The sequence below is a fragment of the Apium graveolens genome, chromosome 10, assembly GCF_009905375.1.
Source record: "Apium graveolens cultivar Ventura chromosome 10, ASM990537v1, whole genome shotgun sequence".
NCBI classification, from domain to species: Eukaryota; Viridiplantae; Streptophyta; class Magnoliopsida; order Apiales; family Apiaceae; genus Apium; species Apium graveolens.
In genome coordinates this window covers 154,524,412-154,596,500 of record NC_133656.1, presented here as the reverse complement: position 1 = coordinate 154,596,500, position 72,089 = coordinate 154,524,412, and the positions used below count along the sequence as shown (strand labels likewise).

The 72,089-nt window shown below is 37.3% G+C and overlaps 7 protein-coding genes across 7 annotated transcripts; 6 read left to right on the top strand and 1 right to left on the bottom strand.

Annotated features, from left to right (window-relative positions):
• Positions 1-18,127: 18,127 nt before the first annotated feature.
• On the bottom strand, positions 18,128-20,020 carry LOC141691179 (uncharacterized). The gene is made up of 3 exons (XM_074495918.1): positions 19,952-20,020; positions 19,569-19,619; positions 18,128-19,138 (listed from the first exon to the last, which is right to left on the bottom strand). Exons 1-3 carry the CDS (start codon positions 20,018-20,020, stop codon positions 18,128-18,130), a joined length of 1,131 nt encoding a protein of 376 aa, XP_074352019.1.
• A 5,783-nt stretch (positions 20,021-25,803) lies between these two features.
• LOC141693553 (non-specific lipid-transfer protein) lies at positions 25,804-26,692 on the top strand. Its single transcript, XM_074498693.1, has 2 exons — positions 25,804-26,272; positions 26,369-26,692. Exons 1-2 carry the CDS (start codon positions 25,914-25,916, stop codon positions 26,376-26,378), a joined length of 369 nt encoding a protein of 122 aa, XP_074354794.1. The 5' UTR covers positions 25,804-25,913; the 3' UTR covers positions 26,379-26,692.
• Positions 26,693-29,505: 2,813 nt separating this feature from the next.
• Positions 29,506-30,385, top strand: LOC141693544 (non-specific lipid-transfer protein 1-like). The gene is made up of 2 exons (XM_074498684.1): positions 29,506-29,952; positions 30,168-30,385. Exons 1-2 carry the CDS (start codon positions 29,597-29,599, stop codon positions 30,175-30,177), a joined length of 366 nt encoding a protein of 121 aa, XP_074354785.1. The 5' UTR covers positions 29,506-29,596; the 3' UTR covers positions 30,178-30,385.
• A 4,236-nt stretch (positions 30,386-34,621) lies between these two features.
• On the top strand, positions 34,622-35,200 carry LOC141691178 (RING-H2 finger protein ATL74-like). Its single transcript, XM_074495917.1, has one exon. It carries the CDS (start codon positions 34,622-34,624, stop codon positions 35,198-35,200), a length of 579 nt encoding a protein of 192 aa, XP_074352018.1.
• A 3,069-nt stretch (positions 35,201-38,269) lies between these two features.
• On the top strand, positions 38,270-38,962 carry LOC141691177 (uncharacterized). Its single transcript, XM_074495916.1, has one exon. It carries the CDS (start codon positions 38,270-38,272, stop codon positions 38,960-38,962), a length of 693 nt encoding a protein of 230 aa, XP_074352017.1.
• Positions 38,963-40,977: 2,015 nt separating this feature from the next.
• LOC141691176 (uncharacterized) lies at positions 40,978-41,828 on the top strand. The gene is made up of 2 exons (XM_074495915.1): positions 40,978-41,216; positions 41,300-41,828. Exons 1-2 carry the CDS (start codon positions 40,978-40,980, stop codon positions 41,826-41,828), a joined length of 768 nt encoding a protein of 255 aa, XP_074352016.1.
• Positions 41,829-46,441: 4,613 nt separating this feature from the next.
• Positions 46,442-51,036, top strand: LOC141690097 (putative serine/threonine-protein kinase WNK5). Its single transcript, XM_074494711.1, has 7 exons — positions 46,442-47,281; positions 47,911-48,176; positions 48,608-48,831; positions 49,118-49,275; positions 49,371-49,716; positions 49,869-50,198; positions 50,463-51,036. The coding sequence occupies exons 1-7, from the start codon at positions 47,222-47,224 to the stop codon at positions 50,882-50,884; spliced, it is 1,806 nt and encodes a 601-aa protein (XP_074350812.1). The 5' UTR covers positions 46,442-47,221; the 3' UTR covers positions 50,885-51,036.
• The last annotated feature ends 21,053 nt before the right edge of the window (positions 51,037-72,089 follow it).

Here is a 72,089-nt window from a genome sequence, read left to right as displayed (position 1 = left end):
TAGATTGTAGACTCTGTATGATTTTCCAACTACATACTCAACAAAAATACCTTCATCTGTTTTGCCATCAAAATTTCCATGCTGCTCAGAATTGAATGATAAAAGAACCACTTTGTTGTTCTTTTTGTTTGTAACAACACAGGCTTCAGAATTGAATGTTACTGAGTTGCCCTTATCACAAAGCTGGATGACACTCAAAAGATTGTGTTTGAGTCCATCCACTAGAGCAAATTCTTCAATGATGACATTATCTTTAGAAATCAAGCCATATCCCACAGTATATACCTCAATTTTTCCCAATATGTCACTCAGTTGCTTCATTGACAGATGCCCCACATTAACTCCTTTGCTTTCCTTGACTTGACTTGATTCACCGGTGACAAAGTTGTTGGAAACTGATCCATATTTTTCATTGAGTCTGGATAGTTTAGCTTTGCTAATTAGTTTTCTTTCATTCGACGGATGTGGTTCTTTTTCTTTCGATGGATATTTCCTTTTATCATTCAATGGATAATCTTCATTATCCATTGAATCCACATATGTTGAAAGTCCTTCTATCAAACCAGGATCCAGTTTCTCCTTGCCCTTTTTTCAGACTTCTTCACAGAAAGATTCTATTTCTTGAACTTTAGCAATTTGAGTATGTACATCTCTTGATGATTTCCAGGCCTTGATTACCGCTTGCTCTCGTTCAAGCTGCTTTCTTAAAATCTCTTCTTTCTTTAAAGATCCAGTCAGCTCTTCCTTAGCAATTCTACACTCTATTTTCAGTTTCTCAAACTCAACAAGTTAATTTTCTAACACAGTATTTCTTTCACTTAAAAATAAATTATTTTCCTTAATTTCTGTATTTTCTTTAGTGAGAGATTTAAGTGTAACACGCAAGTTATATAATTCTGTTGACATGTCATTTATAGCATCATTGCACTCATCTTTAGAAAGATGTGCTAGATTAGTAGTGATTACCCGATTGCTTGAAGAACTGACTTCTGCTTCATCTGATTTGGCCATTAGAGCTAGATTGACATAACTTGTTTCTTCATCTTCATCTACCCCATCAGCTGCCCAGTCATTATTTTGAGTCAAGAAAGCCATTTCCTTTTGTTTGAGAAATTCAAAGTACTTCTTCTTATAATCCACAGGCTCAAACTTCTTTCTTTCAGAATCAGGATTTCTGCATTCACTTGCAAAATGACCACTCAAGCCACATTTGAAACAATTGAATTTGATTTATCCACCATGTTTCTATTTGGCTTGGCTGCTCCAAAATTATTTTTAAATTTGAGCTTGGCAAACCTTCTTGATAGAAAAGCTAGATGTTCATCTATATCTTCCATTTCATCCTGACTGAGATGATCTTCATGCTCAGCCACTAGCCCTTTTCCTTTTCCTTCACAAACCCTGGAGTTTATTACAAATTCCACATCTTCAACTTTCATCTCTTTCACTCTCTTGTTTAGCCACCAAATCTATATATCCTCCCTTCTTTCTTCCTTTATCTACCTTCTCATCTTGTTCCATCTCAAGCTCATAAGTTTTTAGAATGTCATACAGTCTATTCAAAGTAAATTCCTTGTAATCTTGAGAATTTCTGAGAGAGACAGTCATAGGCTTCCACTCTTTTGGTAGAGATCTAAGAAATTTCAGGTTTGAATCTTTTGTTTGATAGACTCTTTCATGAAATTTTAATGCATTTAGTAGTTTTTGAAGTCTACTAAAGATGTCACTCAGAGATTCACTGTCTTCACAGTGAAAGTGCTCATACTGCTGGATTAGAAGTTGCATCTTGTTCAGTTCCATCATATATGATTTGAATTGTATCCCAAATATCTTTAGCATATTTGCAATTGATGACATTGTCAAAAATATCCCCATCAAGACCATTGAACAGAATGTTCAATGCCTTCTTGTCTTTGTATACTTGCTCAATGTCTTCACCTGTCCATTCTGATTGTGGTTTTGGAACACTTTGCTCATTGCCTACAGCACCTTCAGTATCTGTAGAAGTTGTTCGAGGAACATGAGGGTCTTTCTCAATGCAATCAACATATCTTTCACCTTGAGAGAGAAGATGTATGTGCATTTTCACCTTTCAAAGGTGATAATTGTCTTTATCCAAGAAATGGATTTTTACTCCAACATCATTTCTGCTCATCTTGTTAGTTGCTTTGATCTTTAAACTCTTAGTGTGTCAAGAGCTTGCTCTGATACCAATTGTTATTCCCAAACAATCTAACAAGTAGAATTACCGGGGGGGGTTGAATGTAATTCTTGATTTCTTCGAATCTTTCAACAACTTCTTACAAATATAAATATAATTATGTATAAATATGCTAAGTGCGGATAAGAAATATTCAAGTATTCAAACACAAAGTAAATAAACAAGGATGTTTAAAAACTTTCTGGTGGATTGATGTTTCCACCATATATATATATATATATATATATATATAATATCTCTGTGATGCAAGAGTGCACACAGTTGCTTATAAGTGAGTTTACAACAGAGAGAACTTAGAAATTCTTAACAGATTGTGCCTTATCTATTTCATAGTTCTTTCGATCGATATTTTTTTACTTGCTACTCTTGGTTTATATATATTACCAAGTTACATGTGAAAGAGACAAACTAATAAAACAAAACTGTCTAAGTCTAATCACATGCTTCTTGATTTCACCATACAACATCTTTGAATTTCTTCAACTTAGCATGAAAATGGAAATGCTTCTTGATCTTCATAATCCTTATTACAGGATGCCACATTCCTTTTGCATACAATCAACCCATGTGACTGTCAAGTCACTATCAACTCCTATTTGAATTTGACATCCGTCGAGACTTTGTTGGATCATCCGTCGAAACTCTATTGAATCATCCGTCGAGACTCTATTGGATCATCCGTCGAAGGTGAATTGGGTCATCCATCGAAGCCCTGTAGAAACATATGTTGAAATTATTTCCATAGATGTTGACTTAATTTCACTTATGCAAAATTACAAGGCATCTAATATATACAATTATCCAACCTATTTCACATATCATTCTTGCAGTCAACATGACTTATAATATCCTACAACTTATAATTCTCTAAGACATTACAGTACACAGGAATATGCTACAAATACTTATTTAAAACATAAGCTACTCTCTCAATGGATGACAAGTAGGATTATCCGTTGAGAGCTACAAATTCACTTAATTAAATCTACTAAGGTGTTTTGGTAAATTATCATCATGTCTACAACATATTCCTAAATAGGGCTTAGCAAAACCGAACCGTGCTAATTCAGTTCAGTTCAGTCCTAATTTTTCAGAAATTCAGTCTATTCGGTTCGGTCCGGACCGAATAGATCGAAATAAATTCGGTTCGGCCCGTTTTTTAAAATATATTTCGGTACAGACCGAATAGACCGAATAGACCAAATTATAAATACTCTAATTTTATATTATATACATTTTACTTATATCTTAAAAATTATAATTATAAATTTTAATTTGTAGTTGTATTTATGCACTCTTAGTACTCTATATATCACCTTACTTTAATTATATTTTATATTTAACAATTTTTGGTTTAAATTTCAATATGATTTTATTTTTGAAAAAAATCGGTTCGTTCGGTCCAAAACCGGACTGAACAGCATTATTTCGGTTCTGTTCAGTCCGGTCCATATTACAATTTCGGTCTGGTTCGGTCGGGTCCAAGAAAAAATTATAATTCGGTTTTTTGGTCTATTCGGTTTGGTCCGGTTTTAGACCGAACCAAACGAATTCGGTTCGATCCGGTCCATATTACAATTTCAGTCTGGTCCGGTTCAAGAAAAAATGATAATTCGGTTTTTTGGTCTATTCGGTTCGGTCTGGTTTTAGACCGAATCGACCGAATGCTCACCCCTAATTTTAAATTTATTAACAAATCCATTCACTTACGATAAACAATCATTGTGATAGAAAATTTGACATTTACGAAAACTTTAATTTGACCCTGTTTATGTTTAGTTTTAATCAAGTGATATTTTTATAATATTCTACGGTACTGTTACCATTAAAAATATTTACATTTTTCGTGTTTAAGTGCACTAACTATAACAACATTTTTTTCCTTGAATATAATCTTTATAATGAATATATCCCCTCAAAGTGATAAATTTTAAACATTAAGTTATCAATTTGTGTTAAAATTATAATCTAACAGGTATAATTAATGTAAAGTACAAAACTGTTAATATAGATAATTAAATTTTAATTCTCATATGTAATTGGCTCAGTTGGTTCAAGATGGATAATTATCCTCTTGGTCACGGCTTCGAATCCTACGGAAGGAGAATTTATGATTATGCTTCATGAGTCATAATTTGTCGCTTAAATACGGTTTACCTTGGTTCACGTGGTTTGCAGGCTATTGCGAGAGTCAGTAGGATTTACCCAGTGGGCACCCGAAGGGTAACAGCTGCGGGTTAATTATGATAAAAATAAATAAAGACTAATATATGTATATTAAATTCAATTCAATTCCAAAAAAATACAATTAATACATAAATATTAAATAAAATATCATTAATATATAATAATATAGGGCAATATAGTAATTTTAACATGTATAAAATGTCTCACAAACCCCGTAGATTAATTTATAAATGACTCTTCATATTGATTCACGTGTGTATTTGTTCTAAATTCATTGATTAATTCCTTCACCTTATGATTATCACTCGTTGTCATAATCAATTTGCAATTTACGAAAACTCAAGTCCGTCTCTATTTATGTTTTATTTAGTAGAACGATGTTCCTATAATAATCTCCATTACCTCCACCATTAAAAATTATTTTCTATTTTTAGTGCTCAAGTTTAGCAACTCAAATAGTGTTGTTTTCCATGAATATAATCGGTGTAATGAATATATCCCATTAAAATAATAAATTTCAAACATTGTATTATCAGTTGGTGTTAAAATTATAATGAGATAAATATAAAATTAATATGAAATACTATATTGTTAATATAAATAATGAAATTGTAATGATTATATGTAATAATGACTAATTAATATATGTATATATATTATGTTATGGATTTCAAACTAATATATATAATTGCTGTGTTTAATAATAAGGAACGTGAGCTCCAAGGCTCGATTTGACTGCTCTTGTGTTTCGTGACTCAATCTGCCTTAACAAGATGCCTACGTACCTTGCTGATTGCCAAGGATCAAGTCAAAAAATGTAGTTCTGATCTGTGGGGTGAGGCCCCTTATATAGATGTTGGGAGTCCTTGAATTGGACTTGATATAGGAGACTTGGTGGGCAAGCCTCATAATTAGAATGGACTTTGGATTCCTAGATAGTAGGAAACTGATTCCTTATCCTTTTAGGTCCCCTTGAGGCTAATCTGTAAGGATTTATATCCTTATCGGGACTCTTCTCAACAGCTGATTTTTCCCTTATTAATTAATTATGAAATTAATTAATAATCAGGGTTTTTAGGCCTTCTTTGTTCCATCAGGCCTGATCTGGTCCATTAGGCCTGATCAGCATGTTAACCTTTCTGGTCTGAATGTCATACATCTTCTTATTGGGCCTAGCAGTCCACACCTTGTACAATTAATGCAGTAAATAAATTATACTATCATAATTTATTTATCCCTATCATTTGCCCCCCAACTTTTGGGAAACATTGATTAGGTTTCGCAGAAGTTAAGTCTATTCGTTCCCTTACAGGGTTTCGTTTTTCCGTAAAGTGTGGAGCGACCTACACATTTACAATGAATTTTCCTTTTATTCAGAAATTATCTTAATTTCCAGGAATTTTTCCCTTATTTCCGGGATTTTTCCCTAATTTTCTGGATTTTCCCTTAATTTCTGGATTTTTCCCTAATTTTCTGGGATTTTTACCTAATTTTCTGATTTTTCAGATTTCCAGCCCTTTTTCGACCAGGATCCTAGTCGAAATTTCGACTTGGATCCTAGTCGAAATAGGGGTCAGCCTTGCCATCCTGGTCGAAGGAATTCGACTAGGATCCACGACCTGGAATTCGACCAGGATCCTAGTCGAACTTTCGACCTGGATCTTGGTCGAAAACTCCCCCACTTTTTAGCTCCTGGTCTTGAGCCTCGACTAGGATTTCGACCAGGATTCTAGTCGAAATTTCGACCTGAATCCTGTTCGAAAATTCTTTGATTCTCTTGCTTCCTGGTCGAAGGATTTCGACTAGGATCCACGACCTGGAATTCGACCAGGATCCTAGTCGAACTTCGACCTGGGTTTTTAATCCCCATTCTTGAGAGATGCTTGGTTTATTCGACCTCATTCCTGGTCGAAGTTTCGACCTCAATTCAGTCCTATTATTTCCGTTGTTTTCGTGTGTCTAGTCGAATAATTTCGGGCAGAATCCACGACCTGGAATTCGACCTGAACCCTGGTCTTTTTGACCCGTTATTTTCGGGTGCCTGTTCGAAAGTTTTCGGGCAGGATTCACGACCTGGAATTCGACCTGAACCCTGGTCTTTTTGACCCGTTATTTTCGGGTGCCTTTTCGAAAGTTTTCGGGTATGATTCACGACCTGGATTTCGACCTGAATCCTGGTCTTCCACTAGCCTTCTTTATTTGGCTTTAATTTAAGGTATTGTATTTTCCAAATTCCAAATCCTAATTGGATTTGGGCCGGGCCTTCTTTATTGGGTTTTTCACAAATCTTACTGGGCCTCTTTTATTTGGCCTTTTCCAAATCTTACTGGGCCTCTTTTATTGGGCTTTTCCAAATCTTACTGGGCCTCTTTTATTGGGCTTTTCCAAATCTTACTGGTCCTCTTTTATTGGGCTTTTCCAAATCTTACTGGGCCTCTTTTATTGGGCTTAATATTCCCCGTTTAGAATCCTCTAGAATTCCTAGGAATATTCTGGAATATTCCTTTTTCTGGGCTTTTTCCATGGGCCTTTGTCCTTAATGGGCTTTCGTCCCTTCAACTTCCTTTTCCTCTTATATAAAGGACTGAGGAGAGGTTACTACTCCTCACCTTCTCATTTCTAAGTTTTCTTCTTTCTCCTTCTGCTAAGATACTCAGAGCAATAACAGCAAGTCGGAGCTCAAAGCCTTTTTTAGGAGCGTTTCTTCAGGTAAAATTCCCCCCTTTTTCTTTTCGCGTCTATTTTTCTATTGTGTGCCCTTTTAAGATATCCTGTATGTGTCCTTTTTTTTGCAGATGGCTGACAAGAAAATGACTCGCTTGGCCAAGATGAACGTGGCTAGAAAGTCCAATGAGTTCCCTATCCGATCGAGGTACACTTCTTTAATCGACATGATCAATACTCGAGGGGACGAGTACCCGTCTGATGCGCATCTGGACGCGCACGATCATATTAGTGCCTTAAGGGATCCCAAGGAGCTGGAAAAGTTGAGCAGCTGCTTCAAAATCAAGGAACCTTTAAGCTGGTTCTTGCAGGTCCGGCCGACAGGGCCTGTCAGTGGAAAAAGGACGCGCTATGCGTCTATAGGGATACTCTAAGGGCAGGTATCAGACTCCCTTTTCATCCATTCATTCCTTTGTTACTGGCTGATGTGGGCATCAGCCCTTGCCAACTCCCCCCTAATTCTTGGAGGCTCATTCTGTGCTATCTGTCGCAATGCGCCAAGCACAATGTCCCCACTTCTGTTGTTGTCTTCAGAAAGATTTTTCAGTTCAAGAACAGCCCTGATAAAAGTCCGGGTTGGGTTTCTCTAAACCAGCGCCCCAATATTCCCCATATCATGAATGGGAAGTCCATCCCCGACAACAACTTGGGGTGGAAGAAAGATTTTTTGTTCATTGTTTGGGAAGGTGGAGACTGGGGCTCCCTGTTTCGATCGTCCTTCGGGCTGGCCGTGGATGGGAGCCCAAATGATATAACTTTGTCTGAGGAGGAGGCTAGAGCTTTCAACCTCCTTACGCAAGACAATGTTCCCATTATTGGGACCTTATCCGGGAGACCGTCCTGGTAGAATGCGGCCTCTCGCCCGTTAATAAGAAAAGTAAGTTCCCTTTCTTACCTCCTTTTTTATTTCCTTCATTTTCTATTCCATTGATTTTTCAACTGACTTCGTTTGTTGCAGTGGCTGAGAAGATTGAGGAGGCTACCAAGCCTAAGGACCTGGAGACAACCAGGATGAAGAAGGCTGGGAAGGTCTTTAAAGACCCTCGCCTTGGTGACCGCTTCCCTGAGTTCCTCCTCCAGGCAACGGAGCCAAGCGAGGAAGGCCCCAGCCAAGTTTTGCGCACCAAGCAGAGGCCAGGGGCCTATTTTCAACCTGCTTGGGGGATCCGGGGCAAGGATTCAATCGTTGGCAGCACGGCGCTGTCCAAGGAATGGTCCAAGCATTCCATCTCCCCGGTGGATTATCAAGACTTTGTCCTTCAACAGGACTTAGAGGGGAATGAGCTTTTCGGAGCCCAGGCTTTGGCGACGGTACGTCCTTTACCTATGCCCTTCATACTTGCCTTTTCATGTTTCTTTTCTCATACTTTTGCTGCTTCTCTTGCAGGCTAACGCCCACTTCCAAGGGGCAATTCACCAAGCTAAGGCTTGGAAGGTTGGCCTAGAAGATGTCAACAAGAAGTTGGAGGAGGCCAACCAGAGAATAGAGGCCCTTGAAGCTCAGCTGGCCTCTTCCACTTCTGACCTGGAAATGGCCCGAGCCGAAAATGTTATTCTGAAGGCGCAGAAAGATAAAGCCTTTGACGGCTGGATGGACACCCAGGAGTTTAAAGACTTGATGGTGGAGCACAATGCCCTTCTTCACCCAGTTAGCTATAAAGAAGGCTGAGATGCTGCTGTAGAGCCCGTCCAAGATGAGTTTCCAGAAATCCTTGAGCAGTCCTCCTTTTCTTGCCCTGTGCGAGTCCCGGAGCTTGGGGGTGTTACTGACAAGCTGGTTGATTTGATCAAAGACGGCCCTTCGGGGAGCCCAGGCCACAAGAGGAAAGAACTCGAGTCTAGCTCTGGGGAGGAGGAGACTTCTTCCGAAGAAGATTCTGCGCCTGCTGTGAAGAAGGTCAGGGTGGAAGAGCCTTCAAGGGCTGCGCCTCAGAATCCAGTGTCTCCCGCATCATCCAAAGCATCCGAAGGTGGTTCTGATGGGACCTCTACGGGGACTTCTGAGGGGACAACTGAGACGTCCGAGGAGACTTCGGATAGTGGTTCCGAAGAATCCGAGGCTTCCGAGGCCTAAGTTTTTTTTTGTATATCTTTTTTCGAGACAATATGTGAATTTAGTTTATGTCAGAAGTTGTTACCCTTCGGGGCTATATTAGATATGCTATTTTCCTTATTTGCCTCTTTCTTCTTTACAGTACTTAATATGCACTTAAACTTTAAGCATCCTTAGATTGAAATAATTTCAAACTCTTTAATACGAAGTCTGGTTTTCCAAAACCTTACATAGCATGGGTTCGACCCTAATCAATAATAACTTGACAATGTAAACTCTAATAGAATATAAAGTCCTACGCAAGCAAAGCTTCAAGGTGCTTTTAAACCTGCTTGTCATAATGACAAGTAAGAATCGTACTTCGACTATCTTACACATAGTCGAAGGCATGTATCCCTGCTCTCCCCATGATAGCATTATAAGTTGAACTAGCCTTTACCACAACGAAATCCAGCATCTGTGTTGCTTGCCTTGGTTCCGTACCTATGGTGGTCGGCAATTTGATTATCCCTTCCACATGACATTCTACTCCAGCAAATCCATATATCGGCATGTCGGTTGGTGTCAAATGGGAGTCGTTATACCCCATCCTTAGAAAGGTGTCGTGGAGCAAGATATCCACAGAAGCACCATTATCCACAAGGACCCTTTTAACCGGGCTATTTCCTATTATCGGTGTTATGACAAGCGGGTCGTCATGGGGAAACTTCACACCCTCTAGGTCGAAATCATCAAAAGCCAATGTTACTTCTGTCCTGGCCCTCTTCGGGGCTTCTCCAATAATATGCATAACCTCCCTAGTATATGCCTTTCTGGAATTTTTAGACAATCCAGCAGCAGTTGGACCTCCAAAGATCGTGTTTATCACAGGTCCTCGAGGGCGTCGCGGTCCTCCAAAAATTGCATTTATAACCGGCCCTCTAGGTTGGAGATTCCGCCCCTGATCATCTTGGTCCCTCCTACGATCTTCAAAGTTCTTCCTTCCATTATTTTTTCTGTCCCCTCCATCTCCAGTATACTTGTTCAATCTTCCTTTTCGAATCAAAAACTCAATTTCATCTTTCAATTGCCTACACTCATCGGTGTCATGGCCAACATCTTTGTGAAACCTGTAATACTTGCTCTTATCTAGCTTGGCGGGATCATCCTTCAAAGGCTTAGGCCAGCGAATATCTCTATCTTTCTCAATCTCCATCAAAATCTGACTTCTAGGAGCATTCAGCTTAGCGTATTCAGTGAACTTTTGCCCAGGTCCTCCCTTCTTGGGGGTTGAATCAGGGTTTTGTTCGGTTCTTGGATATTTGTCCTTTGCAATATATTCTAAATCAATTTTCCGCTTCTTGCCTCCAGTGGGCTCATTACTTACTACGGTCTTCCTCATACTTTCTTCAACCTTGATATACTTCTCTTCCCTCTCTTGGAGCTGCAACATGCTTTCAGGGGGACGTTTGGCCAAGGACATCTTAAAAAACTCGTCCCTAGTTCCTTGTTGCAGTGCTATCATGGCTACCTTATCATCAAGGTCCGGGACTTTTAAAGCCTCCTTTGTGAAACGATTCAGGTAATCTCTCAAGGATTCCTTAGCTCCCTGCACAAGACTCATAAGAGATGCTGAACTTTTCTCATGGACTCTTCCACTGATGAATTGCTTAATAAAAGCCTGACTTAATTCTCTGAACGATCCAATAGAGTTTGGGGGCAGGCGACTGTACCATCTTTGAGCCATACCCGACAGGGTTTGAGGGAAGGCCCGACACTTTATAGCATCATTCACGGGTTGCAGCAGCAGTGCATTAGAGAATGTCCTAACATGATTAGCGGGGTCTCCCGTGCCATCATAGGCTTTGATAGTGGGCATCTTGAATTTCCTTGAGATATGGGCATTCATTTTCTCTTCTGTGAAGGGTGGAGTTGGATCATCAGGATCTCCAAGGGGAAGGAGATTGCTTGGATCAGTTCTTGGGACAACAGCCCTTCTTCGTACCGGACCATCCAGGTCTATGACAGGAGGAGGATTTCTCCCCCTAGGAGGTATCTGGGGTCTGGTGGCCTGGTGAGCCTCCAAATCACGCCTCAACCTTTGGATTTCAGCCTCATAAGCCCTGATCCTTTCCTGCACTTCTTGAGGATTCGCCCCTGGGGTGCTTTGGGGGCGTTGCCTTCCATCGGCCATTGGCTCTTTTCCAGGACGCCTCCTTCTCGGGGCCACTTCATCATCCGAAGATTCGGAGTCTCTCTCAGTGTAAGGACCAGAAAAATCCCGATCCTCAGGGATAGGAGCCAAACCTCGTATATAGGGGGGCGACTGCCCTCGTGCTTCGCTTCGCCCAGCATATCCGCTTCCTCCAACCTCAGGGTGAAGGGGCATCCCATAAGGGGGGTTAGTAGTAACAATAGTTGAATATTCATACCCGACGGGTCGAGAATTCACATGTATCTGTACTTGTTGAACTTGAGGATTCGTACCTTGAATAGTCGGGGAAGTTGTCCCTTGTGGCTGAGGTTGAGTTGCCCCTATCTGGGCTTCCCCCCTGAGTAGATGCATAAGTTGAATGGGGAGGAACCTCCACGGTTGACGAAATCACCTGGGTTGTCTCTGATGGTGTTCCTTCCTCTAGAGCTATAATTGTTCTCCGTGTTCTCGCCATGGTTGTTATTGTGCTTTCCCACTGACGGCGCCAAATGTTATGGATTTAAAACTAATATATATAATTGATGTGTTTAATAATAAGGAACGTGAGCTCCAAGGCTCGATTTGACTGCTCTTGTGTTTCGTGACTCAATCTGCCTTAACAAGATGCCTACGTACCTTGCTGATTGCCAAGGATCAAGTCAAAAAACGTAGTTCTGATCTGTGGGGTGAGGCCCCTTATATAGATGTTGGGAGTCCTTGAATTGGACTTGGTATAGGAGACTTGGTGGGCAAGTCTCATAATTAGAATGGACTTTGGAGTCCTAGATAGTAGGAAACTGATTCCTTATCCTTTTAGATCCCCTTGAGGCTAATCTGTAAGGATTTATATCCTTATCGGGACTCTTCTCAACAGCTGATTTTTCCTTTATTAATTAATTACGAAATTAATTAATAATCATGGTTTTTAGGCCTTCTTTGTTCCATCAGGCCTGATCTGGTCCATCAGGCCTGATCAGCATGTTAACCTTTCTGGTCTGAATGTCATACATCTTCTTATTGGGTCTAACAGTCCACACCTTGTACAATTAATGCAGTAAATAAATTATACTATCATAATTTATTTATCCCTATCACATTAAATACAATTAATACATATGCATTAAATACAATATCATTAACATATAATAATATGGGGGCAAAATAATAATTTTACAATGAATAAATTGTTTCACAAATCTCCTAAATACGTATTAAGTATGAGAAAAAATTATAAAAAAATGAGTGAACCAGAAGAAATATACGATATGAATAAGTAAAAATAAAAAATTAGTAACATTAATATATTGCATATGTTGAAGATGCTAAATGAAGGAATTATCTTACTATTTTAAATCTCGAAAACTATTAAAATAATGAACAAAATGAACTGTAATTCTAGAAAGGAAAGCTACATTTACTTGTCCACACGCAATTTAATTTTTTCCTACATTTCTGACAAACTTGACACGCGATGACAGTGTTGAGTTTTATCTCTCTTTCTGACAAAGCAGAGAGCTTTTGGTGATTTGAGCACGACGAGTCGAGTAAAATTGACGTGAATGGGACATAAATGGGCAATTTGTACAGCATTGGTTCTGAAAGAAAGAAAAAATTGGGACCTCACAGAGATGCTCTGGCTCAATTTCTACCACATACATGCTCCTACCAATAATGTTGAATTCACTGATTAGTAATTCACCTTTACTACATTTAAAATCATTGATCTTATTTACCGCCTCCGTCCAAGGATTCTATACATGCACTATTTACATGTATTTCAAACTTTTTATAAAATATAGTTTCTTTATATTTTTTGTAATTTTTTTTTCAATAAAAGTTTAAGAAAAAAAATTTAAAAAATATTGTGAAACAATGTTTTAAATTAACATTGAAAAACGTATTAAAAAATAATGTATAAAATTTAATAAGACAGAAGAAGTAATTTTTTTGGACCAATTGATCATTCACACATATATCAAACTCTTGAACTCTCATAAAACATAAAGAAATAAGAGATCAATCATTTAAAAATCCTTTATTGATTAGGAACTAACTTGGTTATTTACTATTTTATAACTGCTGTACTTTTCAATTTTTTTTATAAAATATCAAATATAGTTAAAACAAAATCGGTTCAACCTTTTTATTTTGAATAATATCTCACCCGCAATTTTTTTAAGTAAACCTTAAAAAATTGTGAATTTTAACTAGACTTCTTCGTCAGCCTAATTAAATGGAAACTATGGATTTGAAAATTTTCAGAATTTAGTAGGGCCCTGGTTAAACTGGATCGAATAATGAATTAAATTCCACGTATTCCAGTCAATTAAATTTATGTACTCTGACATCTTTTTTGACGTATATATACATCTGACAAAGACAAGGGACGTTTAGCTATACATAAACAGTTGAGTTGTGACGCGTGTCAGGACTCATGTCACCCCTCCACTCAATAATGCAAAAATTTATGTCTGTAAAAAAAGGTAGAAAATTTATGTCAAATGCTAGATCACAATTTGTTTCCCCAAATATGAAGCGTCCTATATCAATTTCTTTTTAAAAGTACGTGAGTATGCATTTATATATTGATAGGATATAAGAGCAGCCACAAAGCGCGCTGCCCATTTCTCTTTTTTTCCTTGACCCCATTGTTGGCCACATACACAAAATTGATCTGTAAAAAAAATTGGTCATGTTTGTTCAATAATAAAGCCCATTTACCAATTTTGTAGAACCGTTGTTTCTATTGTAATATCCTCGGTATAAAAGAACAACCGGAGAGCTACTAAATTTAACAGAAGGAGGTAAGAAGCTGAGCATAGAAAGAAAGCTCGGGTGCATCTTTTCTTCATTACCGAGTGTGGCTATTTATAGCCAATGTGAATTTGCAAGAAGCCAAGAACATTAAATGCATACACAAATTCTACTCCTATAAATCATAGCCCTACTATTTGATTCATTGACCACATGCATGGCAATCACTATATTACAACACTCCCCTTTGATTGTCATGATAGTGTGGATCATCAATTGCCTCGTTAAAACCTTGTCAAAGAAAAACCCAGTGGGATAAAAACTTTAACGAAGGAAAAAGAGTACAATCTCCCCTTGGAAGAAAACATCAATCACTGGAATTTTGTTGCAGCATATTCTTGAGTCGACGCATTCCAATGTTATGTCGCAGCTTTGCAAAGGTTGAATTTGGTAATGATTTTGTGAATAAATCTGCAAGGTTGTCACATGATTGAATTTGTTGTACATCAATTTCTCCATTCTTTTGAAGCTCATGAGTATAGAAGAATTTTGGTGAAATGTGCTTCGTCCTGTCTCCTTTGATGTATCCCTCTTTGAGTTGATCAATGCATGCAGTGTTATCCTCAAACATAACAGTAGGACTTCTCGTGATGTCCGGCAATCCACATGATTCTTGAATGTTCTTGATAATAGATCGCAACCAAACACATTCTCTACTGGCTTCGTGAATTGCAATTAGTTCTGAGTGATTTGTTGAGGTTGCCACTGTAGTTTGCTTCGTGGATTTCCATGAAATGGCTGTACCGCAATATGTGAATACATATCCAGTTTGTGATTTTCCAAAATGAGGATCTGACAGATATCCAGCGTCTGCATATCCAATCAACTGAGATGTCGAGTTTTCTGGAAAGAATAACCCAAAATCAACGGTTCCACGAAGATAACGAAATATATGCTTGATCCCATTCCAATGTCTGGCCATCGGAGCAGAGCTAAATCTAGCCAATAAATTGACAGCAAAGGCAATATCTGGTCTTGTATTATTCGCAAGATACATAAGTGCACCAATTGCTCCAAGATATGGGATTTCAGGACCAAGAACTTTTTTATCATCTTCTCGTGGTCGAAATGGATCTTTATCTGGTTCTAAAGATCTAACCACCATTGGAGTAGTCAACGGATGAGATTTATCCATGTAAAATCTGCTCAAAACCTTTTCTGTATATGTAGATTGGTGGAGGAAAATTCCTGATGACAAGTGCTCGACTTGTATACCAAGACAATATTTTGTCTTCCCAAGATCTTTCATTTCAAACTCTGTCTTTAGATATATGACAGCTTCATCAACCTCTGTAGCTGTTCCTACAAGGTTTAAATCATCCACATATACAGCAATAATCACAAAACCAAATTGTGATTTTTTGATAAAAACACATGGACAAATTTGATTACTAATATACCCATTCTTTTGTAAATAACGACTAAGTCTGTTATACCACATACGACCAGATTGTTTCAATCCATACAATGATCGTTGAAGTTTAATGGAGTATATATGACGAGGTTTCTTGAACTCATCCATTTTTAATCCTTCTGGGATTTTCATAAAAATATCACTATCGAGTGATCCATATAGGTATGCAGTAACAACGTCCATAAGACGTGTTTCTAATTTTTCTTTAGATGCCATACCTAATATAAAACGAAAAGTAATTCCATCCATTACTGGCGAGTATGTCTCATGATAATCAATGCCAGGCCTTTGAGAAAACCCTTGTGCTACAAGTCGGGCTTTATATCTCACAATTTCATTCTTTTCATTTATTTTTCTTATGAATACCCATTTATTCCCAACAGGGTTCACACCGATTGGTGTTTGGACAACAGGTCCAAATACTTCTCTTTTGCGCAATGAATTTAATTCTGTTTGAATTGCGTCTTTCCATTTTAGCCAGTCTTTTCTTTGACGGCATTCATCCACACTTTGTGGTTCAGGATCAGAATTTATGTCGACATCCAATGCCGCTGAATACACAAATACATCATCGATTATGGCTTTACTTCGATCCCATAATTTCATATCATGCACATAATTTATTGAAATTTCATGATTGTTTAATCCCGAATCTTCAGGGACGGGAATCTCTTCAGGGGATAATACCACTTCGGGGGTATTTGCTTCTTCTGGAGCATGTGCCACTTCAGGGGCAATTTTCTTTGTCTTTCTTTTTCTTGGTGCAACATCTTTCGCACCGACCGGTCTACCACGCTTCAGGCGTGGCTTTGAATCTGTAACCAATTCATTTGTACTTGATTTTGAATTGGTATATCTACTCTAGCTGGAGTATTTACTGCAGGTATATGAGATTTAATTACATTTCTAGAATCGTTAAATGCGTCAGGCATTTGGTTTGCGATATTTTGCATATGTATGATTCTTTTAACTTCAAGTTCGCATTTACCGGTACGTGGATCTAGAAAATGTAACCCCGATGCATTCCATGTTATGTCAGGATTAATCTTATTCACATGTTTATCTCCCCCTAAGGGAGGAAACAAAGATTCGTCAAAATGACAATCTGCGTATCGTGCAGTAAATAAGTCTCCAGTTAGTGGTTCAAGATATCTAATTATAGATGTTGAATCAAAACCAACATAGATACCTATTCTTCTTTGAGCTCCCATCTTCGATCTCTGTGGTGGAGCAATCGGTACATATACAGCACTTCCGAAGATTTTGAAATGAGAAATATTAGGGATTTGACCAAGTACCATCTGTAGTGGAGAATGTTGATTATAGGCAGTTGGTCTAATCCTTATAAGATTAGCAGCATGAAGTATTGCATGACCCCAAATAGATGTAGGTAATTTGGCTTTCAATAACAACGGTCTTGCAATAAGTTGAAGTCTTTTGATAAAGGACTCGGCTAACCCATTTTGTGTATGTACATGAGGAACTGGGTGCTCAACTGAAATTCCTACAGACATGCAATAGTCAACAAAGGTTGCAGATGTGAACTCACCGGCATTATCTAAACGAATTGACTTAATACAATGGTCTGGGAATTGAGCTCGCAACTTGATTATCTGGGCAAGTAATTTTGCAAAAGCATCATTACGAGTTGAGAGAAGACAAACATGAGACCATCTAGTTGAGGCATCTATTAGTACCATGAAGTACCTAAATGGACCAGATGATGGGTGGATCGGTCCACATATGTCGCCCTGTATCCTTTCTAGAAAACTTGGACTTTCAAGCTTAACTTTAGTAGGAGATGGCCGAGTAATCAATTTTCCTAAAGAACATGCCGAACATGGAAGGTCATTTTTAGAAAGAACTTTAAGATCTCTAAGAGGATGTCCGGTAGAATTCTCTATAATATGACGCATCATAGAGACTCCAGGATGACCTAATCTTTCATGCCAAAGGGTAAATGATTTTGGATCTATGAGTTTGGAAGCAATGACATTGTGTGACTCAATGGTTCTGATTTTCATCATATATAATCCTGAGGAAAGTGACTGAAACTTTTCTAAGATTTTTTTGTTGCTAGAATTAGCAGAAGTAATAAGGAGATATTCTTTACCAGCCTCAGAAGTGGTTTCGATGTGAAAATTGTTAAATCTGATATCCTTAAAACTAAGAAGATTTCTAGTGGACTTACTAGAAAATAATGCATTTGGAATATGTATGTGTGTACCATTAGGTAAGACGAAACTAGCTTTTCCAAAACCTTCGATTATATTAGATACGCCAGAAATCGTTCCAACTTGAGCTTCAGTTTTGGTTATATGGGTAAAGTATTTTTTATTTTGTAGAATCGTATGAGTTGTACCACAATCAGCAATGCATATATCTTCAGAATCCATTCTGTATATAATTAAGAAACATGATTTATTTGATAAGAACATAACACATTACATAGATAAAATAAAGCACACAGTACGCACTAGTAACTATAGTAATTCGGACCATTAATGCTCATTCCTCCGGTTACTAATAATTTTATGAAAACTAATCCTCAGCCTCCCACATGGGAGTTTCGTTAGTCTCATTAGGACCATTAACGCTTATTCCCCCGGTTGATATTATAAGAGAATCATCTAAGTTATTGGCGAAATTGGTTTCCACCATTTTCCCTTTTGATCTTTTAGATGACTGATATAAATCAACAAGATGTTGTGGGATATAACAATTACGTGACCAATGCCCTTCCATTCCACACTTGTGACATAAATTGTTAGTTTTCCCTCCTTGTGGTGCCTTTCTTTTGCTCTGTGTTTCAGGTTGCCACTTCTGGTGACCAAAGCTATAATAAGGACGAAAATGCCCACGACCACGGCCTCGTCCACGGTAGCGACCATGGCCTCGTCCACCTCTATGCCCTTTTCCACGTACATTCTGCTGGAATGTCGTGTTATTTACTTCTGGTAAAGGGGCAGATCCCGTTGGACGGGATTGATGATTCTTAATCACCAATTCATGATTCTGCTCGGCAACAAGGATGGTTGAAAGGAGATCCCCAAACTTGGTAAACTTGCGCTCCCTGTACATCTCGACTAAGTTGATATTATTGGGATGAAAAGTGGATAATGTTTTGTCGATCTTTCTTTTCTCAGTAACAATCTCACCACACATAATGAGCCTAGAACTTATTTTAAATAGTGCTGAGCTATATGCCCGAACACTCTTAAAATCTTGAACCCTTAGATTAGCCCAATCATTTTCAGCTGCAGGTAGATAAACTAGTTTCTGATGATCGAACCTATCCTTTAGATTTTCCCATAAAATAAAGGGATCCTCGACTTCTAGGTACTCAGATTTTAGATCTTCATGCATGTGGTGTCGAAGGAAAATAATAGAGGTAAAATTTTCTTCAATTGTGGATGTGTTTTCTGCCTTTATTGTGTTGCCTAATTTCTTTGAACCCAAATACAACTTTACATCTTGTACCCACGATAGATAATTCTCCCCAGAAATGTCCAATGCAACGAACGACAAGTTTGTAAGATTTGTCATTTTAATCTGAATTTAACACCAAAATTATTAACTTAAATTTTCAATATAAATATTACATACAATCCTACTGAATCTGGTGCGTTAACAAGTAAGCAATAATAAATGTGTACATCATTATTATCATCGATATTATAAATAGATCTATATATAAAATGACAAATGGATTTTCACCCGCCATACGGACGTCTGCGTATACAGGTTATCTCCAACCAATAATATATTTAAGTGGAAAATCCTGCATAAGTTAGTTAGGCACAAAAGAATTATTATCCGATAGGCAGGCAATTTATAAATCAAGGTTCCCACTATATTTCGGTATTACCCAAAATTATATGGTACCGTAAATAGGCGGTGCTCCGGCCATATGTAGTTAAAATATTAGTAGAGGGTGTAACCACGTCTACTCATATATATGTACATTTAAATAAAATTATACCTTCTCAGTTCCGGCAGGGCTTCGTGCTGATAACGTATTGTAATATCCTAGCTATAAAAGAACAACCAGAGAGCTACTAAATTTAACAGAAGGAGGTAAGAAGCTGAGCATAGAAAGAAAGCTCGGGTGCATCTTTTCTTCATTACCGAGTGTGGCTATTTATAGCCAATGTGAATTTGCAAGAAGCCAAGAACATTAAATGCATACACAAATTCTACTCCTATAAATCATAGCCCTACTATTTGATTCATTGACCACATGCATGGCAATCACTATATTACAACAGTTTCCATATTATATGGCAGGCAGCAACAGTAATCAGAAAAATAATAATAAAATAATATAAACAAAGTAATTGGTCGAGGTCGGTAAGCCGAGCTTACCCATTTTTTGTAATCTCTTCTAGTGCATGTTTTTTCATATGACCAGGCCAACTCAACTTTAACATACATCGAAGGAGTAAAGTGGGCAGCGTTGGAGCTGCTCTAAGGATTTCCGTTAGAATTCAATCATATTCTAGGATGAGTGAGGCTGAATGGAGGAGTCAAGACCCACCTCAATTTAAGATCGAGCTATTAGGATGAGCCAGGCTCATATGGATAATCGGGTTCAGGCCCATACTAGAAGCCAACTAGAGTCAAACCCAGTTCTAGGGTGAGCCATGCTGAGAGGAGGATCTGGGTCTGTTCAGAATGTAACCAGTCTTTAGCTTTATCCCTCAGTGAGAATGGGAAAAGCCTCAACTTGATAGCCTCATCAGTCACGCCATTATACTTAAAAGTGCTGCAGATCTCGACAAAATTCCTTATGTGCATGTTGGGGTCTTCAGTTGCCGCTCCTCCAAAAGAAACAGAATTCTGCACCATCTGAATAGTGCCCGGCTTGATTTCAAAGTGTTAGCTTGAATAGCCGGATGAAGGATGCTTGACTGAATGTCATCAATTTTAGGCCGAGAAAAATCCATAAGAGCTGGATCAGCTTGAACAATACGATCTCCCATGTTTACTGGTTCTTTCTGCTCAGTTCCTGAATCTGAATCCTCAAAATCTAACTTCTCCGGAGTATCAAGAACTTCGTCTTTCTCCTCAGCTGTATCTAAGGTCCTCTTGCGAGCACGAGAACGAGTTTGCATAAACGCTTGCTAAAGTACCTGAAACACAACCGAAAAGAGTAATTAACTACTACGTCCTAATCACTGAGTCCTAATGACCAATGATGGTAAGTACATAAACTAAACAAATACGCCGAGTCCCCGGCAGCGGCGCCAAAAACTTGTTAGGGCGAAAACATGCACTAATAATCACGCAAGTATACGCGTTCGCAAGTAATATAGAATACTTTCTAGTTCGTTCCCTCAGAGACTCAGACTAAGTTATTGTCTAATTAAACTCACTCACCAATGTATGACTACTTCTCAATGTTAAGATAATAACACTTAAAATTGTTGATTAAATATTAACTATAATTAACTACTTAATTAACCACTTAACTAACACTTCAATTTATCAATAATAAAACACTCATGAGATCACAACTTCATTATTACTTCCTTCTATAGCCATTATTATTACCTTTAGCATGTGACAGTGATGACATTAATCGAATAACACGAAACTGATAAAAGCCAACTTTCATTGTACTAATACCATTCTACCAAGCATCCACAATTAAGATAGAAGTTGAATAGTCATCAATCATGTTGAGTTCCTATATGTCTACAGAAATTGACAACACAACGATTTAAGCACAAGTTATCCCTTTTGATTACATAGGGCAAATAAAACTGTTAGAGTTACCCACTAATCATGCACAACGTACATGAACCTATGCTAGCATGGCAAGTTCTAAATCTCAAGATCCACCGTCGCTTCACAAGAGATTAACACCTTATCTTATATGTTCGCGACGCAGATAAGACGAATACGCACAACCAATACTAGATATCATGCAATCATCACACACTAAAGTATTAAACAATTAACTAAAGAATTCCATAATAAATCCGTTGCAACCCCATGATCACGATTAGCCCATAATAGAACTTATCGCCATCATGGGTTCATATGAAATCATGATAAACAACACAAGAAAATAATAACTAAACTAATTATATTAAAACAGAGTACGTCACAAGAGTAAATAAGTCAAAGCAAGAAAACTAGCATCCAACGTTACAACGAAACAAGAATCACAAGAAAACATGCTTCCTCTTCGCTGCAGTGTGCTAAATCGGTCTTCTTCCTTATCTCCTTCGCTTCTTGCGCCAAACACAATCTAAAACATAATCTCCTTCATATTCTCTATGAAAACGTCTCAAATCTACTTATATAATAGTCCCATAAAACTCAGATTACATAGAAGTTGGAAGCCAAACAGAAGTAGAAGTCTAAAATAATTCAGCTTTTTCCCCGACCCTGCGCGGCCGCTCAGCATTTCTGCGCGGGCGCGCAAGGCTGCTGCGCGGCCGCTCAGCATTGCTGCGCGGGCGCGCAGGACCTTACTGGAAAAATTCCAGGTTTGCTCCGTTTCTTCGCCGTAATCTGCCCGTTCTTTTCCTCTCGCAATGGTGAACACATGCCAAGGCTTATTCTTGATGATTCCTCCTCCGAAATGCAACTAATACCCTGGAATGCATAAACACTAGAAAAACGCATCAAATACACAAAATACTTGATTTCAAGACACCAATTTAAGCCATTTTAAGACGTTCTAAGTGGTATAAAATGCCACTTATCAGGGTCTATCCCAAATCAGACACAAGCCAACCCCACACGGTCCACTAAGGGGGAGCACGCGGGGCGCGAGCATGGGCATGTGACAGTGACAGTTATCAACAGTCAACAACTTGGGACAAGTTGGCCACATGTCAGTACGCCCTTGGTACATTCTAGGGAGGTCATTGCCTAGACACGTGTACGAAATTCATTCGAGTGAAGCGTCTTCCGCCTCTAGTCACGAACGGCCCAGATCCAAAGGTACCAACCTCTAAATCCTACCATCGGGTTATAAAGACCCCAAGAAAAATGATTTAGGGGTTACGCTCTGTTAAATATATTTGTGATGTCATGTCTAATAATGATTTGTGTTTAGTTTTCAGATCTTAACTAACAGGACAAATCAGGACTTAACTGGAAATCAGTATTTATACTGAAGTCAGAACTTAAGATATCAGAACTTAAGTTATTAGAACTTAAGTTATCAGAAGATATTTATCAGGAGATAATATCAGTACTTAAGAAGACGTTCAGATAAGGAAGGCGGATGATTGAAGGAAAGAAGATTAAGACAAACACAAGAAGAGATATGCATGGAGAAGAATTCTATGAAGAATAAAATACTTGGAAGAAAAGATAACTAGTTGATATATTTTAGGATGCAGACTTATGTTCGATATCAATTAGAAATTTATCTTGTAACTGTGTGTCTATATAAACACAGCATAGGGTTTACACTATAAGTGTTATCTTAATCGAGAATATTATTCATTGTAATTCTAGCAGCTCTCGTGATATTTGTTCATCACTGAGAGAGAACGGTTCCATTGTAATAATGTTTTATTAATAAGATTATTTTGTGTTTCATATTTGTGTTCTTAATTCGATTTGATTGTAGTATACACTGTATTCAACCCTCTTCTACAGTGTGTGTGACCTACCAAGTGGTATCAGAGCAGTCTGTTAACACGTATACAGTAAAGATCCAAAAAAAAACAATCATGTCTGAAGAAGAGAAAACTCCAACCAAGACCACCAAAACTGAAGAAACTCCAAAGACTCAAATCCAAAATCGATATGAGACTATTAGGCTTCCAATTCTGAAACCTTCTGAGTATCCCATATGGAAAGTGAGGATGACTATGTTTCTGGAAGCTACAGATCCAGAATACCTTGACATAATTAATGAAGGACCACATAAGCCAACCAAACTCTCTGTTGTAGTTGCAGATCAACCAGCGCAGACTGTACCAAAGGAGAAAAATGAATATACGGTTGAAGATATCTCATCTATTGCCAAGGATGCAAAGGTAAGGCATTTGCTGCATAGTGCCATTGATAATGTCATGTCAAATAGGGTAATTAACTGCAAGACTGAAAAGGAGATATGGGATGCCTTGGAGATAAGATGCCAGGGAACTGATTCAATTAAGAAGAACAGGAGGACTATACTCACTCAAGAGTATGAGCACTTTGACTCAAAACCTGATGAGTCATTAACCGGTTTATATGACAGATTTGTCAAACTCTTGAATGATCTGTCACTGGTGGATAAGGAATATGATCTTGAAGATACTAATCTTAAATTCCTTTTAGCTCTTCCTGAAAGTTGGGATTTGAAGGCAACTACTATAAGAGACAACTATGCTCTTGATGAAACTACTCTTGATGAAATTTATGATATGCTCAAAACTCATGAACTTAAGACGGATCAAAGAAGCAAGAGGCATGGGAGAAAGTCAAGAATAGTTGCTCTTAAGGTTGAGGAATCCCCAAAGTGGCTGTCTCAAAGAAAGGCAAAGGAAAGGCTCTCACCACAAAGTCTGATACTGAGTCATCAAGTTCTGATAGTGATGAGGATTCAGAAACTGAAAGTCTATCTGAGATGGATGTTGATGAAGAGATGATGAAATTGTGTGCTCTTATGGTGAAGTGTATCACAAAGATAACTTACAGGAAATTCAGAAGGGGAAAGAAGTTTTCCAGGAAAAGTGGAAGTTCTGATAAGAAGGGATTCAGAAAATATGAAGGCAAAACAAGAAAGTCTGACAGAGGAGATTACTCAAATGTTAAATGCTACAATTGTGGTGAAAAAGGCCACATATCTCCTGATTGCAAGAAAGAAAAAAGTGACAAAGGCAAGACACTTGTCACAAAGAAGAAAAGCTGGACAGACACTTCAGATTCTGATATTGAGGCGAACTATGCCTTGTTGGAAAAAGCTGATAGCAGTTCTTCTTCTTCTTCTTCTTCTTCTTCTTCTTCTTCTTCTTCTTCTTCTTCTTCTTCTTCTTCTTCTTCTTCTTCTTCTTCTGCTCCTCATCATCATCCGGGATATCATCAATTATAGGATCATTTTTAAAGTTCTCAGTACCTAAGTTCACAACACTCTGCGGTGTAGAAAATTTAGCACTTCCTTCAATATTGGCAGACCCAGAATCAGCGTATCATTCTTAGACTTATAAAACTAACCGAGGGTATTAAATATTTTATTATAATTGTTTAAAAGTTAAACCAAATGAATAGTTTAATGGGACACCAAATTTATTCCCAAAAATACATTTAGTTTAATTTTTTTATAGCGATGCGACGTCTTTCATAATTCTATTATGCCCTTGGGGCCTTGCCATTGTTAATAGAAATAAATTAACAAACTAGTTGCTGACTTCCTGTAATTAATTCGTTCAAAAAAAAAGCTAACTCAAATTACTGATAATTTAATTGATTATACAAACTATAGTCGGAAGTCAATGTGTCTAATTAAGACCAAGTTTTATGCCCAAAATACTAGGACGAGTCAAGTAACCAAAAAAAGGTTTTTGTCATAAGCGTACTTGATAAATCTAGTTGAGGGAGCAACAATATGAAATTAAAACGCCATAACATTTTTTTATTAGCGGTTCCTGTTTTACCTACCTGATACAGAACCATGAATAAATATGGCAGCATTTTGGTTCCCCTGAAATGCTGTAAAATTTAACGTTTTTTCATAATTTAAAATTTTAAAATATATGAAAGTATTTTTACAAAAAAAAAATTATAAATTTAACAATATCTTTTCAAAATTTATTCACCACCTTTTATTATAATAATTAGAGTGATGCTAAATACCATGAATTAGTTTTCAAAATATTTTTTAAATAATATGAAACGATATTTGACATGTTTTAATTCAAATACGCATACATGAGATCATGTATTATTATTAAAAAAGTTATTAAGTACACGACCTTACTTAAGCAGTTGAGAACGGGTTCCCGACATTTTTCTAAAATTTGATTGAAAACACAATCCATAATGTTTGCAAAGTTTGAAATCCTCGACTTTACTTTCACATGTACTGCACCGTTAATAATGAGCAGGGAATCAGTGAATTTATTTCACCCCAACTGCCACCAAACTAGTTACTAGTCCATTTGGAAACTAAACTAGACCACCCCCTTAATTTACCCTGTAGTACTCGTTGCAAATTGCAACGTTGCATGCAACATTTCCCTATATAAACACCCCCTACAGGCTACAGGCCATACAACTCCACTCACCCCTCTACATGTATAAACACCCCCTAAAGTGTAAAACTCCTCTACTTCTCTAAAAAACATACAAAAACAGTTTATATTTAGAGTTCAAAATGGGAGTTTCAAGGGCTTGTTTAGTTGTGATGGTGATTTACATGATGGTGCTAGCAACTACACCAAATGTGAAAGTAGCTGAAGCCTTGTCATGTGGGCAGGTGACCGGAGCCTTGGCTCCGTGCCTCGGGTACCTAAGAACCGCGGGTGCAGTTCCGGTACCCGTAACATGTTGCAATGGTGTTAGGGGCCTTAATAACGCAGCACGGACCACATTTGACAGGCGCACAGCTTGCAATTGCCTGAAACAAACTGCGAACGCTATCGCGGATCTTAATCTGAATGCTGCTGCTGGCCTCCCTGCTAAATGTGGTGTCAACATTCCTTACAAAATCAGCCCCTCCACCGACTGCAACAGGTACTACATTTCTCCACCAAGAAACAAATTGGAATATAATTTTTTTTTTTTATAATTATCTGAATATTGATTATAAAATTTGTAAATGTGTTGCAGGGTTGTGTGAATGTATGATGATGCCAGAGGGTTTTATAAAAGTGCAAGCTCATGATTTTAAGATAGGTACTAGTGCAATATTAAGTCTGTTTGGAATAAAGATGGCATGGGATCTAGCCTGATGTGTTTGATTAATCTATTTGGGTGTCTAGTTAGTTAGTAATGTACTCTATTTCCTTTGTAATCTTCCGTGTTTCCTTTGTATCTGCTGATGAGTTGCACTCCCCAGTTTAAGTATCTGTTTCTGTATCCAAAAATCTTGTTGACATCTACATTTCTAGCTAGTTTTATGTAATGGTATTGAAGTTTAGTGTTTCTCATTCATTGTATCTTTTGAAGTGGATTTATGACCCCCAACTTATAACAGACACGACTCCAACATGCCTGATTGACGATACGATTTTAAGAGAAAAAACTCGAAAGTAGCATCAACATTATGCGATCAACGTAAAATATGACATACTTACAAAAAAAATTGTTCATTTAAATGTAGTTTTTCATTTTTGATAATTATTCTTTAGTTGTAGCCTAGTGTGAACTTTGTGTACAAACTCGAAATTGTCTTCAAACTCTTAAATGTGGATTGATTCGTCGCACAATAACCTTGACATACGATCAGGTGAGACTTGAGAGGCTTGGTCCCCTGGGGATACTTGACGATCCAACGCCTTCCATAACTTGTTGCAATGGGATGAGGACGCTGAATGGGTTGGGAAAGACTATCGTTGATAGTCAGACTGCTCGCAAATTTCCCCAGGCCCCTCTCACACAAACAGGCAAAATACTTAGCAACAATCTTTACTGTCGATTTCAGTTATTTATTCCCCCATTAGCATCATTATTGTTCATCCATTCACCAATCTACCTTAAGTAATTACCCCTTTTTCTAAAATCTCGAAGTGTCAGTAGAGAAGGTTCCTTTCAAGATATTAAAATCTATTAGGGGGTGTTTGGTTCAATAAATCTGGGTATGAGGTATGGGGTTGCAATGGAGAAAACCCATACCAGCTGTTTGGTTAAAAAAATTTTGTTTTAAAACCCATTCCTGAAACCTATGAGGTATGGGGTTTAGAAATCCATGTGAATAAGTGGGTATGAGCTAAATCAAACTCTTGGGTATCATTTTCATTATTTTCTCTAGTCTTTCTTTTTAATTAAAGTATAATTCTTTTTTTAGCTCTAGTTTTAATATTGATGAATAAAAAATGTGAATGTATATTTAATTTTCTTAAATACTACGTAAAAATATTTATAAACTCATATTTTAATAAGAAAAATTATCAAAAATACTAGCTTTTTTATTTATTTCTTTTTGCAATTTTACTATCCTCTAATTTTTTTGGCAAAAATATAGAATCAACCAAAATCAAGCAGACATACAATTAGTTGAATCAAGTTTTTTTTTGTTGCATTTGAGGTTACATGAAGTGACATAAATTCGTCGAAAATTGCATCTAATTGAATCAAGTTGCATTAAACAGTATTTTCGTAAAAAATTTGGAAAATAGCATTTTTTTAAAATAAAAAAGTATTTTTGCAATTTTTTAAAAAAATTATAGTATATTTGTAAAAATATCTTTAGCCTTAGGTATTTTTCAAAAAAAAATATATTTTTAGCCTTACTAATTATTGTTGTCAAGTGATCGTGTATAATTTTAGATTTTAATAATAAAATAATGAATTAACAAAAAATAATAATTAAATGTCTTTTGATTGTTGATTCCAATTAATTTATCAAAGAGATATATTCTTATCCTATTTTGAACCAAACAGGTGATATCAAGTATCAAGTTCCAAACTCATACCAGCTTAACCCGATTCCTGATTCCAACCCGATACCACCCAACGAACCAAACGACCCCTTAGGTATCCCCAATCAGGTAATTTTCTGGCATCATCACTAAAGGAGCTCAATATCTTACACTAATATTTTCAAGATGGACAAAATCGAGGCATTTTAGAAACATATGAAAAAACTTAGGGACCGTTTATATTATGAGATAACAACCCGGTTATTGGGAATGAGAACAAGATTATCGTAATACGATGTCGCGTAGTTGTTATCCGAGGAGCAGAATACAATCAGATTTTAAAAGTGATTATCTGATCCATCCTTGATATTTGGTTCAAGATCAGTACTGTAAATAAAGTTAGAACACCAATTAATATTTGACGATCTGAATGGAAATAACACAAATGATTTTGCAAATCTGTTGCAGGATTTACTAATAAAAGAAGATGTGTAGCAGGATTGTGTGGATGTAAGTTAATGGCAGAGGTTCTGATCAAGGTGCAAACTTATCTACAGCTACTAGTTCAATTTTAACCCTACCTCTATTAACAGAATCTTATAAAATAATGAAATTACCGTCCAATAAATTGTTAACTTTAATTCAGAAATTATTCTGTAATCATCTCATGTTTAATGACAATCTTATAACGAGTCAGGACTTCATAACAAGAGAAACTGCAACAAAACATCTTAAGCAGTCAGTATAAATGTAACACAAAGAACGTAGTCAGTGCCTCCGTAATGCTTTTGATACTACTATTTACCTCAATCAAATGCACATTTCTATTTTGTTTATCATCCATTGAATATGTCATCATCAAGTTAGCTCATTTTAACAGTGGATTGACTTGGAGCAATTGACACTGAAAAAATTAACAGAGAAAGAAAAGACAAAAAATTTCACTTTCTAACTAGCAATGACCGACAATTCATGTATGTGGATACATATGCCACTATCAACAGCGTTACCGGATTCAACTATAATGTGTTTATGTAATAAAACATATATAGAAGGATACGAATTCGATTTCACAATTGCTGGTTCCTCTGTTCTTAGGCAAGAGTACTAATCGTTTTTAATGTTGGTAGATAGATGTCTGTTCATCGGCTGCCTTTGAACACCGTCTTTATTCTAGATTTGTAGCTAGCCGTTGAAATGTAATGTCACTGCGTAAAAAGACACACAAGTAATCTCGGATTATTTGACGTACGTATCAAATGAAAAGGAAACAAATGTACACAATTCATTAATTATACAACCGCCAACTAATCAACTACATACATCTTTTCAAAATTAATCTTGATTCATGCTACGGAATTTGGCTATAAAAGGCCTAATCTACACCCTTATAAGTTCATAAACCGACTAGTAATCAGTATTAGTGTACACATAAAGTTTGTTCAGAAAATCCTGTCATAAGTTGTTATAACAGATCATGGAAACTATGACAGTTTCGAAGGTGGCTATGTCGATAATGTGCATGGTGGCAGTACTAAGTTTGAGCGCACCCTATGCTGTAGAGGGGCTGACTTGCGGACAAGTGACAAACTCACTAGGCCAGTGCATGAACTACTTGAAGATGGGCGGTGTTTTGCCACCAGGCTGTTGCAGCGGGGTTAAAAATTTGAATGGTTTGGCTAAGACTCCGGTGGACAGGAAACAGGCATGCACTTGCCTCAAAACCATTTCCGGAAGCATCAAGGGCATCAACTATGGTTTGGCAGCAGGGCTCCCTGGAAAGTGCGGTGTCAGCGTTCCTTATAAGATCAGCCCTAGCACCGACTGCTCCCGGTAATATTAATACTACTTCCCTTTTCCTATATCTCATTTAAACACACATGCAGAAACACAATATTCTTTGTTTAATTATACCGTTTATTAGAACTACTGTAGTTAACGATAATTAAATTAAAAAATTGCAGCAGTTGAGTAGAGTAATATGATGTGCAAATTTTAGTCGGTCGGGTTTTGAACATGTTTTAACTGGACACATGTATGATTTGCAGGGTGCAGTGAGAGCAGTTCAACTGAAGCATGTTTTAGAGGAGTGGAATTTGTGGTACAAGCTGCTAATGTGCCAAGAAGATCTATATGCCCTCTTTATTTAAACAACATACATAGTTTGTGTTTATGATGTTTTCTAAATAAAGTTGTGGTGTGATCGATCGACATCTCACATCAATGTATATCCTACTTACTCTACCAGTGATATTGAACTTATATATGTTGTAGGGTGTGTTTAGATTCTATTTTTCTTTTAAAGCAAGTCATGTATTATATAAAAATAAAAATAAAAAAGACAGTTCATTTTAGTTGATAACTAGAGGAAATGAAAGCTATTTAATGGCAACTTTGCAAGGTAAAATTGTAATTGGAAAGAAGTTACTGGAGTACAAAAAACATCAGTCTCTGGATTAAATTGGATGCCGCGTTTTAAACTAGTAATGCCTGGAAGTGAAATACAAAAGACAAATCACCAACACATGCTCTAGATTGTATGATACATGCATTTTTCAAAATAATCTGCTGTATTTTGTAAACATGACACCAGAAAAATATATGAACCTAACTGAAAGTATTCAGTATGCCACATTTGACTAGCTAGTAGACTGTTGCAGCTAAGATTTACCTTTCTCTGCGCCTGCCCTCCAGAGCAGGTCTTGCGACATCAGCTCGTTGAAAGATCGAATTTAATGTTAATTGCTGCAAGAACGTATTGATATAAAGAACAAATGTAGTGCAAAGAAGTGAACCATTTACGTTGCATAATTAATTGCGCAGTTGAGTGATTTGAATTGAGCTTTCACTTGCTTTGTATAATAGAGATCATGATGTATCACTTGCTTCATAACAGGGTCCATCACACCAATTTAATTAGCCTCAGTTCGAAAATTAAAACTTAATGTTCTAATGAAAATTGCGATTTATGTTTAAACTACAGAGACGAGCACATCTACTTTTAACATTAAACTGAGCCCTCATTCAGAAAAAAGTACTTGTAATCAGAACACTTAACATTGAAATATATCTGATATGCAGTAAATTCGTCTACAAGTGCGGTACTTTGTCTGTGATTGAGTTGCTTGTAATATTCGCATCTGGTGCAAGATTGCAGGTCAAGGTGATCTGTTAAACCAATACATACTTTGAAGAGCTTACTATTTACCTTGGGGAACTAAGCAAGTAATTTCATAGATTGATTAGTCTGTGCTAATTTTGTAACAGTTATAAAAGTATTTGAGAAGAAGATCCGCTAACTTATCATTGTAACACAAGAACATTGTCAGTCAGTCAGCAATGCATCCCTTTTCATATATCTCACCTATCACGCACACAAATGCACAAACACAATATTCTCTGTTTTATTATACCATTCAAGGCTAAATATACTAATTAACTACAACTGTTGACGGTAGACCAAAAACTGCAGCAGTTTAGTACAGTAATAAGATGTGCACATTTTAGTTAGTAGTGTTTTTAACATGTTTCAAATACCACGCATGTATGATTTGCAGGGTGCAGTCCAGTTGGGGCATACTCTAGAGGTGTGCAATTCGTGGTACAAGCTGCTATAGAAGATCTATATGTTCCTCTTTATTTATACAACATGTATGTAATTTGTGTTTCTAATGCTTTCTAAATAAAGTTGTGGTAGTTGATCAACATATCACAACAACAAGTTATCCAATTTCTAAATATTGCTCGGTAGCTTATTTGCAGTTAAATTGTAAATGGAAAAATCTCAAAAAGCTATAAAGGAAAACGACAGTCTCCTAAAATAGATTGGGGTTTAAATTAATAAGGCTTGGAGGTGAAACAAAAAAAGATAAATCATCACCCCGTGCATTAGGCTGGAGCATGATTTTTTTTTCTCTAATTAATCTGATGTAATTCTGTAAACTTGACACCTGAACATTTTATGAAACAAAAGTATTCTAAATGCCATGGTTTGCGTCTGCCCTCTAAAACGTAATAACATAAAGAACAAACGTACTGCATAGAAGTATACCATTAACGATTGCATAATTAGTGGTGCTGGTGCTGGTGCTGGTGCAGTTGTGTGATTGAGTTGAGCTTTCACCTTGCTTTCAATAATAGGGATCATGATGTATCCATCACTTGCTTAATGGAGCCTAAATGTAAAACTTCAAACTTAACTTTACATTCTAATGAAAAATGCTCTGTAAGTTTGAACTACAGGGAAAAGAAGCACGACTATTAACATTTAACGGAGCCTTCATTCAGACAAATCAAACAGGCTTATGCTGACTTGGTATAATAACACTTATAACTTAGTGTACCAAGAAATTTACGCAGAAAAGAATGTGATATGGAGTAAATTCATCTACAAATGCATTACCTTGTTGTCTGTGATAGAGTTGCTTGTAATTGGAGGTGTTGTCCCACTGGGCTGTTGCAGCGGGGTGAGAAGTTTGAACGATGCCAAAATTGAAGGTGCAGTTGTGTGGTTGAGACCAGCTTTTATCATGCTTTGATAAACAGAGCTCGAGATGTATCTTGCTTCATAATGGAATCCATCACCCATTTAATTCGCCTAAAATAGAACTGGAACTTAATTTTCTGTGCTAATGGAACGAATGGCGGAGCAACAGATCATATCCCTCACCAGGGAAAAAGTAATTACAAGGGAGTATTTAATACAAATAACGTACTATTTTCAAATTAGTTTGCAAATTCAAATTTAACTTAAGCCCACACTTGTATTTACTAAATGGAAGCGCTTCTTATGTTTAAACAAGAGAGAAAAAACACGACTACTTTCAACATGATACAAAACCTTCATTCTTCATTCTGATAAATAAAATTGGTTTATTGTGTCCTAAACAAGGATTGATAGACTTAGCGTCTATCTAATCTTCCTAGGAACATGATATAATGAAGGTCAGCTAGACTTGGTAAAACATAACAGAGAATCAATTATCTGTATTAAACGAGAGTAGAATTGGACTGTATCCACATTGTAGGAACCTCAGAGACTGCTTATACTAAGCCTTATAGCATCAGCTCCTGCTCCAGTACTAATATCTTCGAATGAATGATCTACAGATGTTGAAGGCGTACATACAGTAAACAATGTATCAATTGTTGAAGAATAGGCCTAAATAATATATACATATGATACTGCATCTAGTCTGTTAAGATGAAGGTTCATGTGATCAGTGGGGTTTAGCCGTTTAGGCCTCTCAACTTTTAAATGGCACAGAATATTACAAATTTTAACATGGTTTTTTAGTAGCTTAATGATTTTTTCATACAATTCTCTTTCGGTAGGTCCAGAGTTTCGACTCACTAGGCCTGGTAGGCAAAATAAGCCAACTTCGACTATACCAAATACTGGAAGACTTAAAAAAGTGTCACTTATTATTTAAGAAAGAAAATGAAACATCTTAAATAAGTAATCAAGATTGATTTTATAAGTCTAAAAGTGCATATCTGCAGTCTGCAGACCATACTTTTTTATGTATACCAATATATGTCTTCAGTTATCTAGGAAAAACAACAAAGATATCTCAAAATTTGATTTAAAGTATAAAGGGTAAGATGATGGCTAGATTTGCTTGATGCTGCTTGATTGCAAAAGAATTGACAGAAGTTAGAAAAACTCATTCCATACCAGCAGAAAGGTTGACAGCATTGAGCTTTTTAGGTACAAAAGAAGATTTTACTCGAAAAGGTATTAAACAAGTTTGGTATTTGCCACTCGGTCCCTAAAGTGATTGATTTCAAAGATTTTTGTGCACTAGAACCCTATCAAGTTGCTATTTTGTTCTTATTTACATTGCTCATTCATATCAAATACTAATCCTCTACCATTTAAATAATTGTAACTACATGATCTAGTACTTGTTTTTAACCCATATGCAGCTGGAGATAACTTTTGATAAGTGTATGATGAAAAAGTATTGATTTTGGATTTGGTACTAGGTTTATAAATTTATTTTAATAGTAATCAAGGATCTGATAATGGTTGTTCAGATAGAGCAGTCATAGTTATGAAACCTTACTTTAACCTTTTATTGATTCTGAAGAATCTGCTAGCTCACCAAGGCCTCTTCCGTATATAGCCTACAGAAGTAGCATAGTTTCAGAACCACGATTCCATTCAGCTCTCTTCTACCATATTTCCAAATACAAGTGTTAATAGTTTCTTTCATAATATTTAGGTCTCGGATTGATAAGTTTGGTAGTGTCACATAGAGGACCATTTCCGTACTACAAAGCTCGAATCTTGCAGCCCCAAAAATATCCCAGTTCAGATAAGCACCACTGATCCTTTGATCAACTTACCATTTTTCCTTCTTATCCCAAACCAAAAAGAAAAGAGATGCTCTTCAGTGTCATTTTCTAGTTGGAATCTTCACAACACGATATTAGGGGAACGAAAAATATCAAACACTTACTCTCTTTTCCTTGCAAAATATCTTTAAACTACCCGACAATGGTTCATTTACGCCACCTTCTTCTTAATGCTGAGCCAAGCATGCCACCAGCCAGTGTCAGTATTCGGCCAAAACATTACATCAACGAGACAAAATTCGACACAAATATGGTGATTATATTGGCAGCTTTACTATGTGCACTATTATGTGCACTAGGACTGAACTCAATAATCCGTTGCCTCCTACGTTGTACACATAGGTTTGGTACAGAGACAGAGCAACAAGCTGCAGCTCGATTAGCCACCACCGGAGTGAAAAAGCATACTCTCCGTAAGATTCCAATTGCAATTTATGGCTCAGAAGTGAAGTTCTCAACCAGTGAATGCCCTATTTGTCTATCAGAATTTGTCGAAGGAGAAAAAGTTCGTGTTCTGCCCACGTGTAGTCACGGTTTTCATGTCAAGTGCATAGATACATGGCTGGAGTCACATTCTTCGTGCCCAAATTGTCGTCGTTCGTTGCTTGAACGTTCTACTTCGCGTGTTGCCGATGAAAGTTGTCTTACACAGCCACTGGAAAGTAACAGTTCCAGACAGCAGCAAGCTAGTACCGTTGATGTAGTTGTAACGCAGGTTTAAGAATTTAGTCCTACATCAAACATGTCAAGTCTAGGCACTTTGACATGGTTAGAAAGTTAAAGCTTTCCATCAAATTTAAGGCTGTTTCAGAGCATAGAAGATTATGTCTTTTTTAGTGATATATTCCTCATGTTTTTGGAGTTAAATTAATTGGAGTTCCGAACAAAGAACATAGGGATCAAACAACGCCATTAATAGCACATAACAATATTGTTATAAGTAAATATCACAATTCGAAATATTTTTCTGCAAAGCAGAAGAATCCGTTTATGAAAGATGTATTCGTGACTCCCTAATCTTATTAGGAGCCGTCACTTGATAAATTTTTTTGTTTGTTTTTCTTGTCATTCATTCGTATTCAATTATATGCATGGAAATGGGCGGGAAGGGAATAATTTCCAGGGCTAAGCCTAAGCAGTACTTAATACTATAATGTAATTAACATACCAGTTTAAAGAGTAGACAAATTTACCAAGTGTGACAAGAAGAACACCGCGCTTGTTAGATTTATGAAAATTTTAAATCTTGATGAACAAAATGACTTGTGAACGACTGAAGACAGTTCTGAAATTGTGAGAAATGACTTATGAACGACTGAAGAAATTTCTGAAATTTGCGAGAACCTGAACCATACCCTGTACCCAGAGATACATATCATGACTCAAAATTACCCATACTTTGATATACGAAATTGACAAAAATGAGAAAGAGCACTTCAGCACGAGAAATCGCTAATCTTGAATAAGAATTACATTGTTAGGGAGAGTGAAGTATGTTCTGGCTGTAACAAACAAATAGTCTCGTGCAAGTCATTTTGCACTCAGAACTGGTAGCGGAATTACAGATACAAATACAAGTGGCATGGATGAATAAAATCTGTTAAATTCTCTCCAAAAAACTTTGCAGAATTACCCCCAAAAAATCCAACCAACTAGAACGAGCGAGAAATTTATATTACTACACTAAAACTCTGCAGCTTCATACCTTTATGAAGCTCTATGATCGAAGAAACCATAGAAAATGCAAGCCATCCATTCAGGGGCGGATCTAGAATTTTAGCTCAAAGCTGGGGCCTGTAGTATAGTCAAAAGAAATGGTGTAATTAGGGCATTGTTGGACCTTGGGCTAGAAGAAAAGAGCCCAAAATAGATTAGATTATAATATCTTGTAATCGGCCCAAGAAGCCCACTTTGTAATGAATAGCCCACTTGGGACATGCTATAAATATAAGATAACAACCTCATTTAAGGGGTTGGAAAATTAAGTAAAGAGATCATTTCCTAGAATTATAGTCCAATAATAATAATATTGTTAGCACATCATTTGGCGCTAGAAGGAACTTTGCTTTAACAGATCCAACTATAAAATGATTGTAGAAGAGCTTGATCCGGGAACAGCCGGACCAACACAGGTGAAAGAATTGACGGCAGAACCTGCCGCCGATCCCTCGACCTTCGAGGTCTGTGAGCTTCCAAAACAGTCGGCATTAAAGCCAAAATGTTTGTTTCCCCCACCTGAAGGTCTTCTGGAGGATCAACCGGAGAGCTGGAAGGATACACGTCAAAGAGACAAAAAGAGAAAATCTGTCTCAGATCAACGTTTTAGAATACAAACCTCCAAAGGTAAAAAAGTTCTTTCAAGCGACATGCGACTTCACTTAGAAAAGAAAGAAAAACTAGGAGTTCAAAACCAAGAAAATCTGGAAGAACCAGAAGAACCATTTGATTCAGACGAAGAGCTTGAGCTGTTAGAGCGCGAGACTCGGAGGCTGCAGGCCAAACTCGAGCGAAAGCGTGAAATTCACCGTCTCCGACGAGAGCTCCAACAAACAACGATACAAAATAAAGAGCAAGATGAAGAATTTTATGATGATGACGATGATGCAGAGTATGAATACGAGCCATCGGCAGAATCGACCTATTCACAACCACGTGAGCGTCGGCAGCGGACAGTGTCATCCGCCGAGATTTCACGCCAAACTGAATCCACGGAGTCCATATCACATGAAGAATTTGCTAAAATACAAGAAGAAATCGCCCAAATGCGTAACATCATGAGGAATCAATCAGGATTCGAAACTGTCTCTGAAAGCCCTTTATCTCTCCTCCTCGAGAAAGCACGTATCGACAGAACTTCAAAAACCCCGTCCCTCGATCACTTTGACGGATCTTCAGACCCGTTGGCATTTCTCAACACATTTGACGGATGAATGACTTTTTTCGGCCACTCGGAAATTGCCCGTTGTCAGTTTTTCTCTACATGCCTCCAATGCACAACACTCCGATGGTATAGCAATCTGCCCCCTCGATCCATCGACTCCTGGGCGACCTTAAAAAGCAAATTTCAAGCCCGGTTCTCCAGTAATTACAAAGGCCTCAAGGTCACAGCATCTTTGATGACAATGCATCAGCGCTCAGGTGAGAGCCTTCGCAGCTTTTTAACCCGATTAAGGGAAGAGATCGCCGAGATTCCAGATTTAATTGAACAAATGGCCGTAAACTTCTTAACGGCAGGCATCGATAAGTCAAGACACGGATTACTCTTAGAAGAAATCTTTGAAAAAAGGCCAAAAACTCTCCAAGCAGCATTCCAAATTATTGAACATCGTATGATGCTACAAGAAGCAGTGAGTTGCATCCAGTCACCACGACGCTCTTCAAGGCATGAACGCCGTCGTAGTTATAGCCCGCGATCCCGCGCGCGAGAAAGACGCCGTGAGCGTCGTCGATCACCTCCACCGCGTATGGATGATCGCTTTACGAGAGACAGAAGGGAAAGGGACTGACAGCCCCACACTCGACCAGAAAAAGAATTCACTAAATTGAACACAGAGAAAACAACAATTCTGGCAGTTCTAAAAACAGAACCAGACTACAGACCACCGAGGCCCATGAAGGCCGGGAGACCCCCCAGTTCCAGATATTGCGAATATCATGAAGATACCGGTCACACCACAGAACAGCTCAAGCCATTTCCTTCTCCGATGAGGATTATCATCCTGGTCTCATCGAGGGTCAACAAGATGCTCTCATCATCACAACCCGAGTAGGAAATAATACTGTGAAAAAGATGCTGGTCGACAACGAAAGTTCTGTCGATGTCCTCTACCACCACGCCTTTTCACGGATGGATATCAGAGATCGGCGGCTCGAGAACTCTCGAACGCCGTTGTACGGATTTACTGGAAATGAGGTCCATGTGGTAGGAACCATTGATATGCCAGTTCTCTTTGGCTCACCACCTTGTCAGGTTTGGAAAGTCGTTAAATTTCATATGATCAGTGCCTCTTCCAGCTTTAATGCCATCTTGGGCCGCACTACTATCACAACCCTAAAGGAAATAACTTCAATCTCCCATTTGAAGATGAAATTTCCCACCGACTTCGGGGTCGGAGAAATGATTGGAGATCAAACGACCGCGAGACAATGTTACCTGACAACAGTTTCCCCAAAGAAAAAGGGGGAAGAAGATCTAGGAGTCAACCAAGTACTCGAGATTGACCCCCGCAACTCAATTGAATCTACAAACCAGAATTCATGTTTCCCCGCAGAGGAAACAGAAGAGATCGAAGTGGTCATTGGTAACCCAGCAAAGACAACCAAGGTGGGAAAAGGACTCCCTGAACATTTGAAACAAGATATCGTTGACCTTGTTAGAGAATTCGCTGATATTTTCGCCTGGGACCCGAAAGATATGCCAGGAATCCCCGAGGTCGTCGCACGCCACTCCCTCCACATCAACAAAAATGCTGTCCCAGTGTGACAGAAGCGTCGAATATTCTCTGATGAGAAAAGGGCAGCTATCGATCAAGAAATTGACCGGTTACTCGAAGCTAAATTCATCGAGCCCGTCCAGTTCCCCACATGGATCTCCAATGTCGTTTTAGTCAAGAAACACAACGGAAAGTGGCGAATGTGTGTCGACTATTCGGACGTTAACAAAGCATGCCCCAAAGACTTCTACCCACTCCCAAACATCGATCAGCTGATAGACTCTACAGCAGGAAACGAACTCCTTTCCTTTATGGATGCATTTTCAAGGTACAGCCAGATAAAAATGGATTCTCGTGATTAGGAAAAAACGGCATTCATTACTCACAGAGGAGTGTTCGGGTATCGAGTCATGCCTTTCAGAATGATTAATGCTGGCGCAACCTTCCAACAGATGATGGACACAATCTTTGGATCACAAATAGGAAAAACATGTTAATTTATGTCGACGACATGATAACCAAGTCCAAACTCGCCGCTAATCACTCACTTGATCTTTGTGAGACTTTTGAAAATGCCCAGAAACATAACTTGCGTCTCAACCCTAACAAATGCTCATTCGGGCTTACGTCCGGCAAGTTCCTGGGATTTCTGATCACACAGCGAGGTATCGAGGCTGACCCCACACAGACAAAAGCCATCATAGAAATGGAGGATCCAAAATCCATCAAAGACTTGCAGAAGCTAACAGGGTGCATAGCAGCCCTTCGAAGATTTATCCCTCAATCGTCCAAAAGATGTATTCCTTTCTTCGCCACCATAAAAAAGGCTTCAAGGTCAACACCATTTGAATGGAACGATGAGTGCAAATCCAGCTTCTCATAACTTAAAACATTTTTAACGAACCCTCCCATCCTCACTAGGCCAATCCCAGGCGAAGCTCTTCGCATTTATCTGTCGACATCCGATGAAACAGTGACAGCTATCCTTGTTCGACTCGACGAAGTAAGGGAAATCCCCGTATACTATATTAGTCACTCACTGCGGGACGCTGAAACTCGATACCCTCAGGTCGAAAAGCTCATGTACGCCTTGGTCATTGCAAGCAGAAAGCTCCGACATTATTTCCAAGCAAGGGAAATACATGTGTTGACAAATGCACCACTCATAAGAATCTTGCACAAGCCTTATATGACATGAAGACTCGCTGCATGGACCATCGAATTAAGTCAATTCTACATCAAATATAAACCACGAACAGCCATAAAAGCTCAGGTCCTCTCAGACTTTGTGGCAGAATGCCAATTCAAGGCCAAAGGGTTAGACCCCGAGGAAACCCAACCAAGGCCATGGCTATTATTTGTCGACGGATCATCGACCTCAAATTCTGGGGGCGCAGGGATAATTTTTATCAGCCCAGAAGGATTTAAAGTCCAACAAGCCCTTAAGTTTGAATTTCAAGTAACAAATAACGTGGCCGAATACGAGGCACTAATTGCGGGATTAAAATTGGCAACGGACCTCGAGGTAGACATTATCGACATATTTGGCGATTCCCAGTTGGTGGCTAAGCAAATAAGCAGAGAGTTTAAGACCCACAATGAAAGCATGACTAAATACCTTGCAATGACACAAGAGCTTCTCAAAAAATACTCCTCCTGGAAACTGTCAAATATCGATAGAACAGAAAATCAATGGGCGGATTCACTCGCCAAGTTAGCCTCGTCCAACCTGAAGTTGAACCTCAACCCGGTATATGTTGACAGTCTGAAATCCCCCGCTATCGACGTGGTGAGGGTCCACAATATTCAAAACAACCCTGACTGGCGAAGCCCTATCCTCGAGTACATCCTAGAAAACAAACTTCCCACGAAAAAAAGTGAAGCCCGCGCTATCATGTTTAAGGCAAGAAATTGTTGCTTGATCGGTTTAGTGTTGTATCGACGAGCTTAAACTAAACCACTTCTCCGATGCTTAAGCCCAGAAGAGGCCGACCAAGCAATCCTCGAGGTTCACACGGGAATATGTGGTGAACATCTCGGGGGAAAGAACCTAGCTCTTAAAATCATGAGACAGGAGATTTATTGGCCAACACTCCGAAAAGATTGTGAAAGCTACGTCCGTAAATGTCAGGCATGCCAACGACATGGGAACGTGAGTCATCGACCACAACAGAGCTCAACTCGATCCTCACTCCTTGCCCTTTCTATCAATGGGGAGTCGATATCGTGGGACCTTTCCCGAAGTCTAGAGGACAATGTCAATACATCGTGGTTGCAGTCGACTACGCGACGAAATGGGTCGAGGCAAAACCTCTCTCCAAGATCAGAGAAAAAGAGATGATTGAATTTTTCATGGAATATGTGGTGTTTTGATTCGGAATTCCAAGGATTTTAGTTTTAGATAACGGAACGCAGTTTGTTGGCGCACATTTCGAGAAAGCTTTAAGCGACTTGAAAATCCAGGACGTCAAAGCATCGGTTGCATACCCACAGGCCAATGGACTTGCAGAAGTAATGAACAGAACCATCTTACAAGGGTTAAAGAAAATGATAGAAGAAATTCCCCGATGTTGGGTTGATGAGCTCCCTAATGTGCTGTGGTCCTACAGAACAACTCCTCGAAGTGCAACAGGAGAAACTCCTTTCCGTCTCGCGTACGGTGTCGACGCCGTTTTGCCTGTCGAGATTAGCCTGATTTCCCCTAGGATCGAAGTCTTTGATTCCTCTCTCGCAGTTAAAGGATTACGTTTTCACAATGACTTACTTGAAGAAACAAGAGAGGAATCTAGGCTTCGCATGATCGCTCAACAAGAGAAGACGACAAGGTACTTCAACAAGAAAGTTAAAAATAGGCGATTTGAGGTGGGAGACCTCGTCCTTCGAGACTCCGCCACATCGCAGCCAACAATCTCATGAAAATTCATACCAACATGGGAAGGCCCGTACAAGGTGTCGAAGGTCGTCAGCACAGGAACCTACGAGCTCTCGTACCTCGATGATCAACCAATTAATAATGCCTGGAATGGTATCCACCTCAAGAAATTCTACCAATGATTAATTCTCTATGTAATGATTAAAAGTTCGAGGCCCTACCAAAAACCAATCCTCGATGCAATGAGGGTCGTTATGAGACCCCCATCGAGGGAATTTAAGTTATGAAAGCTTTAAGTTATTTTGATATCTTGCTTGTACTTTTAAGAAGATGAACAGCGACAGTCGACATACCAAGAGCTAACCCTCGATACAATGAGGGTCGTTATGAAACCCACATTGAGGGACTTTAAATTATAACAATTTCAACTTCTCAAGAACTTATCTACACAAAGCAAATGCATTAAGTATGGAGAAACTTCTTTCTCCCTATACCATAACTACGTTATCGCACGAAAAGTACACCAAATCATTCCCCAAACAAAAACAACGCAACACAACTCTCACAATTACACACACTAGACGATATGGAAGTCGTTAAACACCTTCTTAACGTCTTCAAAATAGATATAAGGAGCAACTAAAAATGGAAAATTGACATGATAACGAAGAACAAAAAGCATAAATACGGATATCTTTCAAACAAGACCATTCATCTACCGCACAAAATCCTTCAAGGAAAAACCCAAATAAAACCAGATCGTTGTAGGGTTTAAATAAAACATGGAGAATACAAGTAGCCAGCAACAAATAGGAAACACGAATCTTTAAAAACAAAGTTAAAAATACATCATTCACGGGGCATTCCCCGCCTTCAAGAACCTCCAGCTGGATCATCAGGTCGCGAGGCAGCAAGTTCGCGAATATAATCCTCGAAAGAATGCCCCGAAGTGTCGAACCCTGCATTCTTCATACGGGCAACACAACGCCCATAGCCATCCCCAAGAGCATTAGCGATGTCCTCCACAGCCTAAATCTAAAGATAATCAGGATCAAATCTAAAGATATTGCTTAAAAACTGGGAGGGGGACAAATGTTGGACCTTGGGCTAGAAGAAAGGAGCCCAAAATAGATTAGATTATAATATCTTGTAATCGGCCCAAGAAGCCCACTTTGTAATGAATAGCCCATTTGGGACATGGTATAAATATAAGATAACAACCTCATTTAAGGGGGTTGGAAAATTAAGCAATGAGATCATCTCCTAGAATTATAGTCTAATAATAATAATATTGTTAGCACATCACGCATATTCGCTTTTAGTCATCGTATCTTTATCAACTTCAGTTATGAAAAAAAATAAGCGAGTACCATAACAGGGAGAAGATTTCTTTAGGACAGGGGCGGACCCAAGAATCTAATATAGGGGGATCAAAATAAATAAAAGTAGAAAACAAACCGATTTATTTGAGATGTGCACGCCTTTCTTTGATCAAATAAAAAGAATCAATGATCTCCTCGGCAGAAATGGTTTCCGCAATCTCCTTTTCAATATACACTATCAAATAATCCCTAAGAAATTCATCTTCCATTCGATTGCGAAGACTTGTTTTCACAATTTTCATAGTAGAAAAAGCTCGTTCAGATGTTGCAGTAGATGCAAAAAGAAAACAATAAAAATAATATGCTGCATCTTTTTCTGGGGAGTACTCTAACCAAGGAAATTTATCAAACAAACTCTTTTGAAATCGACGGGATGATTTTTTGGACCAGAGAAGGGATAAACTTGCACAGGTTGATATGGGCCAAGATCAATGTATGCTCTCCTAATTAAATCTTTTTTATTTGGATGATAAGTATCAATTTGTTTCCGCAAACTAGGATCACGCATTAACGAATTGAAATCAATAACTTCATCAGTGTTCTCAGAATCAATACCTTCATTAACAATCTCTGGATTTTGAGGATTTTGCTCGGAGTTTCTGTTTATCCCACCAAAAATCAGAGGCTCAATTGAGGTGGCAGAAGGTTCTTCATCTTCACAAGTAGTTGTTTGCTTCTTCTTGGGTTGAAAATAGGATGTAATCTCTTTTCTCTTACTCATATTTACGGATTAGATGCAAATGTAGAGTAGATAAAGAGAGATGATATTAGGGATTGTAATTTTGTAACTTGTATGTATAGTGTGTATTGGGGGTTTTGGGACCGGAGCAGAACAACGGAACAAGTATGTTCTGTTTTTAGACTTTAGTTTTAAGCATCTTTTTTTTTGTTTCAAATTGTACTATCTTTATCTTATATGTTTATTTATTAATTTTTAAGATTAATGAACAAATTCCATGATTTCTATCTAATCAATATAATTTTGAATGAAATAATTAACAAAATCAATAAAATTTTGTATAATCAATTCTCAATTTCAATTTTTTTTTAAATCAAGGGGGACCAAAAAAATATAATTTTTTTTCCAGTAAAGATATGTGATGTGGTCTTATAGATTACATGCATCAAAATGTTGTTTTCAGTTCCATAAACTAGGTTCATATTTGAATGACACGGAATTGGAGGTACATTTGTTCCTTTAAAAAAAATAAAAATCAAAGTTATCCATAAACTTTGTTTTGTTTTTGCTAGATTGACAGCGCTATTGTGGTTATTGTAGCCTGTAGTGTACGCATCTAAATTTCAAAGGTAACTTAGTTCTGACAAGGAACCCCTGTTTGACGCGGAACATCTGTTTATCAAATCTGGTATTTCTTGTGCCGTTTCTTGAATTTTATTCACCTAGTAAATTATCGGTAACTAGATGAAAGTTAATAAGCTGAATACGCATTTATTAAACAAGTTCCATATTCTGGGAGCCAGAAAATTATCAGACAATCTTGCAGTCATTGCTAAACACCATAAGAATTCAACATCTGTATTAATCTATAACAGCAAGAATAGAGCTCTGGGTTTTAAATAACCACAGCCACAGGTGTGAGGTGTTAGTTTCCTGTCATGGAAAATACAGTTTTCTATCTTCTTCAACAGACCTCGATTCATGCTGTGTTAATTAACTGACAAGTTGAGCAACATATGATATTCATTATATGCTATCAATCAACATTAGCTTACATCATGTAGTTGTATAAACTACACCAAATACAAGTTCAATGCATTAGCCACGTATACACTGCTACGAGTAATCAATCAATTTAATTAATTGAAAAACAATTGACAATTTAAAATAATGCAGTCTGCATTTTAAATTGCACACCGAACTTTAAACTCACGAGATCATAACATATACAAAAACAAAAGCCGTTTGTAGTTGACCCGGACATTATTATTACAAAATAGAACTGTCCAGACAAGTGTATTACATTAGACAAATAAGAGAGATTAAACAACAGAAGCTAATATTTTTATACGCATCTGGGGCAAGTCAAGTCACATGTATGTTGCACAACAAGGCGGGATAGTTGTAATTTTTTATAAATACATGGGTGAGAATCTTTACCGCCTTACATCTAACACTTTAAGATGTTAGAGGAAGGCCACAATAGGATTAGCCCCTCATTCGAAACCCATTTATGGGTTGAAGAGTGGAACATCGGCGCCCATTTTTGGGGCATTAATTGCCTTTAGTGTCCACAATAGATTGTGAGAATGTTGGGGGTGGCGGGGTGGCTGAGAATCGAACCTTAGTACTCCCACCAGCCTAAGCTCTGATACCATGTTGAGTAATCAGCTCATCTAAAACCTTAAGGTGTTAGAAGAAGACCCCAATAGGATCATATATTTAACACGTCTGTTGTGAATCTAATCCCTTATTTATATAAATCTGTGTGTGCGTGTGTGAAGAAAACAAAAATGATGAGATGGGATTTATAAAGGATAAGTATTAAAGAAAGTGGTGGGGATGATAGAAGAATTAGAAAGTGAGAAGATAGAGAAGATGCACAAGGTTGTATCTGTTTGTTTTGTCAACCAAGTGATGATGGTTCAAGAGCATGGCCTCTAGCTAATGGAGCTTACTGTTATAATACATTCAGTCCAACACATTATATTAGCAGCTAGCTAATCACCATACATATTTCTTATAACAAACTCATTTTGTTTTTTGAATGTTTAATCTCTTTAAACTCATACCAACCATCTCTAATGATGACAAGAAGACCTGCATACTTATATAGACTTTTATACATAACAATGTAGAGGAGTTGAATTTTCCTTCTTTTCTTAAAAACAAATTTAAAGTGACAAATGGATTTTATATCGGTCTGCCAAATGAAAAATGAATACGGTATATAGTTGCGTCCACGTTTAGGTTATTAATGAAATGATTTCCGAGCTTTAACCTTGAGTATGATTTAAGAGTTTAGACAAATTTACGGCATGAGCTCAACTTGTTGGATATGCTCCAAAGACTTTCGATTATGTTCTGCATATATTATCAGTCAATTTAAGCCTTATACTTGAGGAGTTTTTAACTAGTTACCTGCTCCATACATTGAACTTAAAAGCCAAGGAACTAATGTAGAAAACAGCCTCTCAGACATCCAATGGTAATGTTCTGATAAATAATTTCATAAACAAAGATTAGTCATCAATATGTTTCATCATCAAGCTAATTAAAATATGTGTTTTGTATTAGATATTGAAGGCCACCAGGAGCTCAGAACTTCCTTAAAACAACATGTTTTAGTTTATATAAGCTTTAACAAGATCACCTTTTGTATCTTACCTTTTGTTTCTGATCTTCCTTTAAATCTTTCCTGTTTTGTCTCTGTTTCCTTACATTTGCAGACATATATATTACTCTAGCTCTAAGTCCAATTTCTACACCATTTTTTTGTAGACATGGCACTACCAAAACGTGGTCATCGATTTTTCAAATTCAGGAGTCCAGCCATAATTAGCTTCTTCTGATAAGCCCCTCTTATGATCAATATCTCCTCTAGCTTGAAACAAATTACCTCATTAACCATGTTATCTTTGCTTTATTAATCTGTAGTTAATTTTTGTCACCACCTACATAACAAAATAAGTGTCCATCTCTTTCTCACTTGCTTTCAATCAATACTTGATTTGCACCTCTCAAATCAATCTCATATTTCTTTAAATTGACTTCTCTTGTTGAAAAGATAAATGAATACTCAAGAATACGAGTTCTCACGCGAGGTTGTTCGAATGGCATGGATTATGCTAAGGATCGATTACTCAAGACTCTTCTGGATTTTATTTGGTCTCTTCTCTTATGAAAATCACGAAGGGAAACCTCGGATCTCCTAACATCCGATCCCTCCCTCTTTCATCACCTTTAAGCTCTTTCTAGATATTTTAGTAATACTCTACTCGCTTTAATAGATTCATAGTAATAGTCGTGTATCTTCAGGTTACATATTTCATAAATAGTTTAGAGTGCTCCTATATAAATCATTGCTGATCCGGTCATGTACAGAATGGATGCAGCAGATTATGCTGAAATGGATCCATCTGGTCGATATGGACGTGTATGTTCCTAATTTTCACAGCTTTTTCATATACATATCTATATAAGTACCGAAATCTCTACATATTTAGGAATTAGCATCATCTTGCCATATATGATTATACGTAGAGTTCTTGCGAATTAAATGGCCACTGTTTACTGTAAATTAGCTCTATAAGTTGCTATATCACTAATCATTTGGAGATTATGAATGTTCATATACACACGTCTTTCTGCGGTTGCATAGGTATTAATCAAATTTAACAATCTTATATGCCTAATTGTGTTGTTATGTAAAACGGTACATGTTGATTAATAGTAAACTCTAATTGTAAGTTGACTCTATAAATTGGATTGCATAAGCTCATCTATATGCTTAAATTTAGATTGTTTTAGCAGATTATAACACTAAACTAGATAGGACCTTAATCATAGACTATTGGTTATATCATTATTATTTGTCTTGCCACTTGCTGCACCTGCCCCTCCTCTCCTCTTCTCTCCTCTCTCAGTTTTAAAAACAAATTTGTTTTAGCATCTATTATAATAATAATTTTAGATTGTAACCAATGAATTTAAGAAATTGATTTTTATTTCTTGATCATGAGCTAATCCTATATGCATTGGTCATATATGTATCAATGCGCGCAGTTAAGGGATGTCCTTGGTAAAGGGGCAATGAAGACGGTGTATAGGGCTTATGATGAGGAACTTGGAATGGAGGTAGCATGGAACCAGGTGAAACTGAACGATGTGTTTCGGTCTCCAGATGAACTCCACCGCCTCTATTCTGAAGTCCACCTCCTCAAGACTTTGGATCATGATTCCATCATGCAGTTCTATACTTCTTGGATTGATATCAATCGAAGAACCTTCAATTTCATTACTGAAATGTTTACCTCAGGCACTCTCCGAGAGTAAGCATGCATGCATGCATCACTTTAGCCTATATGAATAATAATTTATTTGTAGCCTTAATTCGTTTACAACTGATTGAACTGCAAAGTATAATGCTTGGATCGACTCTGCTTCACTTAAATGGATTAAAACTTCAGGAGAATGTGCTCCTATAGTCCTATTTTTCTCTAATACATGGAGCATCTATGGCTTATAACCAGATATTCACATCCTTTTAATACAAATAATCCAAGTGTGGATCGTACTACATATTCTAATGTTATCTTCTTCGTGCAAATTTAAGTTCAATTTAGTGTAATAGAACTAGGATTAGAATGTCATTTGATTTAGTGATATGTCAACTGTTAGCAGACCTGGCATGATAATTGGTAAACTGTTGATGCAATTACGATATATGATAACGTTGGTAATCATATCTATGGATATATAGGTACAGGAAGAAGTACAGGAGAGTGAGTATTCAAGCAATCAAAAAGTGGGCACGCCAAATACTTGAAGGTCTTGTTTATCTTCATGGCCATGACCCCCCAGTGATCCATCGAGACCTTAAGTGCGACAACATCTTTGTCAATGGAAGTCTTGGACAAGTCAAGATTGGTGATCTTGGTTTAGCCGCCACACTCTGTGGATCCAAACAAGCTCACAGCGTCATAGGTGATCATATGTACCTCCCCCAAATATTAACTGTATTTCTTATTGAACTAAAGACATTTTAAACAAATTACACTTGGATCCGGACACATTAAATCCTACTTCATAATGTGTTTAAGTGTGTGTGCACGTGCGTTTGCATAAACTGAAGTTGGATGTTGCTGATCTACCATGCTATGTATTGAATTTTAGTGTTTCAACATGTCAAAAGTAATCTAGTATAATATGTATTCAAGCATTGGTAGTAACTCGCCTACTAACTTCTAAGTGCATGCATGTCGATCATCAGGCACTCCAGAATTTATGGCACCAGAACTCTATGAAGAAGAGTATAATGAGCTTGTAGACATATACTCATTTGGTATGTGTATGCTGGAAATGCTTACTTCTGAGTTTCCATATAGTGAGTGCTCCAATCCGGCCCAAATTTACAAGAAAGTGACTTCAGTAAGTATAGATTTTAAGTTTTATTTAATTAAAGATTGTTATGATATACTAAAATTCGAATATAAGTTTGAACGGTGTATGTGCCTGTAATATAGGGAACTCTGCCAAAAGCATTCAACAAGATTAAGGATGCTAAAGCTCGAAAGTTTGTGGGAAAATGCTTGGATATTGCTTCTAACAGGCCGTCTGCTACTGAACTGTTAATGGATCCATTCCTTGCTCTTGATGAAGATAAAGAGCCTGCAAGTCTTGAAAATGTAGACAGCAGGCTACTGGCCTCAGCCATGCTGAGAATACCTATTCCATCTGATAATGATCACAAGTCAATTTCTCGGCCTTTGACAAAAGCTCCAACAAAGAATACAAAGATGGTGATCACCGGAACTATGAATTCTGAAGATGATACCATCTTCCTCAAAGTTCAGATCTCTGACAAGAACGGTATCTAAATAAACTTGCATTCTCCTGTTACAGATATCGCAAGCACAATGTTGTCAAATTACTCACGAGTCCATAATTTCATGTGCTATATCACTTGTGATTATTAGCAGCTAACAATTAGTTACCAATCTAATAAGGGTGTTATGATATAGGTCCAGCTAGGAACATATATTTTCCGTATGATATCACAAGTGATACTGCACTTGATGTTGCCTCGGAAATGGTGAAGGAATTAGAGATTACTGACTGGGATTCAACTGAAATTGCTGAGATGATCAGTGAGGAGATATCTGCCCTGCTTCCAGATTGGAAAGAATCCAGCTTAATTCAAAACCTTCATCATCAACAACAAAGCTTCAATTACAACGACAATGATGACGAAGATGGTATAATCCACCACCCTTTCTATTCTCCCTCCTCCCAAAATTCGTCTCATGCTTCCCTTCCAGGCCTTTTCACCTCAACTCCTGATTGGCCTCAAGGTAAATGCAATTAGTTTATATATTGATAGTTACTAGGTACAAATTCGATTTAATATTTCATTAACTTTGAAAATGGTACATATTAAACGTCATGTGATTGGTTTTTAACTTCCTCAGATACAGAACGTAAGATTTGAATGTGTATGTTGGCTAAACAATAAGTTACAATGTGTGTCTTTCTAAATATGCAGGTTTAAGATGTGCATTTTCTTTTATTACAGTAAAAGATTAATGTGGTTGATTAATTGTATTTAATTGGTACAGGTGATTTTCTCTTGAATGACGATGCAAGTTCACAAAGCTCATTGGCCTCGTACAAGTACTCTACTGTTAATTATGTCGAAAAAGACCTTGATTTGTTAAGCTGCAAAAGAGAAGAGCAGGATTTTAATAATGCCAAAAATCAGAAATGTGGTACAAGAATGTCGCAACAGAGTGGTGAAAAGCAATGCCATTCTTCGTATGGATCCAGTAGCAGCATGAATCAGAAGAGAATGTCGCGAGTAGGGTCACTTGTGGACGTACGTAGCCAATTGCTGCACCGGACTCTAGTAGAGGAAATAAACAAGCGACGTTTATTTAACACTGTAGGTGCTGTTGAGAACATTGGTTATCATGAACCTAAAGAATTTTCAAGCAAAGACTGGAATCCTGGATTTTCTGGGAGAGGGGCTAGAAAGAAATAAATTCTGAATGTTATTTTGTTATGTACTAAATGTATATAGGTTTGCTGTTTGCCTTCCTGGTGTGTAAACTGTGTGATAAACTGAGAATATCAAATCCTTTAGTTGTTTGGTTTGGGGCCATGTTGCAAGAATAAAACTTGGTTGTAAATGTATTTCTTCACCATTTACATTTCAGTTAAACAAACAAGCTTCTATATTACACTAAAATCTATCACATAATTATGATGTGTCAAACTCTTCTTTAACAACTTACATCATCTACGTGTTAAACTCTAACGTATCTTCCACTAACAATCTACTTAATTCATTTATTTTCATTCAAATCTCTCTCTCATTTCATTTATTACCTCCATTAATTCCCTCTCAACTATTTCTCATTCTTTTTCTTCCTCTTTTTTATATTCTTAAATTAGTAATTTTTAATAATTTTCTTTCATTCACTAATTTTATCTTATTCAAAATTAATTTTATTTACATAAATATTCATTATTATATTTTTTTATTTAATAAAGAGTTGATAATCAATATTTATAATTTGGATAATATTAATTTTAAATTTTTCATAATTATAATTTTATTCAATTCTTATTATTATATATTAAAAATATTGTATTAATATATATTTAAATTAAATTATTTTAAAATAAATTTTCAAAAAATAATTATAATATAACCGGATATCCGGGAACTAATTAGTACATAATATGTACAAATACCAACACATAAAATCTTGCATGCAAAAGCCTAATGAGTATCTCTACTTTGAGAGCATAAAATTCATTTCATTTTGTGGGCCCATCAAACTTGCAAGTGCCACAAGTCCACTAAGAAAGCCCATATCTTTCCCATCCATCCTCCTTTGTGTTCATGCATGTATGCCCATTTATTCATGACCTTAATTAAAAGCTCCTATATGTTCTTTAAATTTTGTCTTGAAAATAACTGATTCGGCTAAAGTTGTTACAACTACCTAGTTGCTTGCCATATTGTTTACATACACAGAGCTGTTTAGAAAAGTTAGAAGCAAACTAAACAGGGTAAGAAAAGGGTTATGATGTTGCTACAATTACGGTGAAGCTATAGAAAAAATAACATTGTTTGAACATTTGAACTTTTATACTTGCATCTAAATCGGCTCCTAAATTTATGTATAATCCTAATTCTTTACTGATTTCACGTTCGATATTATATTATTTAAAAGAAAACTAATTAATGATAAAACGAAGATTTATATGAAATTTTATGGTAATATTTACTAATTTGTACAAAGATTTTTAAAATATATATTATTTATGACATAAAATCTTTGACCTAATTGTTTTTTCTTTGACGAACAATGAAATTTTTATTAAAACTCCAAATCATCTCTGAGTACATTTTGAACCTGAATATGAATAGAACTTCTATCGAAAACTCGATCTGAAAAAGAACATGACAGACGAGCTAATTCGTGCGCCGCCATATTAGCAGATCGTTTAACAAAAAATAGTGACACTGTGTTTGACTTCACCAAAATATTTCGACATGATTGAACAACCTGCCCGAGAAGAGACACCATTGGCGTCTTACTTCGAATGACCTGAATAGCAATCAGACAATCCGACTCCACCACCACCTTACTCCGGCCCTTAATTTTAATCCAACTGAGTGCTTCTTTAATCGTCAAAGCTTCAACCATAATAGACGACACCATACCTGGAAGATACCGAGTTCGCGCTTGAACAAGATCCCCATGATCATCCCTTGCAATCAAAGCCAAACCTGAAGCATTATACTCAGAGAAAATTGCTGCATCTGCCGAGATCTTCATATATTCAATCTGTGGTGCAACCCAAAACTCCTTCCCCGTCACCTTCAACAAGATTAGGATAACGTGATGGTTGTTTATTTTTTTGGACTATATTCCATTGTAGAAGAAACTGCCTAGCTTTTGCTATGACAACACTCAGACGAGTATAATTATTGTTCCAAACAAAATCATATCTAGCTTTCCATAACGACCAAAAAACTGAGGCCACTTCTGCCTTTTTCTCATTGTCACAGACCTCCAGAACTCTCTGCCACCATCGGAAAAAACTATAATTCCCGTTTGCAGTGACCTGAGGTAACAGTCGTTGCCAACATTGAGCTGCCAAAGTACAATGACATAAAATATGCTCCACTGTTTCATCACCATTTCTGCATACTTGACAAACTAAGCTGACAGGTACGTGTTTCTGCATTAACATCATCATTTTAGGCAAACAATTTGACAAAACTCTCCACATGAAATTTAAGATCTTTGGAGGTGCTTTTACTCTCCACGTCTTTCTCCACGTACTATTCTGATCATCCTGTCTCCATAAATTCTTTTGTTGTTGAAGGAGTCTATATGCACTTCGAACAGAGTAATGCCCTGCCACTTCTTTTGCCCAGTACAATTCATCCTCCTCACTACTCTCTATCAGATTTATAGGCCTAATGCACTACTGGTCACGAGTATTGAACATGTCACTCAGAATTTCCTCATCCTACCCATTGTGATCCATAGACATTAAAGCACTTACCTTGTGATTTTGCAAGCCTTGGACCGTTGAAGTTACAATCGGATTATTTTCATCTAATAACCAGGGCTGACCAATAATATTAACAGAGTTCCCCGAGCCAATTTTTCACCTCATACCTGCTACAATAATATGCTTAGCTTCCCAAATACTCCGCCAAATAAAACTAGGATTGTTACCAATTTGTGCATCCATAAACAAACAATAATGGAAGTAACACGCCTTGAAAACCTTACTAGCCAAACTGTGAGGATTTTTAATGAATCTCCAACCTTGTTTCCCAAGCATTGCTAGATTAAAATCTCTAAATCTTGTTCCCCCACAATATTTATGTCGACTCAATCGGTACCAACTCATCCAGTGTATACTTTTACTAGCTGTCTTCTTAGTATTCCACCAGAATTTCAAAATACATCTCTCCACATCTTTAGTGATCTCTAATGGCAGTAAAAATACGCTCATCGTATATGTTGGCAAAGATTGAATGACTGACTTCACCAGCACTTCTTTTCCGCCCTGGTTGATAATTTTTCCATCCCATCCTTGAGCTCGTCTTATTACTTTATCTTTCAGAAAACCCATCGTTTCCACCTTACTTCTTTTCATCATATTAGGCAGGCCCAGATACATACAATCATCTCTTGCTTCTTCAATTTGTAAGGTGCTACATAGCTGGTGTCTAGCATCCGTCCTTATATTTGTACTATAAAAAACCGAGGACTTAGACAGATTGACCTTTTGTCCCGAAGCAAGCTCAAATTTCGTCAAAATCTCTACCACTTCACTTTCTCCTGCTTTACAGTAAAAGTAAGAATCATCGGCAAACAACATATGAGTAATACTTGGAGCTCGTTTGTAGACCTTAACCCCATGAATCAATTTTTGATTTTCAAAACTATGGAGCATAGTCGAGAGACCTTCTGCACAAATAATGAACAAATATGGAGATAAGGAATCTCATTGGCGTAAGCCTCGACTTGGCATAATTGGGCCAATTTCCTTTTGAGCATGAACAATGTGGTATGAGACTGATTGGACATACTATATAATTTAGTGAACCCACCAAGAATCGAAACCCATCTTTATCAAAATAGCTTGAAGGTAACTCCATTCAATACGATCATAAGTCTTGCTCATGTCGAGCTTTAAAGCCATATATGCCTCTTTCCCCCGTCTTTTCCATTTTAGAGTGTGCAATACTTCATAAGCTATTAACACATTATCTGAAATCAACCTCCCAGACATAAATGCACTCTGATTTGTAGATATCACCTGATCCAACATCAATTTCAATCTGTTCGCAACAACTTTAGTAATAACTTCTACTAAAATGTTGCATAAAGAGATAGGATGAAGATCTGTCACCACTACTGGGCATTTTTTCTTCGGAATAAGGACTATGTTGGTAGCATTTAACTCCTCCATTAAGATGCCAGTAATGAAAAAATGGAGAAACAAATTGACAACATCCTTTCCTACGATTTGCCAATGCTTTTGATAAAAGCCAGGGGTTATTCCGTCGGGACCAGGAGCTTTATCCGGGTTCATTTGGAATAGAGCTTCCTTAACCTCATCTGCTGAAACTGGGCCTAACAAGTGATCATTCTGGTCCCTTGTGATTGAATTTGGCACATAACTAACCACCTCCTGCCAATCGACCTGAGTGGCTGTGAACAAGCTCATGAAATACCCCGACATCATCTCTGCAAGACCATTCTCCCATTCCAGCCATTGACCATCTTCATTTTTAAGCTTATTAATTTGGTTATTTCTCCTTTGATTGGAAGCAAACGAGTGAAAATATTTGCTCTTTTGGTCGCCAGCCTGCAACCACAACTATTTTGATCTTTGGCGCCAAAAAATCTCTCTCTGATTTAAAATTTTCGTAAGTTCGTTTCTAGCTTCCCTGTACCGATGCTTTGAGTCCTCATCTCTCCCCCCTCTGAATTGCTTCATCTCAGCTTTACAACTCTAAATTCTGTTGCCAAAGTTGCTAGTTATTTCTCGACCCCATATTTCCAGACTATGACTACAAGTTCTAATTTTATGAAGAATATTGGCTTTATTATCACTGATCCAACCATCTCTGACAATCAACCTCACACATGGGTCAATCATCCAAGCATTTTCAAATTTAAAATGACAAGGAGCCTTTACTTTCGAAATAATTTGAGGAACTAACAAAATAGGACTATGATCGCTGATGGTACCTTCTAAATTATATAGTTTTTCCATATGAAACATGTTTAGCCATACCTCAGTTGTCAAAGCTCTATCAAGTCGCACCTCCATCCAATCATCTGTGTCCCTCCCCCTTTCCCATGTGTATTGATGCTCCACTAATTCTATATCTATAAGACCTGCATCCTATAATACTTCATTGAACCCATCTATTAACCAACTTGGATATTTTGGACCTCCAGTCTTGTCCCTTGTATCAACTACATTATTAATATCTCCGATTACACACCAAGGTAGGTTTGAATATCTCGCAAGATTTCGGAGTAAGTCCCAAGTTCTGAATCTTAAAGCTCGTTTATGCTCCCCATAGAGTCCAGTTAAACGCCATGAAGACCCGTTCTCCATATTAATTTTTACGTCAATATGGTTCTGCGAGGAACCCAAAACCTCAACCTGATCACTCTCCTGCCATAGTATAGCTAAACCCCCACTTCTTCCTACACAATCAACCACGGACATACCCTGATACCCCAATTTCATCTGTACCCACTCCATTTTTGACTTCCTTGCTAAAGTTTCACATAAAAAAATAACCATGGGATTTTCTTGACGTACAACGTCCGATAGGAACTGAATAGTCCAAGGGAGGCCCACCCCTCGGCAGTTCCAGCTGAGAGTATTCATAATGATAGGCGGGTCTGCTTTGCAGAGCCCGCCATAATTTCGTTTTTTGAATTTAAGTTCTCCAGCTTACCTTCTTTAGTCATGTCCGTATCTTCTGTACTGTTACTTTCTCCCAGCCCAACTTCTATGATCTCTTCAATTCGGCGTCTTTTTGGGTCCACAACTTGCAGCCCATTGTTTTCATTTGAATAAACATTTTCCCCCATAGAAATATTATTTGAGATAATAGCATTATTATTTCCTAAATTTTCTCCCATACCAGATGTGCCTCCAATCATTATCTTTTTTGAATTAACTGCTATATCCATTTTGTTACCTACTTTCATGGGAACAGGAATAATTATTGCGCTTTTTGTGGCAACACTCCCTCCCTCACTGTCAGCTGTCATTGCTGCCGGAAAACTCACCGGATTTTTACCACCCTGTCTCAGCCATTTAGCTCCCATTGTGTGATTACAGCGCCTTGGTTCATCCCTCATCCATACACCATAGGGTTTCTCGATTTCTTCTAGAGGAGTATCAAAAATCTTCTCACAAAACTTCTCCCCTTGTCCTATCATACCATAAATAAAACAGAACGTGGGTACCCGTTCATAGCTAAAGTTAACCCAGCACCACTCCAACTGACTCTTTCAAAGTTTCATCATTATTTTCAATGGCATATTCAAATCAATCGTAACACGAACACAGAGATACTCACGCCTGACACCCACGGAATTATTATCATCAGACTTAATGAACTTCCCTATATAATTGCCTACATCCTTTACCACTCTCTGAGATATGAAGCCTGCATGCATGTCATGGAGTTGAACCCACAAATCCAATTTAATGATTAATATCGTACGAGGATTGTCTCATTTCTTCATGCGTTCAAGAATTAAATGAAATCTACCAAAAGTCCAAGGACTTCCTTCCAGAACTCTAGTAATATCGACCTCATGGTAGAACTGGAAAATATATCTATTTCGATCCACCTCTTTGATATAAACTCCCTTTCCTGGCCTCCATAATGCTGCCATCCTATGTTGCATTGCCAGAAAGTCTATAGGAGTATCCGTTTAAATCTGCCTACTAAGCACCATCTGACATCAATTTCAGACAAATCCTCTATATCTTCCTCATAAGAAATTCCCCCTTCCTCCTCATCATCCAGTTTAAATCGTGCAAAACTTTCTTACATATCTTGAACTGCTTTAGAATTTTCTGCCATTTCCACCAAACAATACTATGCGAACAGAGCAAGATAGTAACTACTGATTAAAGATAACAAAACAAATCAGGGAAAACAGAACGAATCAATGACTGAAATGCGAAACTTTCACACCATGGCATAGGCCAAGACAAAACATGCTCTTAACTCTTTTAGTTTTTAATACTCAACCTCTAGTCTCCATCACCGATTGACCATACAAACATGTAATATACACACTACTTGTAAAAATTCCCCACTTGTTTGTTTATTCTACAATCAACGCTCTTAATTAAAAAGATAGGTATATACTAGCTAATTTAATTATTATGCATACCAGATTTACGGGAAGGTTGCTAGTAGAGAAAACCCCAGTTGCTTGTTGACCCTGGCTCGTGATATTGGTTTGTAATGAGGAGCGACAATATTGCTTAACTAAGAGTCTAACTGTACAATAATATTGTTAAACAGAGGTTACATATGAGAAATAGCTTGTATTCGGGTGTGTTGGATTGTGCTTTGACCTAATTGTTTAATTGTTATAGTAGTGGTGAACTTATGTACATGCCCTTTTTGTTAAATGTGTACAGTTAAAACCGATCTAATAATTTTTTTTGAAATAAACGTAGCACTTGCATTACTTACGCTCCATTTGTTTACTTCTGAATACTTCTGACTATGTTGTTTTCTGACCAATTCACATATTCAGATTGTTTGGCTTTAATTTTTTGATCACCTGAACGAATCATCAATATACTTATATAAAGGAGAAGACGGGGGCGTTTAGGCGGTGCATCTCAAATCGCCTCATTCAATTTTTCTAATTTTCTCAATTTTTGAGTTAAAAAATATCAAAAATTATAATTACCTTATATTTTCCTAAATATATTATCATTATTTGTAATATTTTCCTAAAATTTCTACAAGATCTTTCATTAAAAAATTTAAAATCAACTTACCATCTTAATATTCCCCTAAAGCTTCTTCTTTCTTTTTAAATTAACTTCCCATCTTCTAAAATTTCCACAAGATCTTTCATTAAATTTTTTAAAATCAACTTACCATCTTAATATTACCCTAAAATTTCTTCTTTCTTTTTAAAATTAACTTTCCATCTCCAAATTTTGCATTAAAATTTTTAAAATCAACTTACCATCTTAATATTCTCCTAAAACTTCTACTTTCTCTTTAAATTAACTTTCCATATCCAAAATTTCTTTTTTATACAGTTTTTTATCTTTCTCCTAAAATCAACGTACTACATTATATTTTCCTAATTTCTTCAAATTTTAACCTGTGAAATATTTGAAGGACAAGTATCTATAAATATGTTGTCGCCGCCTCGCCTCGCCTCCCCACGACACGTCGGGTCAGGTCGAAGGGCGATTTGGGCAAATATCTCGGCGTCTCGCGTACGCGAGGCGACCTGGGCGAGGGATTTTACTATTGTTTTAATTCAATAAATAGAGACTTAATATAATATTTTAATATAAATATTATGTGTTAGAATTTGTTAGTGGGTCTTGAATTTATGGGCTTGGGCCTGTCTAACTGTTATAATTCTAAATAATATTCATATTGAAATATGTTTTAAGTACAATATTTATTTTAATTAAAAACAGATCAGTTACATTTTTGGAAGATAATTAAAACGTTTTCGATATACAGATATATACATATGTAAGTACACCCTAGCAGCGTCCTGATCTCATCTCCCTTGTCTCTCTCTGAAAAATATACATACATACATACATAGGTTTTCTGGGCAACTGAGGTCTAATCGCCGTTGAACATCGTGATGCTATGAGCCCGGTGTTCTGTTGTTGTTTTATCCTGGGAGGGTTATTGTAGGATCTGGACACAGTAAGTGAGGGCAATAAACTCTTCAAGAACAACCTCTTCCTCTTGAGGGATTTGTGACTCAGCTGTGTTGAAAGCTTCATCATGATAAGCTTTCTTCCTCATCTTGTTTTATTTAACAGTTTCTGATTATTTTATATTTTCGACCTTCGTGGCTTGTTTTCGTTATTAGTGATTTGCCTTGTTCTTGTTACCTGTTATATAACTGCCTCATTGTGTTAATTTAGTCGTTGTACAATTATTTTTTCCAACAATCTTGAAGAGTTTATCTGTTATATAGCATTTTAACAAGATGAATAACGAAAGTGAGACTCCTCTTAATGTTGATAAGACTCCTATTGATGTTGGTTCTAGTTCTGGAGTTAGTGTGTCCACCATAGATTGGACCACGTACAGATTTCCACAACCTATTGATTTATCGGGCATGCTTGATAAATTTTGTGGCTGGGCGTCTTTTTCTCGCTGGCAGAAAAAGATGAAGCTGTAGTTAACTGTTAAGGGTCTATGGTCGGTGGTGCAGTATGATCCTCCTGTTGTGGATCAAGAAAAGGCTGAAACTATGATTGTTTTATGCGCTATGGGCTGAGAAGGATGGGGTGGCTAGGGAAGCCATTTTGGCTGCTTTAGCGAACACTCTGTTTGATGTTTATTCATCGGATGCCTATAGTGCTAAGCAGTTGTGGGAAAAGCTGTACTAAACCCATAATACTAATTCTCAAGGTCTTGAGAAGTATTCCGGGGTGAGGTTTCTTGAGTTCAAGCTGGTGGATACCAGGTCCATGACTGAGCAAGTACATGAGTTTGAGATGTTGGTGCATGCTTTGGGTGAGTCTGGAATGGACTAGCCTGAGAAGTTTAAGGTGATGGCTGTGATTGAAAAACTTCCTAAGTATTGGGAGGAGTTTGCTCTCTCCCTAAAAAGAAAGAAAGGAGAGATCACATGGACAAACCTTATGCTGGACATCTTTGTGTAGGAAAAACACAAGTCCAAACAAGGACTTGTGATGCCTGTTGAACATGGGAGCAGTTCGAAGGTGAACGTAGTGACTGTTGGGCAGAAAAGGAAATTTATCAGTAAGAAGGATAACACTAAACCTAAAATTGACAAGAACAAGGCTAAGAAACCAAAGGTAAACAAACCATGTTGGTCTTGTGGACAGGCTGGTCATTGGAGCAAGGACTGTCCTGTGAAGAAAACGAAGAAAGCTGGAGTGGTAGCTCAAGCAAACACTGTGCTTGGACTTGCAACCACTAGTGGGCCTGTGGCTAACATGGTTTTTGGTGAGGTTGTTGCCTCTGAAGCCCACGACGGGTATGCTAACTACAACCCTGAACTACTTTCCACTTATCAGTCTAATGAATGGTTGATTGATACTGGATGTAATAACCCCAATTTTTTTGAGAAATTTTGAAACCCTTATGAATAGTGTTTTTGCTGAACGAGAAAACTTTTCATGCCACGCTATGTAGGGGTTCTGTTATTGATCTTATGGGATATTATTAGTACTCTATGTGGTATATAAGTGTATGTAAAGATCATCAGAATCCAATTCCGAACACTTTGATTTTTCCCGGAAATCCACAAGATACGGAGAGAATTGAGTATAAGATAACAGGATAAAAAGGATTTAAATTAAAGGATTATAAGAGAGGATCATAGAAGGAATACAATATATTGAGAAAGGTTAAGGGAACCTAAGTAATAAGATCCCGGGTATGATCCCTCAAACGATAAACGAGAACGAAAGTTAAGCGAACCGTATAACAGATCAGCGGTCATTAGGCAAACAATTAAAAGCTAATCAAAGGGATTAGTGGGAATGATGTCATCCAACCAATAGAAAGAGGACAAGGAAGGGAGGATGACATCATGAGGATGATATAAGCATGACATGGGAAGGAAGGAGGTGTGGTAGCTTTGTAACCACACAAATCCAAGGGCAACTAGGTAATTCACTAAAGCAAACAACAAAAATCAACCAACCAAAAGCAAATCAAGCCAAAACACAAAAATCTCTTCTTCTTCTTCTTCATGCTCTCGGGTTCTTTTCTTAAAAAGTGAAAGTCCAAGCTCCTCCACTTACTATTTAGCAAGGTAATTATCTAAGCTTCCCCATGGATAGTTACATACTTCCTATAAGTTTAAGCTTCTAATTCCAAGCCAATCTTTTTCTATAAATCATGAAAGAAGATGGTGAATAGTGTTTTCAAGAACTAAAATTTGTGTTCTTGAAGTTTTGTTTAGATTAAGCTTGGATAAGGGCTTTAAAGGTGATTCCAAGCCATTCTCTTGATTCTCCACTCTCCAAGGAAGGTATAAACTACAAACCCTAGCTTTAGTTTTGAGTAATTAGGATTGAATGTGTTTGATATAGCATATGTGAAGCATGATGCTTGATTGGTTGAAGTTTGGTTGAGTTTGTAGAGATTAGTTGGTTTTGTTGCATTGTTGGAGTTGTAAATCTTGGTAATTAGTTAAAGAACCTAAGTAAAGCTTTTAGTTCATGTGAGGAATAAGTATAAATGGTTAATGTGGATTTGTTGGGGCTGTTATGATGTGGTTTGGAGGGATATTGGTTGTATGATTGATTTGGGGTTGATTTGTGGTTGGTATTGAATGGTTTAAAATTGGGAAAACGCGTAAACATAGCCGTCGTAACGTCCGATTTTCTGTAGACTGTTTTTGTGCATAACATTAGGACCCGAGAACCCCCTGCTAGATTATGACCACTGCCATGTTTAGATAGCTCATGTTACGAGCTTCGTTTTGATATGTAGTTCGTTCGATTCCGATGCACGGTTTAGGAGAAACGACCGTTTCAAGTAACGGCGTTTCGCGAACGAAACTTTTCCCCTCGCCTTACTTTGAAACATAGGTTAAAGACCAAAAAGGGTTAATTAATGTATGAAACATTTATGGTAAGTGTGTTAGGCAGTTGGTAAGACACTCGCGAAGGAATCGCTTTAAAACTCGTAAAGGTTAAATTATTAAAAATGGTGTAGCCGAGGGTACCCGAGTGACTTAAGCGAATTAGTGAACGCAAAACAAGCGTTAGAGTCTAAGTTAGTTAAAGTATAGATTTACAAGTGACTTTGGTTTAATTCCAACTTACTTGTTGCTTATAGGTTACCAGACTCGTCCCGAGCCATTCGTAACCCCCAGTCGCTCAGGCAAGTATTCTATCCGTTATACTGTTGTTGTGATGTATACACTTGTATATGCATTATCTTGCGATAGATGCATGTTGGTTATTTAGCAAATTCTTGCGATATATTGTAGCATGTGATATGGTATATATGCATGCCTGTTGCATATTCTTGAAATATATATCTGTTGGTTCAGTTGATAATACCTATGCTAGAGGATAGCGGTATCTTGCATATACCCTTAGTATAGGGACCCAAAGGTGAAAATATTTTCTAAAACCGGGAGTCGAGGATCCCGAGTAGATTTTGTATATATATGGATATGGATATATATATATATATTTATATATATATATGGTTATAGTTTTCCAAACTATTAATCGAATAAGGTCTATTCGATAACTTTAAACTTTATTTATTATTGAATATTATTTCGAATATTATTCGAAGGCGTATGACTCCTTTCATTTATTTATCTGAATATTATTTGAATATTCATTCGAGGACTTATGACTCTTTTATATTATTTATGAATATTATTTGAATATTCATTTGAGGATCTATGACTCCGATTATGTGCTGAGATATATTCTTTACTTATTAAAGAATAAGATGTCAATAATCAAACTTATTTTCGATTATTCAAATAAAGATAATACTTTCATATAAGTATATCTTTGGTTATTTAATACTCGTTTCAAGTATAGGTTTTAATACTTCTACTTCAATTATTTTTATAAAGATTATTCTTTATGGGAATATTATTTAAATAATAATATTCAATCATTTTCTAAATATTCTGGGGACTGATTTACTTCATTAAATCAGCTTTACTCCAAACACTCTTTAAAGTGTTTTCGAGTCTTCAAAATGATTTTTAAAGTCAGAGCGGATCCCAAAACTCATTTTTATATTTAAGATCTTCCTTTTTAAGGGGATTTAAATACTCGCTCAAAACCTGGGGAATCCGACTCTGTGGTGTATTTTATATTCGCAACGAGGTTGCAGTTTTGGTAAATGAATTGATTACTTGCCCAACATTCGGGAAGTAAGCCCATCTAATTGAGTCGGCATAAGCGACAGGCCGGGGTACGGTCTATGAATGTGTAAGTGGCTGGGTGGCAGTCCATCAACGCGTGAGGGGCCGGGTAACGGTCTAGCGCGAGGTCCTAATGCGGCCAGGGTGATGACCGGTGAGGAATTCATCCATCTACAGTAGAAAAGGTTACTTATTGGTATCTTTGCCTGATCAGCAAGATATCTGGTTTATGCCAAAATTCTTTTCCTTTCCAAAATTCATTGGATATTTCAAACTCTGTTCATACTTTACATAACAGAGGTTCCAGGAAATGTTTAAGAGATATATATATGTGGATATATATATATATCGGGACTAAATAAAGTATCTCGTAACTTTATTTCATTCAATAATATTTCAAAGATTGAATCTATTCAAATCTTGTCTTGTAGTCTCATCTATGTGATGAACTTTTGAAACTGATTATAACTTGAACGGTGGTAGTTCAAGTAGTATTGGGAAAGATATAAGTATATTGGGGTATTTGGTAACCTCATCTTTTAAACTTATATCTAATTAATAATTGTCTTATGAATGGCAAAGATTTTCGGAAAAACGTTGAGACAAGGTTAGATATATGAGATCACCTTGCAACGATTTTTTTTTTTATATATACAGTTATAAACTGGAACTTTGTGTGTATTATGCATGGAAGAGGACTTCCAATATTTTGAAAAGTATATATATGTATATATATATATATACTGAATATTTTGCGACTTCATCGCATTAAGATATCAAACTTGGTTCATTTCTTTTGACCAAGACTTTCATGAGTACTATGAGAAGGCTCATATACTAGTAAGTATATACTAGTAATTATCTTACACACGATAAAAGATTCTAGTAAGTATCCATTTAGATACTTATATTATTGTTATCACTATATATTATCTTGCGAGCTGTAAGGCTCACCCTTGCTTTCTTCTTTCATCACACAACAACAGTTAGGAAAGATGGCCAGACTCCAGCAGACCCAGCGCAAGCACGTGGGAAGCGTCCCGCGTCTTCCCGATGATGTTGTGGCTGCTATAGCTGCAGAGGTAGATCTATTGGTAGATCAGGCATTCTACTTTTGAGAATCAATTATGTATAATTATAACTTGTGGCAGATAATGGCAATTAACTGTAAATTTATCAAGTAATCATTTCGGGTTGTAATAACTTTTAAATTATGGATTCAAAGACTTGTACTTATTTGAATTTCATCTCTGAGACTATAACGGGTTGTGGTGTATGTTAGTGTGGGGTCACAACATAAGGTTGTTTATTATTAATTAAGTGAAGTGATATTGTGGAAAGAAAGACCGTGACGACCCGGATCCCCGACCCCGGATCTGGGGGTGTTACAGAAATGGTATCAGAGCTAAGCGTTATAAACCTCAGAGATGATGGGACGTTAAGATAATAAGTTCACTAAGATAATAAGAACTCTTGCCAAGTTCATAGTCGGACTACCTAACGTAGTACTGACAGTTAAAACCCTTATGGGAACCCTTATAAATGTAGCGATAGAAGCGTAGTTCGTTATCGTATATGGTAGCGGGACTCCGAACCCTGAATTTGAGGAACATCAGCGTGATGATGTTTATTACTAATTGGAGATCGGATTGTGGATCCGATAGAGTGTCCTAATGCAGGACCGGATGATGTTGATATTGAGGATGTAGCGGTTAAGGATGTTGTCCTAGAAGGGATAGTTGTTGAGGAGGATCCCATGGAGGATCCTGACAAGATTGGATAAAGGACCACTGATGAATTGATGACCATGGTTAGGGCAACTACCAGAGGTAGGATTGGCCGGTCACTACCGGAGGTTCGTTCAAGTTTGTAAAGATAGTAGCCCCTTTAACGTGGCTTACTCATAAGATTGAGAAGTTCGAATAGACAGAGAAATGCGAGAACAGCTTTTAAGAACTGAAGCAAAGGTTGGTGACGGCCCCTATGTTGGCGTTGCCGGATGGAAAATGAGATTTTGTGAAATGTAGTGACGCTTCGCATAAGGAATTAGGGTGCTTCATATACAGCACAGCAAGGTAATCGCGTACATGTCAAGACAATTAAGGTAATATGAAATTCGATATCCCCGCTCATGAGCTTAGGCTCGTGGCAATAGTTTACCCTAAAGATTGGAGGCACTACTTGTATGGAGAGAAGTGCGAGAATTACCTAAGCCATAAGTGCTCTAGTACATTTTCACGTAGAAAGAGCTCAACATATGCCAGAGGAGGCAGTTAGAGCTAATCAAGAATAATGATTGGGAGATTCTTTATCATTCGGGGAAAGCCAATGTGGTGGCTGATGCCCTTAGTAAAAAGGAGAGACTCAAGATGATAATGTCTTTGGGAGAGTTTATAAGAGATTTTGGAAATAGTAGTGAAGGTAACCGGAGCCGGTACCGAAAAGCTGTTTGAATTGCAATAGAGACCGAATTATTGGAAAAGAGCATACGGTGCCAGAGAAAGATGATAAAGGAATAATGAGGTATTCCTATAGAATTTGGGTTCCGAAAGTTCAAGAGCGTAAGGATGAGAACTTAGATGAAAGCTAGTTTGAGGAATAAGATTTAGAGCAAACCCTGAACGTGATAGTCAGGGAGGTCGCCATCAAGATAGAAGGAACCCATGATATAATAAAGTGGAAAATGAAGATTTTAAATTAAAAGATGACCCCAGTTATGGGGAGTAGGAAGAAATATTTAGACTAAGACAGCAGAAGTCGAGCGAGATAAGGAGACCCGAGACGGTACTCCTATACGGAAATCCATGAACCTGTCTAAATAGAACTTATATTTTATTCCCAACCACCACCTTGAGGAAACAATGTGGTGTGAAATTCTTTCAGGACCTTTAAGTCGCTAAGCTCTCAGAGTTCCATGGAACAAGCTGACCCAGCCGAGGCAAGAGCCTGGCTAAAGGAAATATAGGAATCATTTGAGATTCTAAATGATTGACGAATCTCAAAAGGACTGTTTTTGTCACTTACCCTCCCAAGAGAGAGACCACCCGTTGGTGAAAGACCAAGAAAGGCACGGAGCCAGAGGTTAGAATAAACTGATTTAAGTCCAGTCAATTGTTTTCGGGAAAGTAATTCCCAAAGATAAGGAGATAGTGTAAAAGCTTTAGAGCCAGAACAAAGGCAGACAAGTATGATAAATTATGAATCTAAGTTGTAAAAGTTGTCAAGATTCGTTCTGAGGACACGAATCCAGAATGACGGGATGTTTGAAATCAATGCTTATATTGTGATTGGTTTGTGAAATAATGATAAGAGAAAGGAAAATAAAAAAAAAAGAAACTGAAGTGGAAAGGAATATAAAGGCAATAGAGTTTGAGGAATGATAAGGGAGTTGGGTATGAGGAAACCCTAAAGACTCATAGTAATAGAAATAGAAAAGTAAGTAATCGTCAGGATGAGGGTGATTCACCATGAGTTAAAATTGATGGTTGAGGGCATAAGAGATACATATATATTATCCCCTGTAAGTTGGGAGGATTCGAAGAAACCTTGAGATAGTTCGAAGGATAAATAATGAGACGCGGATAGACTGAGGAGACAAGAAAGTAGGAAATTAAGAAAATTGGATGAAGGAAGTGACCTTCAAGAATGTGAAGTGCAAGACCGGTGGCTTGATACCCAGGAAGGGAGACGCCAGGTATGAAAGATATCCCAACATTGAGATGACTGTTGAGATAAACAACAAAAGTAAATAAGGAATTATTAAGAAGAAGTTCACGTTGAACACGACCAATATCTTCCAGAACATCCTTGTTATCGTTACCAAATTAGGTAAGACAAGCGGATAACCGTTGTTATCTTTTGGAGGCCATATGGATTGACCTCAATATGAATAAGGATGCTATTATGAAGTTAGGTATAGACTATCGAGGTGGGAATGATGAATATGATAATCTATCAGGGATATATGACTTTATTTATCCATGGAAAGATGCTTGTACCTTTTTAAAGGTGGAATTAAGGATAGAACATCGGTAACTTAAAACGAATCCTAGGGGAATGCATAAAGGTTGGCATTTCACCCTTAATAGGGATAGTATGAGTTTTGACAGTATGAATTGGAAAGGGTTAAGGTAACAACAACCTTTAAGAATCAGTGGAGAATTTTTTTTTCAAAAGTATATAGACAATGATTCTAGCATTAGTATATGGTATTTTGATATGCCCTGTATCTAGGGAATACAGGAGGAACGATTCAAGGATAACCTTAGAGGTTTTGCAATGAGAAAGGTAATATTCAAAATTCTCAAGAATAGAAATGTTGATAAAGGAAATATGACATAATTATAATGATGCCAAGTGGGGCACGTGTTAAACCACGAGAAAGTATGGATCGAACCAGTAAAGGTCGAAATTGTTCAGGGCAAGTAGGACCTAAGATAAAAGATGTTCTAAGTATGATTGAGAGTCAGTCGTGACAGTGATTAACCTCTAAAGATTGAGGCAATAATGGTGATATTTTTTTTTTACTTATCAGATTTTAAGGAAAACATCTTCACATAAGCTGTGATTGAAATGAGGTAGAAAATTTAGTTGAAGGTGGTTAAAAGACATTGACTGTAAGGAACTATTACTATCAGGAAAGGCCAAAGAGGTGGCCGACACTTTAACGGTAAAAGGAAAAATTATAGGCGCGTGTGCCAAAAGAATACAGTGATGATGGTTAAAAATGTGAAGGTTGAATTATGGTTTGGAAGATTGACATTCCTTCTGATGACTGTGCAATACCCAACCGTAATAGTAGTTGGTAAAGGTTTAATTTGTGTAATCGCCATGAACGGGCTATCTATCTTAGAAGGTCCTATCTTGAGATAAGCCAGGACCATGTTTCAAAAAGGACCAAACAAACCTTTGAGTTAAGTCTTCTATTGAAGGCATATGATTAAGAATGGTATTAACCTGGTATCGTTGCTTTGATTGAAACTCTTCTGCAATTTTATCTGCTTCATGTCATGAAAGTACGTCAGAGTTTGGAGTGTTCTTCATGACTTGTGATTGGTGGTTATGTTACCTCCTTAGAAGGATTTGATACGACATGTATGGACTCCGTATGGTTAGCTATTAAGACTTCATGGAAAATGAATGACGACAGTAGGTCAGTGGTGGACCATAGTAAGGCAGCAATGATTCTGCGAGTATTGAGCTGATTACAACCGTGAGAGTTGTATTAGAATGGGTGTTGAGATTGAGTACCACTAATCGGGTCGTGGTAGTGTATAAGTTATCATTGATAGACTAATTAAGTAGAGTGTCTACCTAGTGAATAATTATTCTTTCTTATCAATAAGAGAGTCGTATTATTATACGAGGAAGGTTGCGGTGCGAGCATAGAATTCTAGTAACGATGATGTCTAGAATGAGATCCCAGATTCGATTTTCGATGTCGAGGGAGTTTCAAAGGTGATTGTGTATAAGCTCGAGGAAGAGCATGGGTCCATAGAATGATGGACGGAATAGAAATATTTAGGCATGGGAAATACGATGCTATAATGCTTGATGCTGATATAAATACATATATGTTTTGTTCTCCTATGACAAACCTCTATAGTTCAGAGGTAGATTCCAAGCCAGATATTTTATGGCAATATTTTGTTTACATATATATACAATTCTCTTCAGTTCGCTCTTTTCTCTTCTTTTCATTTCATGTAAGCTGAGAAGAACAACCCTTCTAGAAGGGGAGGTATTGCCGAATGACTATCTATCTTTGTGATAGAAGCCTAGTAGGATACCACATGTTGTTTAATTGCTCGTCAAGTACTAAAGGCTGGCCACCTTTTGTACTAACTATGCGATATAACAAGTGTTCATGATCATAGTGATCTCTCAACAAATTCCTTTACTTCTATTTGATTGATCAAATTTTGGAAAATAGAAACAACTGAAAAAGGAGTAATAAAGTGGTGGTAGTATGCGGAATGGAAACACATTCGTGATACTAAGGTTGACGTGGTTATTAAAAAGTTATAGAACGCTAGCGAGCAAAAGTATAACTAGTATAATATTAGGAACGGAAGGTAGTAGCGACTACGAACTGGAAAAGAATGGGTATTAAGACGCAAAAGCTATAATGCTAGAAGCTATAATGAGAGTCTGTGCAATAGACTTGAAAGAAATTGGAATGATCACATAACGCGGATTGAGTTTTCTTACGACAATAGATCATATGTCAGTATTGAGATATCGCCTTATGAGATCCTTGAGGGAAGACAATGTCGATCTCCCTTATGTTAGGATGAAGTTGTAGAGCGCAAGATGCTCGGACCCGCAGTAGTCCAAAGGACCAAGGATATGATAGATCTAATCAGAGGACGGCTGGTAGTAGCCCAAGATGGACATGATAAGTATGTTGATTTGACACGAAAGGATAAAGAGTATGAAATAGGGGACCTAGTAATGTTATAGGTATCCCTTGGAAAGGATTGATGAGGTTCGGAAAGAAAGGAAAGCTAAGTCTACAATTTGTTGGACCCTTGGATATATTAAGACGTTTGGGAAGTTAGCATATGAGCTAGCCCTAACCCCGAACATGTAGCAGGTCGTAACGTGTTTCACGTATCAATGTTAAGGAAGTGTAATTCAGATGCCAGATAAATAGAGGCATATGAGCGCATAGATATGCAACCCGACGTAACCTATATGGAGCAACCAGGAAGGGTTAAAGAGTGAAAAGGAACAAGTGCTTAGGAGAAGGATTATCAAACTAGGCAGAGTTTGGTGGTAGAACCACAATGTGGGAAAATTGACTCGAGAGTTAGAAAGTGTAATGCTAGGAAAGTATCCCCATTTGTTTTCTATCTAATTCCGGGACGGAATCCTTTTAAGGAGGGGAGACTGTAATAACCCCAATTTTTTTGAGAAATTTTGAAACCCTTATGAATAGTGTTTTTGCTGAACGAGAAAACTTTTCATGCCACGCTATGTAGGGGTTCTGTTATTGATCTTATGGGATATTATTAGTACTCTATGTGGTATATAAGTGTATGTAAAGATCGTCAGAATCCAATTCCGAACACTTTGATTTTTCCCGGAAATCCACAAGATACGGAGAGAATTGAGTATAAGATAACAGGATAAAAAGGATTTAAATTAAAGGATTATAAGAGAGGATCATAGAAGGAATACAATATATTGAGAAAGGTTAAGGGAACCTAAGTAATAAGATCCCGGGTATGATCCCTCAAACGATAAACGAGAACGAAAGTTAAGCGAACCGTATAACAGATCAGCGGTCATTAGGCAAACAATTAAAAGCTAATCAAAGGGATTAGTGGGAATGATGTCATCCAACCAATAGAAAGAGGACAAGGAAGGGAGGATGACATCATGAGGATGACATCATGAGGATGACATAAGCATGACATGGGAAGGAAGGAGGTGTGGTAGCTTTGTAACCACACAAATCCAAGGGCAACTAGGTAATTCACTAAAGCAAACAACAAAAATCAACCAACCAAAAGCAAATCAAGCCAAAACACAAAAATCTCTTCTTCTTCTTCTTCATGCTCTCGGGTTCTTTTCTTAAAAAGTGAAAGTCCAAGCTCCTCCACTTACTATTTAGCAAGGTAATTATCTAAGCTTCCCCATGGATAGTTACATACTTCCTATAAGTTTAAGCTTCTAATTCCAAGCCAATCTTTTTCTATAAATCATGAAAGAAGATGGTGAATAGTGTTTTCAAGAACTAAAATTTGTGTTCTTGAAGTTTTGTTTAGATTAAGCTTGGATAAGGGCTTTAAAGGTGATTCCAAGCCATTCTCTTGATTCTCCACTCTCCAAGGAAGGTATAAACTACAAACCCTAGCTTTAGTTTTGAGTAATTAGGATTGAATGTGTTTGATATAGCATATGTGAAGCATGATGCTTGATTGGTTGAAGTTTGGTTGAGTTTGTAGAGATTAGTTGGTTTTGTTGCATTGTTGGAGTTGTAAATCTTGGTAATTAGTTAAAGAACCTAAGTAAAGCTTTTAGTTCATGTGAGGAATAAGTATAAATGGTTAATGTGGATTTGTTGGGGCTGTTATGATGTGGTTTGGAGGGATATTGGTTGTATGATTGATTTGGGGTTGATTTGTGGTTGGTATTGAATGGTTTAAAATTGGGAAAACGCGTAAACATAGCCGTCGTAACGTCCGATTTTCTGTAGACTGTTTTTGTGCATAACATTAGGACCCGAGAACCCCCTGCTAGATTATTACCACTGCCATGTTTAGATAGCTCATGTTACGAGCTTCGTTTTGATATGTAGTTCGTTCGATTCCGATGCACGGTTTAGGAGAAACGACCGTTTCAAGTAACGGCGTTTCGCGAACGAAACTTTTCCCCTCGCCTTACTTTGAAACATAGGTTAAAGACCAAAAAGGGTTAATTAATGTATGAAACATTTATGGTAAGTGTGTTAGGCAGTTGGTAAGACACTCGCGAAGGAATCGCTTTAAAACTCGTAAAGGTTAAATTATTAAAAATGGTGTAGCCGAGGGTACCCGAGTGACTTAAGCGAAT

Bases quoted from the DNA above. Each gene is read 5' to 3' on its own strand.
- LOC141691179 (XM_074495918.1), bottom strand. From the start codon at position 20,020: ATGTATGTTAAAGTTGAGTTGGCCTGGTCATATGAAAAAACATGCACT. The intron at 19,620-19,951 runs GTAAGCTCGGCT...GTTCTTTTATAG, and splicing joins GAAGAGATTACAAAAAATGG to CTAGGATATTACAATACGTT. The intron at 19,139-19,568 runs GTATAATTTTAT...TGTTAAATTCAG, and splicing joins GCCCTGCCGGAACTGAGAAG to ATTAAAATGACAAATCTTAC.
- LOC141693553 (XM_074498693.1), top strand. From the start codon at position 25,914: ATGGGAGTTTCAAGGGCTTGTTTAGTTGTGATGGTGATTTACATGATG.
- LOC141693544 (XM_074498684.1), top strand. From the start codon at position 29,597: ATGGAAACTATGACAGTTTCGAAGGTGGCTATGTCGATAATGTGCATG.
- LOC141691178 (XM_074495917.1), top strand. From the start codon at position 34,622: ATGGTTCATTTACGCCACCTTCTTCTTAATGCTGAGCCAAGCATGCCA.
- LOC141691177 (XM_074495916.1), top strand. From the start codon at position 38,270: ATGCTGGTCGACAACGAAAGTTCTGTCGATGTCCTCTACCACCACGCC.
- LOC141691176 (XM_074495915.1), top strand. From the start codon at position 40,978: ATGAGACAGGAGATTTATTGGCCAACACTCCGAAAAGATTGTGAAAGC. The intron at 41,217-41,299 runs GCAAAACCTCTC...CGGAATTCCAAG, and splicing joins ACGCGACGAAATGGGTCGAG to GATTTTAGTTTTAGATAACG.
- LOC141690097 (XM_074494711.1), top strand. From the start codon at position 47,222: ATGTACAGAATGGATGCAGCAGATTATGCTGAAATGGATCCATCTGGT. The intron at 47,282-47,910 runs GTATGTTCCTAA...CAATGCGCGCAG, and splicing joins CATCTGGTCGATATGGACGT to TTAAGGGATGTCCTTGGTAA. The intron at 49,717-49,868 runs GTATCTAAATAA...GTTATGATATAG, and splicing joins TCAGATCTCTGACAAGAACG to GTCCAGCTAGGAACATATAT.